At 41.3% G+C, this 53,680-nt stretch overlaps 1 protein-coding gene and 1 long non-coding RNA gene across 7 annotated transcripts; one reads left to right on the forward strand and one right to left on the reverse strand.

Annotated features, from left to right (window-relative positions):
- Nucleotides 1-10,413: 10,413 nt before the first annotated feature.
- On the reverse strand, nt 10,414-49,154 carry LOC110089645 (mitogen-activated protein kinase 12). Of its 6 annotated transcripts, none has more exons than XM_078376760.1 (13): nt 45,041-49,154; nt 37,138-37,262; nt 35,505-35,563; nt 32,437-32,548; nt 26,719-26,748; nt 25,247-25,294; nt 24,072-24,206; nt 20,946-21,060; nt 20,008-20,079; nt 18,848-18,927; nt 17,170-17,248; nt 16,591-16,764; nt 10,414-11,767 (listed from the first exon to the last, which is right to left on the reverse strand). In XM_078376760.1, exons 2-13 carry the CDS (start codon nt 37,150-37,152, stop codon nt 11,697-11,699), a joined length of 990 nt encoding a protein of 329 aa, XP_078232886.1. In that variant the 5' UTR covers nt 37,153-37,262; nt 45,041-49,154; the 3' UTR covers nt 10,414-11,696. The 6 variants fall into 6 exon arrangements, with proteins under 6 accessions (XP_078232886.1, XP_078232884.1, XP_078232887.1 ...); XM_078376758.1 differs by having other exon boundaries at nt 37,138-37,267; XM_078376761.1 differs by lacking the exon at nt 37,138-37,262.
- Nucleotides 16,677-20,142, forward strand: LOC110089647 (uncharacterized). Its single transcript, XR_002302248.3, has 3 exons — nt 16,677-16,803; nt 18,522-18,733; nt 19,987-20,142. It is a non-coding gene; the product is annotated as an uncharacterized LOC110089647 (long non-coding RNA).
- Nucleotides 49,155-53,680: the final 4,526 nt, after the last annotated feature.

A 53,680-nucleotide genomic window follows, 5' to 3' on the forward strand; every position in this document is an offset into this window, starting at 1 on the left:
AAGACGGACAGGTCATAGTGGAGAGTTCTGACTAAACGCGATCCACCTGGAGCAGGAACTGGCAAGACACTCCAGTATCTTTGCCAAGAATACCCCATGAACAGAAACAAAAGGCTAAAAGATATGATGCTGGAAGATGGGCCCCTCAGGTTGGAAGGCGTCCAACATGCTACTGAGGAAGAGTGGAGGACAAGTACAAGTAGCTCCAGAGCTAATGAAGAGGTTGGGCCAGAGCTGAAAGGACGCTCAGCTGCAGACGCACCTGGAAGTGAAAGGAAAGTCTGATGCTGCAAGGAAAAATACTGCATAGGAACCTGGAATGTAAGATCTATGAACCTTGGGAAGCTGGATGTGGTCAAACAGGAGATGGCAAGAATAAACATTGACATCCTGGACGTCAGGGAACTCAAATGGAGGGGAATGGGCAAATTCAATTCAGATGATGATTGTATCTACTACTGTGGGGAAGAATCCCATAGAAGAAATGGAGTAGCCCTCATAGTCAACAAAAGAGTGGGAAAAGCTGTACTGGGATATAATCTCAAAAATGATAGAATGATTTCAATACGAATCCAAGGCAGACCTTTCAACATCACAGTATTCCACGTTTATGCACCAACCACCAATGCTGAAGAGACTGAAATTGACCAATTCTATGAAGACTTACAACACCTTCTAGAACTGACACCAAAGGAAGATGTTCTTCTCATTCTAGGGGATTGGAATGCTAAAGTAGGGAGTCAAAAGATAAAAGGAACAACAGGTTAGTTTGGCCTTGGAGTTCAAAACGAAGCAGAGCAAAGTCTAATAGAGTTTTGTCAAGAGAACAAGCTGGTCATCAAAAACACTCTTTTCCACAACATAAGAGGCGACTCTACAGATGGAAATCATCAGATAGGCAACACCGAAATCAGAGTATGTTCTCTGCAGCCAAAGATGGAGAAGCTCAATACAGTCAGCAAAAACAAGACCCGGAGCTGAATGTGGCTCTGACCATCAGCTTCTTATAGCAAAATGCAAGCTTAAACTGAAGAGAGTAGGAAAAACTACTGGGCTAGTCAGGTATAATCTAAACCAAATCCCTTATGAATACACAGTGGAAGTAAAGAACAGATTTAAGGAACTCGATTTGATGGACAGAGTGCCTGAAGAACTTTGGATAGAGGCTCGAAACATTGTACAGGAAGCAGCAACAAAAACCATCCCAAAGAAAAAGAAATGCAAGAAAGCAAAGTGGCTGTTCAACGAGGCCTAACAAATAGCAGAGAAGAGAAGGGAAACAAAATGCAAGGGAGATAGGGAAAGCTACAGAAAACTGAATGCAGATATCCAAAGAATAGCAAGGAGAGACAAGAGGGCCTTCTTAAATGAACAGTGCAAAGAAATAGAAGAAAAGAATAGAAAGGGAAAAACCAGAGATCTGTTCAAGAAAATTAGAAATATTAAAGGAACATTTTGTGCAAAGATGGACATGATAAAGGACAAAAATGCTAGTGACCTAACAGAAGCAGAAGAAATCAAGGAGGTGGCAAGAATACACAGAGGAATTATACCAGAAAGATCTGGATGTCCTGGACAACCCAGATAGTGTGGTTGCTGACCTTCAGCCAGACATCCTGGAGAGTGAAGTCAAGTGGGCCTTAGAAAGCTTGTCTAACAACAAGGCCAGTGGAGGTGATGGCATTCCCGTTGAACTATTTAAAATCTTAAAAGTTAAGGTGCTACATTCAATATGCCAGCAAGTTTGGAAAACTCAACAGTGGCCAGAGGACTGGAAAAGATCAGTCTACATCCCAATCCCAAAGAAGGGCAGTGCCAAAGAATGCTCCAACTACCGTACAATTGCACTCATTTCACACGCTAGCAAGGTTATGCTCAAAATCCTCCAAGGTAGGTTTCAGCAGTATGTGGACCGAGAACTCCCAGAAGTACAAGCTGGATTTCGAAGGGGCAGAGGAACTAGAGACCAAATTGCTAACATGCGCTGGATTATGGAGAAAGCCAGAGTGTTCCAGAAAAACATCTACTTCTGCTTCATTGACTACACAAAAGCCTTTGACTGTGTGGATCACAACAAACTATGGCAAGTTCTTAAAGAAATGGGAGTGCCTGACCACCTTATCTATCTCCTGAGAAACCTATACGTGGGACAGGAAGCAACAGTTAGAACTGGATATGGGACAACTGATTGGTTCAAAATTGGGAAAGGAGTATGACAAGGCTGTATATTGTCCCCCGGCTTATATGCAGAATACATCATGCGAAAGGCTGGACTGGAGGAATCCCAAGCCGGAATCAAGATTGCCGGAAGAAATATCAACAACCTCCGATATGCAGATGATACCACTCTGATGGCAGAAAGTGAGGAGGAATTAAGGAACCTTGTAATGAGTGTGAAAGAGAAGAGTGCAAAAAACGGTCTGAAACTCAACATCAAAAAAACTAAGATCATGGCCACTGGTCCCATCACCTCCTGGGAAATAGAAGGGGAAGATATGGAGGCAGTGACAGATTTTACTTTCTTGGGCTCCATGATCACTGCAGATGGAGACAGCAGCCACAAAATTAAAAGACACCTGCTTCTTGGGAGGAAAGCGATGACAAACCTAGACAACATCTTAAAAAGCAGAGACATCAGCTTGCCAACAAAAATCTGCATAGTCAAAGCTATGGTTTTTTCCAATAGTGATGTATGGAAGTGAGAGCTGAACTATAAAGAAGGCTGACCGCTGAAGAATTGTTGCTTTTGAACTGTGGTGCTGGAGGAGACTCTTGAGAGTATTCTGGACTGCAAGGAGAATAAACCTATTTATTCTGAAGTTAATCAACCCTGAGTGCTCACTGGAAGGACAGATCCTGAAGCTGAGGCTCTAATGCTTTGGCCATCTCATGAGAAGAGAAGACTCCCTGGAAAAGACCCTAATGTTGGGAAAGTGTGAAGGCAAGAGGAGAAGGGGACAACAGAGGACGGGAGGGTTGGACAGTGTCATTGAAGCTACGAACATGAATTTGACCAAACTCCGGAAGGCAGTGAAAGACAGGAGGGCCTGCTGTGCTCTGATCCATGGGGTCACAAAGAGTTGGACACGACTTAATGACTAAACAACAACAACAAAAGATAAAGGTTCCCCTTGACATTTAGTCCAGTCATGTCCAACTCTAGGTGGCGGTGCTCATCCACGTTTCCAAGCTGTATAGCCAACGTTTGTCCGTAGACAGTTTCCGTGGTCATGTGGCCAGCGCCACTAGACACGGAATGCCGTTACCTTCCTACCGAGGTGGTACCTATTTATCTACTCACATTTTTACATGTTTTTGAACTGCTAGGTTGGCAGGAGCTGGGAGAAGCGACTGCTGGTCTTCTGACCTTGCAGCACAGTTCAACCCGCAGTACCACCACGTTGGAAGTCACCCCTAAATTATAACAGCCATATGAATTAGAGGTTTCCAAAACGTCCTCTCCTCAACAGCCCTGTTCAGCTCTTGTAAAGTCAAGGCTGTGGCTTCTTTTAGAAAGTCAATCCATTTTGTATTTGATGTTACTCTTTTCCTGTTGCTTTCAAACTTTTCCGGCACAATTGTCCTTTCGAAACAATTTTGTCTTCTCATTATGTGTTCAAATGATGAAACCTCAGTTTCATAATTTTTGCATCCAGAGATAGTTCAGGCTTGATTTGCTCTAGGACACTTGCTTGTCTTTCTGGCTGTCCAAAGTCTCTCCAAAGCCCTCTTCCAGCACCATATTTAAAGCAAATCATTTTTCTGTCAGCTGTTCAACTGAAGATTGAACCAAGGTATACATTTAAAAAACTAAGAATTCCACTTTCTTCCTTGTCAACATTAAAGCTGTGCAGTTCTTCTGTAGTCATTTTTTTGGGTCTTCATCATGTTTATCTGCAGTCCTGCTTTGGCACTTTCTTCTTTCATTTTCACTAAAAGTCACTTCAAGTCTGCAAATAAAATGGTGTCATCTGCAGAAATTTAATTATTGATGTTCTACAAATTTCCATTCCTCCATCTGAATCAAGTCCAGCTCTCCATATATGTTCTGAGTACAGATTGAACATATAAGGGAACAGAATGCAACCTTCTTTGACACCTTTGCCTGTTGGAAATCATTCTGCCTTTCCATATTTTGTCCTAATGGTAGCTTCTTGTCCACAATACAGGTACTGTAACATCAGGACAATCAAGTCCTGAGACACACCCTTTTCTTTCAGCACAACCCATAGTGTCTCATGCTCCACACAGCAAAGGCTTTGCTGTAGTTTATAAAGCACAGACCATCTACTGAAATTCCTTGGTCCATTCCAGTAGCCAGTAGATATTTACAATGTAATCTCGAGTGTCTCTTCCTTTTTGAAATCCAGATTAAACGTCAGGCATTTCTCACCCCATATAAGGTGAAATCCTTTTTTGCAACACCTTGAGCATCAGTTTGGTTGCATAGGAAATTAAAGCATTATTATTATTATTATTGCATTCTTTGACATCTCTTTTCTCAGGGATTGGAATGTACATTGAGCATTGCCCATCTATGGGCCATTGTTTTGTTTTCCATATTAATGGATTGCTGGATTGCTGCATTGAATGTATTTTGGTGTTGCTCATGTCATTAGGTATTGTGTTTGTTGACCCTTCTAGTATTATATACTCATTGTTACTAACTTAAAAATCATCTTCTAATTTTTATAGGCTACTCTGGGGCCTTTTAAAGGAGAAACCCCAGTTTAAAATATTTTAATAATAATGAATACTTGTTGGCATATTCTTGTTAGAATTTTGACAGATTCAATCACCATAGCTTGAAATAATTCTATCGTTATCCCATTTATCCTGGTGATTTATTTATTCTCAATGCTTTCAGTGCAGCTTCCACTTCATTTTCTAGAATAGCAAGTTCTTTATCATAGGATTTCTCTTCAAAGAAGACAGTCATCTTTCATGTCTTCTGTGCAGGTCTTTAGTATACTGTTTCCACCTTCTCTTTATTTTCTCTTGATCAGATAATGTGCTTCCCTATTGGTCTTTCAGCATTCTTAACCTAAGCTTAAATTTCCCTTTGATTTATTTGATCTTCTGGAAGAGATATCTTATTTTTTCCCTTTTGTTCTTCTCCTCTAATTCTTTGCACTGGTTATTGTAATAGTTCTCTTTCATTTCTATGTGACAGTCACTGAAAAACTGCATTTATGATTCTGATCCTATTTCTGTCACCTTTTGCTTCTGCTTCTTGTCTGTCCTTTACAATTTTTAGTGCTTCTTCCATCATCCATCTAGGTTTTTTCTTTTATTTATTTATTTATTTATTTATTTATTTATTACAAGATTTTTCGCCGAACCATTACCGGTGGTCTCTGAGCAGCATACAACATTAAAACTTTAAAACCATTAAAACCGTTTAAAAAAAAACATTATTACAGGAATGGTCTTTTTGCACTCTTTCCTAATAATATATCTGGTTTCAGTCTTCTGGTTCACAGTCAATTTAGTTTATTAATGCAAATCTGTACCTTATGCAGAATTTAAATTTATCAGGAATGTTGCTTAAAATATATTCTGGCATTACAATTCTTTTAGTTTTATCAGCTTTATTTTAACATTGGATAATAACAGTTCATGGTCATACCACAATCCGCTCCTGATCTTGTTTTGGCAGACAGAATGCAGCTTCTCCACCACTTGCTTCTAATTATGTAGTCTATTTGATTTCTATATCAATATATTAATTTCTATGACGGCACTTAGCACACACAATTCCGTAGAAATCCTTGAATCCATCCCATGACATCCCCATTGTCTCTCTGATAATGCACCCAGGGAAAGCATATTCATCTTGCCTTTTTTCTGTTTTGCTTTGCCTTTTTTGTTTAAGATTTCCCATGCAAAATTTATACTAGAGCATGAGCATGCTTTTCCAAGAGAATTAAAATCAAGTTACCACAGCCTCCTGCTGGACAAAATAGACATCGAGTACTCTGTAAATAACAATAAGCATATTCTGATTGATTGCACAAAGAGTATTAGTAAATGGCATCAGGAAAACTGCATGATTTGTAAGTGCTATAGGTTTGCAATAGGACAGCTTCCTGGAAATAAATATTCCCCATTCTCAAGGGGAAAAGACTGCATTGGGAGACAATTAAGAAATTACAGTATTTGGAGTTGATTATATCATAATAGTTGTGGGATCTCGCCCAATATCTAATTTAAAAACAAGTTTTGTACCAGACAATTCAAAATCCATTTGACAATGTTCTCAGAAAAGCAAGCGAGTAACCCAGCAAGCCTTAACGGGGTTAGGCAAGATCAAGGCCAGAGGCTAATTTTGCTGTTCATTAGCGATCTTCATGGAAAAAGCCAGTGACAGAAGCATCGTTTCTAGCCAGGAGACTTAGTGGGGTTGCTAGGTGGAAGAGGCATTTTTTGTGCTTACATCAAGTGTGTAGCTTTTTATACACTAGAGGAGTTACTTGGCAACAGCCTAGGTGGACAGCACAAGAAACATGTTTATATGCATAAATGTGTCCTTCACAAAGGTGCATCCCATTTCTGCCTCATCATAATTCAGGATCTGCTTCAAAAATACACTAGGGCTCAAACAAACTCTGTTTGAAACACCTGCCAGAATAAATCAAATACATCAGCTGAGCTGCTGGAAAGTTGCCTGAAAGGAAACATCCAGGAAGCCTGGTGGTGTTTGATTAGATTGTCTCCCTAATTAATGGCCAGAATCCTATTATTTACACCTGCCAGTGTAAGTCCAGCAGTGAAAATCTCAGTGGGGAGATGCTGCTGCTTAAGAAGGTCGTGCTTCCAATTTTGGGGGTATGTGATGTGATATGCAACAAGAAACACAAATGCTGACTTTATAATTAGTAGTGATAGACTTCTGAAGTTTGTGTGTGTGTGTTTAGTCGTTTAGTCGTGTCCGACTCTTCGTGACCCCATGGACCAGAGCACGCCAGGCCCTCCTGTCTTCTACTGCCTCCCGGAGTTGTGTCAGGTTCATGTTGGTTGCTTCGCAGACACTGTCCAGCCATCTCATCCTCGGTCGTCCCCTTCTCCTCTTGCCATCACACTTTCCCAACATCAGGGTCTTTTCCAGGGAGTCTTTTCTTCTCATTAGATGGCCAAAGTACTGGAGCCTCAGCTTCAGGATCTGTCCTTCCAGTGAGCACTCAGGGTTGATTTCCTTTAGAACTGATAGGTTTGTTCTCCTTGCAGTCCAGGGGATTCTCAAGAGCCTCCTCCAGCACCATCTGAAGTTTGTACTCCTGGGCTTATGCCTATGTAAATATTAAATTGGATTACGACCATTGTATGTGCATGAGAGGGGAGGGTCCTTGCAAAAAACAGAATTATACCTTATTTATCTTTCTGGTAGGCAAAAAATCCTTTGAATCACTTCTCATTCTTCAAAGACTTTGAAAAAAGTCCATTTTCCTTTGCTGTTAATACGGCCTTTCCAGTTTCTCTAAGATAGCTCACCTTCATGCAGAGAAGTCGAATTATCACATTAGTTTCTTGCTGTCTTTGGGAAGCCCAGATCAAAACAAGCTATATTTTGACCTACACACCTTTTTTACCTACGTAATCGTTTCCTCCTTAGATGCCTCTTGGCAGCAACATAAGCTCTGTATTTATGTAGAGAGAAGCATTACTGAGGGCATCCTGATCTTGAATCAAGCAATAAAACGGTTCAAATTGAAAACCTGGAGTGGTCAGATGAAAGATCAGTCTACAGATTTTTTTTGTTGCCTGTGATAAAGTTTCCTCCTCCTCAATCAGCTTTATCTTTATGAAGTACTGGCAACAGGACAGTGTTCTCCATTATCCCTGAGAATAGGAGGCTAGTTTAAGAGGCACAGAGATGGTTGTATAACATTGTGACTTTATGCGCTCCACTGCATGTCACAGTGTCTTTCCCCTGTCACCTCAAGGCAGCTGCAGCACTCTGTCTAATTATGAGGGGGTGCTGAGAAGCATTGAGACTTTTCCAGAAAAAAATTGAGCTAGGAAGCTGTAACTGCCGCACTATTCTACGTATTTCCCCAGGTCAATGCACTTGTGACATCTGTCCTGCAGCTTCTTCAGCCCTTGCAAATAAAATCCTCTGACTGCTGATGTAACCACTCATTTACAGCATTAGTTGCCTCCAGAACACTCTCATATCGTTGTCCCTTTAGGTGTTTTTGGAGTTTGGTGAACAGATATTAGTCAGAAGGAGCCAGGTCAGGAGAATAGGGTGGAAGGGGCATCACTTGAAAGCCTAAGGGCATCAATTTTGTCATTGTTTCACCTGCAATGTGTGATGAGGCGTTGTCATGCAACAGGATGACATTTCTTTGGCCTGGGGAAACCACTGTGTCTCCATTCCTTAGACTGTTTCTTTGTCTCAGGATCATAACAGTAGATCCATGTCTCATCACCAGTTACCAGTTTGCCCAGAAAATCTGACTCATTTCTTGCAAAATGTTCCAAAACAGCCACTGATGACTCCACGCGTTTCCTCTTTTGTTCGGTTGTCAAAAGTTTGGGCATCCACTTTGCCACCAGCTTTCTCATTTCCAAGTCGCTGTGGATAATGGCACCAACCCTCTTGCGTGATATTCTCAGATAAATAGCAATACTTTGGGCTGATATTTGGTGGTCCTCCATGATCATGTCATGGGTGGCTTTCACATTTGCAGGCACAGAGACAGAAACAGGTCTTCCACTGGGTTTCTCACTTTCAACACCAAAATGGCCAGTTTTAAAATAGACAACCTAACATTGCATATGAAGGGCCGCTATCACCCATAGTTTGTGACATTTCATCATGGATCTGCTTTGTACCTTTCCCTTGGAGAAACAGGAATTTGATTATGGTCCTATGCTCTTCCACATTGAACTTTTCTGGAGGTGCTGCCATGTTCACTTTGGACCTGAACATGAAAGATAAGTTAAAATAATAGGTACAGTGGTGCCTCGTTTGCCGACGTTAATTCGTTCCAGCGAAATCACTGTAGAGCGAAAACATCATCAAACGAAATTAAAAAACCCTTTGAAACGCATTAAAAACCGGTTAATGCGTTCCAGTGGGTGAAATACCTAATCATCCAGCAAAGATCCTCCATACGGCGGCCATTTTCGGGTGCCTGTCTTGCGAAAAATGCCTCCTAAAAACAGCAGGGAGCCATTTTGAGCAGCCAGCGGCCATTTTGAAAACCCGACGATCAGCTGTTTTGATCGTCATAATGCGAAGAATCGGTTCCCAAAGCAGGGAACCAATTGTCGCAAAGCGAAAAAAACCCATTAAAACATGTTTTGCGATCGCAATTGTGATCCCAAAAACATTGTCGTGAAGCAGATTCGCCATTATACGGGGTAATCGTTAAGCAGGGCACGACTGTAGTTGATTTTTTGCACCACTGAATACAGACAAATTGGCCAATATACCCTGCAATTTATAGCTTTCTAGCTCAATTTTTTTCTGGGAAAGGCTCAATACTTATCAACATCCCTCGTACTGTATAAGGCTAGTCTTGCTGGCCCTGTAAGTCGCCTGATGACTGTCACTGCAATACTGACTTCTGATGTGCATCACCACTGGTACCTGAACACAGCAGAGGCTCAGCTCTTTCTTTCACTTAGCACAATAATGGAGCAGAGTAATGTAAAAAGGCTTAGAGTCCCAGTATGATACATCACCTTAGAGAATCTTCATTTTAATCTAGCACAGGGATGGTGAACCTTTGATGAACCTTTAGAATTCTGGACTTCAACTCTCAGCTTTCCCAGCCTGTATTGCCAATAATAAAAGACTGTGACCACTGCAGTCAAAAACTCTCTGCCAAAAGTTAGCCACTCCTAGTATAGGGCTAATTGCAAAATCTTGAGATGACTTGGCCCATGCATTGTTAGTTTTTAAATGCAAATCCTTTTTCCATAAGGTAATGGTTAGAGTGAAGTACATTTCAAAAACAGGAAGAGTGTGTTATAGACTTCTCTTTTAGCTATTTCACCGTATATTAACAAAATGGTTTACACATGGTTTTTAGTTCATTTTAAAGATAGATTCAACAAGGAAAAAATGAGAATGTGTCAACCATTATCTTTGGGATCTGGTATAGATTTTTTAAAAAGATACTATGAAAGGATTTATTTGTATAATACATTTACAATATAATGTGATTATATTTACATTTTGCTTTAAAAGCAAAGTGCTTATTTCTGAGTTTCCAAGATCCATTAAACTGACAAACAAAGAGTACATACTGCACAACTTCCTTCAATAAGCAACAGAATCTTACAATGTGTTAATTTTCACCACAGGATTTTATTATTTGAATAATCTCTCTGTCTTCCCCCATATCTTCCTCTTTCAGCCCTTGAAAACACGTTTTAAATGAGACCTCTTTCATACTGAAAAACCTTTGCAAGTTTTATTCTCCATATCTAGCACAAACACGAACAAATAATCAAACAAAAATGAATATACAAAATGAAAGCAACAAAAAGGCGACAAATCAGTGCAGCCCATTGGCAGCACAACTCAGTGGCAGAATCATCATTATGCCACCCCGAGGATACCCAGTCTCAGGTTCAGCAGAGTTGGCTTCGTCAGTAATTGGTTGAGAGGTCATCAAGAGAACATCAGGGATCTCAACATGGGCTAGGAAAGAACCCTGCTTTGAAATCCTGCTGCCAGTCAAGAATTGACAATACTGGATGACAAATAGACAAAACAAGAGACGGAGCAAGGGCATGGCATGGCTCAACCTAAGCAAGTTCCTATGTACATGCTTTGCATGAATGTAATTGGCATAACCAGCTATTTGATTTGAAGTCTACAAAAATACTGGATACGTAGCTCAGTGGTTTAGGTCTCTGGCTGCAGAGCTAGAGGTTGGGTATTCGATTCCTTGACAAGGGCTGGACTTGGATGATCCATAGGGTCTCTTTCAGTTCTGCAGTCCTAAGATGATGTGATGATATCAGGCTAAAATATTTGGAAACCTGCTGCTAGTCAGCCTATGTTGATGATCTGACTCATTAGGTGATCTTGGATTTTAAGTGTCTATAGCTGTGTCTTTTAACACACTTCCCTCCCTGCTCTCCTTTGAAGATGAGAACCCTAAGAGAAATATGATACTTCTTTGACTTTATTCCCTTGCCTCATATTTATCTAAGATAGGCTGTTGGCACTTTCTGTTAGAATGAAGTGCACTGAGTTGCTCTTTCAATTGCAATTTTCTCTACTAAATGTTGTTAATGAGGACATAACAGAAGTTTAAAATCACCTCATTTTAAGAACTGGTTGAGGAAGTAAGGCCACCTCACATGATCATTATTTTATGCACACAAGCAACTTTGAACCTTTCCTGGTACCTTCCCATGATTTTTTTCTAGGTGCAGATACATCAAGAGCTGGGGCTGAGCATATGTGTTATAAACAGATTCAGATACCCATATGGACATCTATCAAGGAAAGTGTGGGCATTTTTGATATAAATAGTAACACATCATATGCTGCTAATTAAGGCACTGGCTTCCATTCTAAAACAAAAAAGGCAAATATCTATTAGAAGAAAATGTCAAAACAGATTACATCCAGTTTATTTATAAAAAGTTTGTACATTAAATTATGTTTTTTAAAAATGTACACACTCCTTCCTTCGCTTGGTGTCTGAGAAAAAAAATGGTACTTGTGGTTATACTGCTGTTTCCTTTGACTCTGGCAACTGTGGAGGCTGGAAGTTTATCACTTCTTTGTATGTGATACCTGGGGAAGTTCAAAAGAAACAAAAGAAAAGTATTGCTTTTCTACTGTGTGAAACTGTGATTTTCATAAAAAGATATTTAAACAATGCAAGAATGAACTATCATGAACAAAAACTGCTCCCCATAGTTTGGAGCCTCAGAACCAGCAATTAAAGTTATTATTGAATTTTCTGTTATAAGTAAACAATAATGTTAAATTTAACTATAATTACTATATAAATAATATGACATTACATAAATGATTAAAAATATTTGTAACAAAGACAGATTTGAAAGAGTTGCCAAATAACTGACCAAATATAGCTAGATCTACCCTGGTGCTTTATACTTCTGTTTGACATGCAGAATAATGAGCAGTTATTTTTTTCTTTCATCGCATGGAGGTAAACACAGTCATTTGTGCATCAAATTGTCTTTAAAGGAACTTTCAGCAATTGAAAACTTAGTAGTCCTAGAGATATTTGTGTGGCTGTATAAAACTCCATGGGATTTTCATGTGCATGTAACCCAGGGTTACTGATTTCAGATAACAATGACTACAACTCAAAAACACTTGTAGCAACTTTGGATTATGTCCAAACATAGAGGAACTTCCTCAGCAATTCAAGGGACTCCTTGCTTTGGATAAAGAACTAAGAAGAACAATGTTTAGAAGAAAACAGGTGAAGTCATATCCCATCCCATTCTATGGCTTCATTAGGAAAGTCTACAGGGGCAACTCATGGTCTAAATAGGGAGGGTGCCTCTCCCCAGAATTTCAGAATATGGCTCTTCCCTTTCTATTCACAAACTGCCTTTAGAAATCTGTGTGAATTGTAATTGAATTGTGTTATCCATCAAGGAATCTGCTGTACCTTTACTGGGAATTTTTTTTTGCTGTTTGCACAAGGAAAGGCAGTGATAACTGCCATAAAGGGCATAAATGGAAGTTCAAAATCCCTCAGAATGTTTCTCTTGCATTTTAATTTCCAAAGTTAGCCTGATTACAGCAGCCGAGGCAGGAAAAGAGTAGTTATACTCTCATTTTGTGAACCAATGTGGTTTCTGATCCTACTGCCTTCCTTCCAAGCTTATGTAGCATTCCAATGTCTCCTTTCAGTAAAGAAGTCTTTATCAGTCACTGCAAAGAAATAACTCATATTGACATTCTCTTAACTTTTCTGGCTCAGTCTTGTTCCCAGATATATTTGCTTAAAATAAACTTGCGCACCACTCTAGGAAATCCCTCTGCTTAAAATCTATGATCAGTTGGTGAAGACAACGGTCAACATCACACTGATGCCAGACCTTAACACAACAGAACTTTCATCCTTTTCTTATTTATTTATTTATTTTATTTATTTTATTTATTTATTCAATTTATATGCCGCCCAAACTACCCAGAGGTCTCTGGGCGGCTTACAATAATTAAAATTCAATATAGCAAAAGATAAAATAATTAAAATACAATTAAAATACAATTAAAATTGCCATCAGACCCACAGCTAATATAATTTCAATTAAAAGCCTTCTGGAACAGGAAGGTTTTGACCTGGCGCCGAAATGTCATCAGCGTCGGCGCCAGACGAATCTCAGTCGGGAGGGCATTCCATAGTCTGGGGGCAGCTGCCGAAAAGGCCCTTTGTCTACAAGCCGTCCCTCTTACCTCCTTAAGGGACGGCTCTTTCAAAAGGGCCCCCTGGCTAGATCTTAACTGCCGGGTAGGTTCATATGGAAGGAGGCGGTCCTTCAGGTATCCAGGGCCCAAGCCGTTTAGGGCTTTATATGTCAAAACAAGCACTTTGAATTGGGCCCGGGCAGCAACTGGTAGCCAATGTAACTGATACAGAATCGGCTTGATATGTTCCGTGGCAGCTGCACCACTCACCAGCTGCGCAGTTCGATTCTGGACCAGTTGCAATCGCCGGACCGTCTTCAAAGGCAGCCCCACGTAAAGCGCATTGCAGTAATCTATGCGGGATGTTACCAGTGCATGTGTGACTGTCATGAGACTCCGCTCGTCCAGGTAGGGCCGTAGCTGGTATAATTTCCGCAGCTGAAGGAAGGCGCCCCTGGCCACCGAGTCCACCTGGGCTTCCAGTGTTAGACTGGGGTCCAGGAGCACCCCCAAGCTGCGGACCCTGTCCCTTAGGGGGAGTGTAACCCCATTCAGGGCGGGGAAATGGCCCTCCAGCCTGTCCGGCGAAGCACCCACTAACAGCACTTCCGTCTTGTCTGGATTGAGTTTCAATTTATTAACCCTCATCCAGTCCATTATCAGGTCCAGACACGAGTTCAGCACAGAAACTGCCTCACCTGGATTGGTGGAAAACGAGAGGTAGAGCTGAGTATCGTCAGCATATTGCTGACTCCTCAGCCCAAACCTCCTGATGACCTCTCCCAGCGGTTTCATGTAGATGTTGAACAGCATGGGGGACAGTATTGAGCCCTGAGGAACCCCATGACATAACTGCCATGGGGCAGAGCAACTGTCCCCCAGCACCACCCTCTGGACACGGTCAGCCAGGAAGGAGCGGAACCACTGTAAAACAGTGCCCCCAACTCCCAACCCAGCCAGCCTATCCAGAAGGACACCATGGTCGATGGTGTCGAAAGCCGCTGAGAGGTCCAGGAGTATCAACAGGGTCACACTCCCCCTGTCTCTCTCCCGGCAAAGGTCATTGTACAGGGCGACCAAGGCAGTCTCTGTACCAAAACCCGGCCTGAAACCCGATTGAAATGGATCCAGAAAATCCGTTTCATCCAGCAGCGCCTGGAGTTGCCCGGCCACAACCCGCTCCAACACCTTGCCCAAATAAGGGAGGTTCGCCACTGGTCGGTAGTTGACCACCAGCCTTGGGTCCAGGTTAGGCTTTTTAAGGAGTGGTCGAATCACCGCCTCTTTCAAGGCGGTAGGGAGCACTCCCTCTCTCAGAGAGGCATTCACGGCCTCCTGGACCCAGGTGCGAACCCCCCTGGCTGATCTTCCAATTAGCCAGGATGGGCAAGGTGGTAGAACGGACAGATCCAAGCACCCTGTCCACATCATCAGGTCTCAACAATTGAAACTCATCCATTAATACTGGACCTAAGCACGGCGCACTGGACACATCCTCTGATTCTGCAGTAACTGTGGAGTCCAACCCACTGCGAATCTGAGCGATTTTTCCCTCAAAATGTATAGCAAACTCATCACAGCGAGCTGATGAGCAGTCCGGGACCTCCACCGGATTTCCCGGTTGAAGAAGATCCCGGACCACCCGAAACAGCTCTGCTGGACGACATTCTGAGGAAGCAATACGGCTGGAGAAATATTGCCGTTTCGCCAGCCGTATTGCCACGAAATAGGCCCGATAATGGGCTCTAAGTCGTGTTCGATCGGACTCCCAGCGGGATTTCCTCCACCTGCGCTCCAGCCGTCTCCCCTCTCGCTTCATCGCCCGCAGTTCAGAAGTATACCAAGGAGCTGTCTGGGCTCGGCGAGCAGGGAGAGGACGCTTAGGCGCAATCGTGTCAACTGCCCGGGTCATCTCCCTATTCCATAGGGTGACCTGAGCTTGTAGCAGGGCTCTGCATCAATCCAAAACTGCCTATCAAGCTTCCCAGCCCATACCTGAGCAGGCACTGAAGATGGTGCTGCAGTGGGGGGGTGAGTGGGTGAATTACGTTGTTCCCACTTGCAATGACAGAAACAGTTACTGTATTTTTGCTCCATAAGACGCACTTTTCCATTAAAAAAAAGTGAGGTGAAAAGTGTGTGCATCTTATGAAGAAAATACATTGTGTTTGGTTCCCTCTAGTAGTCAGTCTGATAATTGTCAGACCTTTTTTACAACGCTGATCTGGAAGGACGCTGCCTCAAGCTTTCTGGGACTAGGCAAAATGATGGTGGCTTAACAGACCCCCCAGTACTGTACACATTAGTAGCACTGATACTACAGGGCATCTGTAGCAGCCCTGTAGGACCAGCGCTGCTTCCTGGACAGCCGAATCACATGACCAGCCAGATGCTGGGGGAAGCAGAGAGAGAGAGAGAGAGAGAGAGAGAGGGGGAGGGAGGGAGGGAGGGAGGAGAGCACCACAGAGGAAGGAAGAAGACTCATCCAGGTACTGTAAATAACATAATACAGAGGAATTCCTGGCTGGATTGCTGACTGGTGACATTGAGGGGCACATGAGGCATTGTTGGTGAAAAGTAGGATTTGTTTCAGTTGCTCACTGAGTGAAAGGCTTTTAGTTCTTTTGAGATTTGTCATACTATTCAAAGCAACCCACTCTAATGGTATCTTAAACCTGCATTTTTGATACTTTACACTGATGTATTGCACCTTGGGGTGTCTACTTCACTCCCCTAATGGTGAACATAATTCAAAATGTATTATATAAAGTAATAGACCTTGTCACGTGGGACCACTCTGGCTAGAGAGATACCATACAACTTTATTACACTATTTGGTTCAGAATATTTTTCCCTGTTTTCCTCCTCTAAAAATTAGCTGCATCTTATGCTGAGGTGCGTCTTATGGAGTGAAAAATACGGTATGTTAGTGGCAATGTCCTGATGTGTCAATCCTGGCTTAGATAAACTGGTCTAGGTTGGGTTGCAGGAAAAGGTAAGCAATATGGAAGGGAAAAAAACTGGAAAGCTGGAAGGGCAGCAGAGGGAGGGAAGAATATAGGGACCATAGAATTGTGCAGTTTTCTAAACTCGACAGAATTTTTAGCTCTTCTTCAGTTAAATATTTAAAAATGCCTGTATGCATGACTGTGTGCAAAATTGCACTTTTCTATATTGTCACTCTTTTCCCTGAAGGTTTTCTTTTAAAGTATTGTCATCAAACATACGTTTCCATTCCTCCAGAGGAAGATCCATGTTGTCAAATGAGTCATCATATTTTTCTGCTTCATTTTCTTCTTCAGGATCATGAATGGCCTCAAAATAAGGATGTGCCAAAGCTTCTGCAGCTGTTACTCGCTTCTCAGCATCTAACACCAGCATCTTCTCTAAAAGGCTCAATGCTGGCTCAATGGAGAGAAGAGACATTCACACACAAAAATGTAATGCTTTTAATTACAATTTCCATAATTCTAGACTTATAAGACAGTGTCCCAAATTATTTTGCTTAGGATAGTAAATTGCACCAGAGTAGGCCCAATGAATCTGTGGGAATGTACATAAATGCAAGACTGTGTGATACCTTTTACTGGACCACAAAAATCAAACAAATTGCAACGCTTATTTTTTAAAATAGGAACAAACATTATATAGTGAAATGTTCAAAGAGAATAGTGAAATGTTCAAACTTCACAAAAGCTTGTAACAAGGGCGTATAATGTACCCAACATCAATTATCCTAATTATTAAGTGTCCATGCTACATACAATTTTGCATTTTGTGATACTCATATATATATATTTACTTACCTAATGGATTTGCATGCTTCAAGATGGCAGCAAAGTCTTTTTTCTGCACTTTTGGAAGGCTTTTGATATAATTTTTGGCCTTGAAAGAAACCCAAAGAAAAGTGTGTTTACAGTACGAAACAACTTCATTTATTTATTTTAGTCCTTTCCACAGGAGTTGGCCTATTAGTTTGTTGCAACAAAATCCCTGACTAGGTGACAACTTCAAAACAAAAGGATTTATAATAGCGTGAGCTTTCTTAAATGTGTTATTTTGTTTTGATCTTTTGATCAGGATTATTTAGTCTCAGAATTCACTGACTTCAAATTCTGTTCTGGTGATTACCATTAAGTGGTCACTATCACTCTAATAAAATGGGATGGCTGAAGAAAACAATATTGTACATCAGTGATTCTCAACCTTGGGTAACCCAGGTATTCTTGGACTGCAACTCCCAGAAACTCTTTTCAGTCCAAGAACACATGGGTTACCCAAGATTGGGAACCACCAATGCACATGTAGCAGATAAATATATGGTACAGTTCCATAAGCATAATGTGAACAGAAGGCTCACTCAGACCCTTGCGATGCTCCCCCCACGGGGCCAGCGGGGGCAAAATAGCAGCCTTTGCTCCATAAGACGCACAGGCTCCCCCTCACTTTTTTGGGGGGGAAAGTGTGTCTAATGGAGCAAAAAATACGGTAATAATGAAAGGTGAAAATATTACATATGGATCAGTTTTGGACACTGACATATTTTACAGTTTTACAGAATTTTTGAAGTTGAAAAAAATGGGCGTTGTTCTGTTAAACCAAATGAGGGCCCTGTGTCCAAACTGCAACAAAACAATTTTTCATGGAAAACATGTGTTCTGAAACTCAAGTTTTGAATGTCATTACTTTCAGAAGTCACCATGTTGGCTGAAATCCAACAGGAAGTCACAACTAGAGTATACCTAATGAATCAATGAAACTCACAGAGTAGCCAGTTTATCAAATCCCCAGAGATTCAAAAGGTCTGCTATAGTTGCGATTTCCTACTGGATTCAAGCAATTATATCTTTGTGCTGAAATCTGCATTATTGGGCTAGTATTTGAAAAAGAATACAATTGATTCCTATGGCCAGGTTATTCTGGACTGGACCACCATAAATGGATATAAAGGGTGGGGCAGATGTTATACCCATAGTTCAATACTTATCAATCCCATCTTATTATGGCCTGGGATTAAGAGAGCTGCAATCCAGAAACATTTGAAAGGCCACAAGTTCCTTAGACCTGCTTTAAAGTGCTAAACAGCAGTTGTGTAAATGGTGTAAATGTTCAGAAATATCACACATTGTATCACAAATACTCCTTTGGATTTTGACAGACTTCAAGCATCAAGAGTTTATTCCATGTCTGAACATTTCTCATGTTTCAAGAAAACCCACTGTGTGTTAAAAGCTACAAGATTGGGAGGAAGCATTTAGGATTTCCTGGATTTGCTATTTTTTTCACACTTCAGGAAGTGAGTTTGTGGTTTGTTTAAATACAACACATAACCTGCACATTTGCAGCCCCCACCATCTGAAATGGAGGAAGGTCGGTATTATTTATTATTCACTCATTTTATCTGCCACCTTTCCTCCCGTAAGGGACCCAATATTCAATGATACTTCTGAAAACCTAGCCCGGATCTTAAAATTACCTACTTACATCTTGGCTTTGTAGTTTCTGAACAAAATCTTGAGTTGGTGTGCCTGTAACTTTCATAATTTCTGTCAGCTGGTCCAGATCTGAATGCCAGTCAGGAATCAAATCCTTAGTCAGTGTATCACAAAGAAATCATGCTAGTAACTAATCTAATCAGTTGCCTTTAGAAGTGGAATGTACCACTAAAGTGTAAAAAGAGAAGAGTTCTATATGAACTGACTCTACATACACTAGGGACCATACATCTTCACGACCACCACAGTTGGGTAAGAAAAATCTTACAGTAATCAGGCAGTAATGGAGCCTTGTGGCGCAGTGGTTAAACTGCTGTACTGCAGCCAAAACTGCTCACAACCTGGGGTTCATTCCCAGGTAGCTGGCTCAAGGCTGAGTCAGCCTTCTATCTTTCCGAGGTCGGTAAAATGAGTGCCCAGCTTGCTGGGGGTGGGGGCAATGTGTAATTAACTTGTAAACCGACCAGAGAGTGCTTGAAGTTCTATGGGGCGGTATATAAGCGGCACACCTTGCTTTTGCTTTTTAATGGGAAGATAGGAATACTTCTAGGAACATTCACTGGCAGATCATTTCCATTTTATTTCTATGCAGCCTTTGGTCTGATGTGCTTTAGTAAAGGTGACTACAAGTTTACACAAAATGTAATATTCAAGATTGAGATAATTTTTCAATTTTTCCCATAGAACTAGCTGTAATTACTTGCTTCAAGGTTTTGAGGACTTACACGCGTCCTTGGCCTTTGCTCAACACTGGCTATCAGTAATACTTGCTGAACTTCTGGAAAGGCTCATAACCAAGGGAGAAACAGATAGGAAGTTAAACTCTGGTGGAACCAGAGAACATAAGATAAAGTAAAAGCTAGCCTTACAAGCCAAATGTCATGACCGAATAATATAGATCTCTGTCTGCAATTAATCATGCAAAACAGATGTAATTAACAACTCAGTTTTCTGCCAGGAAAATTTCAGCACGATCACAAAGCTTAAAATGGAATTATGTTTCCAGTAAGTAGCATCAAATGACATATGTATTATCAAGCAGCTAAAAACAGATAATTACTGGCTTGGTAAGTACTTTTGAACTCGCTTATTTTGGTTCTGAATTCTTATGTACTTATTTAATGCCAGGTATTCATCATGAAAGGATACGATCATTGCCTTTGAAGAGTGGCCTTCCTGTTATCATCTCAGCCATTATACAGCCTACTGACCAGATATCAACTGAAATGTGTAAAAATGTTACATTCAATTGCTGTGTGAAGCCCCTAAATTAAAAAATAAAAACTAGAATCTTCAAAGAGCAAGTAGAAATACTAAGTCTAAGTATTGTTTGTTTCTTTGGTTTCTGCAGGAAGAACAACCCCAGCACCTGATTTTCAGAAGGTTTACAAGACTACACGTCTTTTTTCTTTGCTACTTTCTGGAGCTGGCATCCTTCAAGGAATGAAGACTGTGAGCCTTAGTTGGGGATTTCCACAGGGTCAACAGTCTTCATTGATTACATTTGTGCCCCACCTTTTCTTTAAGGAGTACAGGGTTGTGCATATGGTTCAGCCTTTCCCAACCTATTCTCTGAATATGTGCAGCAACAACTGAGAAGGATGACTGGGGATAATGGAAAGCTATAAGCCAACATACTGTATGTGGAAAGGTGTAGACTGCGGAAAACAGATTTAGGAAGTTAATGAAGTTCACTGACACAATGTGAAGGCAAGCTGATCCCAAAAGAGCTTGCTCACCATATGACAAAGACTTGAAATCCAAGACTAATTGAAGACATATTGGAACTCCTGAGGGAAGGGCATGAGGCCTAGGTGGCAGAAGTTTCTTTGCAGAAAGCCTGAATGGGAGTAAACTGCTGACAGCTACCCTCTTTTTGGCTCAAAACACAATACAAAGTGACAAAGTATTCTTCTTTGGTTGGTGTGCCAAGAAACCAATTTAACCAGAGGGTAGCTTTTTGCAGTGATCTCACTTGCATATACTATACTTAAAGCAATTAAACTATGGTTTCTTAATCTATAGTCAATTTCTTAATCTAATTGGGGAAAACCAGTATTAATTTTAATGTGAAACACAAAAAGTACCTGTTTGTGTATAATGCATCCAATTTAGTATAACCTCTGGGGCTCTGTACCACCTGGTAACCACATAGCCAGTCATCTCGCTATCTGTATGCCTAGCTAGGCCAAAATCCAGAATCTGTTACAGAGGAACCAAATATACATTATATTCACAAGTCCAGATTAGCCATAAACTTTGATCCAGATTTGCTCGCATATAGAAAACACTTACTGAAATCAAATGGGCTTAAGTTGGTCATGAATCACATACATGTCTTTGACTTCAATGGGTCTGTTCTATATTTGACTAAATCTGGATTCATCCCTTTGAAAACAGCAATGAAGAGAACAAATTGTACTAATATTCTGTTATTGTCTTAGAAAATCATGTTAGAACTAGCATGTAAATATTAGTTCTGACTTTCTCATGCTCCCATTCTAACATTGGTAGTGCAACGTATCTGCTGTGCTATATTATGATCAAAAATTACTTGTCCCACAATCTCCTGCTCCTTATCAATGAAAGTTTCAAGATTAAATTGTGCCAGGGTTCTCCCCAAGCATCTGTTTTCAAAGCCAGAGACCAGCCTTTAGAATTTATGAAGGAGAAACTAATGCCATGAGAAGTAATATCACTTTCTGCTGATAATTCTCAAGGCTCATTTGACTTAATTTTATGATACCAGAAATAAGGGTTTGTCCACTTATTGGTGTGGACTGCTGTGAGGGCATGTCTCATTCACTTGCCTACGCACATGCCCAACAGCGGACCTGAGATGTGCACACCCCATCAATCAGTCATGGAAAGGTATGCAACCCTTACAAAAACAACAGTAAAATTCCAATCAGTATGTTTTGGATGTTAGAAAGGTATGGTTCCATCACGAAGATCTATTTCAGACATTGGGAAAAATGCACAGATCTAACTGGAAAGCGATAACAGGAAATATCTCAATAATTCTGACAAATCCCAGGATCAGTAATATTTAATGGGCAGTAGGAAGGGGGTTATCAGATATGAAATAATTCTGAGTTGTGAATTATGAGGCCATTCATTTTCACTTGAAAATCTCTTATATCAAATTTATTAGTATCAGAAGAAGAGTTGGGTGTATTACCGAAGAAATCCTAACCCTGCCTACAGCAAGGACATACAGTAGTTTTTAAAGTGTTTTTAAAGTGCCTTGATTTGACAGAAATACAGTGATGCCTCGCTTAGCATGGATTTTCGTCCATTTAGCGACGAAATTGCTTAGCGACGCTGTTTTTGCGATTGCAAAAGCGATCGCTTTGCGATGTTCTCTATGGGGTATTTTCGCTTTGCGATGATCGCAGGGAAGTGATCATCGCAAAGCCCCCATTTTCGCACAGCTGATCGGCAGTTTCAAAATGGCCGCCAGGAAAAAAACATGGCCACCCGCTGTGTTTATGGACGGATTCCTCGCTTTAGAGGCACCGAAAATGGCGGCACTATGGAGGATCTTCGCTCAATGGTGAGTTTTAAGCCCATAGGAACGCACTGAAGGGGGTTTCAATGTGTTTCTATGGGTTTTTTAATATCGCATAGCGACATTTTTGTTCTGCAGCGATTTTTGCGGAACGAATTAACGTCGCTAAGCGAGGCACCACTGTAGATACACTGAAGATCTTATTCATAGAAAAAATGTATCTCAGCTAATCAAGGGAATTGCTAAATAAATGCGCATGTCTTTTTCTTATCAAATCAGCATTGTGGATGCATGAGATTAGACTGGAATATGTTCTTGTAGTTCCTTATACTGTATTTGCAAAAAAAAATTATCTTCTCTCATATATATTGTGGCTTTCCTCCCTTAATTTAATAATGTTTCAGGTTGCAGAGAAATACTGAAGAAACTCAAAACCAGCCTTACACTATCAACCACTGAATGTCTTTGAAATCCAGTTTGTTTAAAGGCAAATGGAAATTAATGGCTGGATTCCTGTTGGCATAACCATACCTATGGAAGGGTGATGATGTCAGTCCAGAATATAGAACAACAGTAGTCTGAACAGTAATTCTGGAGAATACATCATAATTTACAACTCAGAATTATTTCATATGGGATAACTCCCTTCCTACTGCCCATCACTCACTCCTTTTACCGTATTTTTCCGTGTATAAAATGACACTTTTTCCTTAAATAATTTGAGAAAAAATTGAGGTCATTTTATACATGGAAGGCAGCTCTTTACCGCTGCCTTTTGCTAAGGCACAGGGCTTAGCAAAAAGGAAGGGGAGGCGTTGCTCCCTTTGTTTTGTGGGGCTTAGCAAAAAGGAAGGGGAGGAGTTGCTCCCTTCCTTTTAGCTAAGCTCTGTGCCTTCGCAAAACGCAAGGGCGCAGTGCACAGGGCTTAGCAAAAAGGAAGGGGAGTCGTTGCTCTCTTCCTTTTTGCTAAGCTCCGTGCTTTCTCAAACGGCAAGGAAAAGCAACAGTCACTTTGGCAGCCGCTTGCCTTGCCTTTTGCCAAGGGACGGGGCTTAGCAAAAAGGGAGCCCTTTGATCGAGTAGATGTTGTCTAGAGGGGCGGGGTAAAAATCAATCAATCAAACAAACAAACAAACAAACAAACAAACAAATAAATAAATAAAATCCCTGCTTTTTCTAATTTGGGGTAAGAAAGGGAGAGTCCATCTTATACATTTGGTCATCGTGTAAACAGAAAAATATGGTACTTACTTTCAAGTAATGCTGGAATTACTGATCTTTGGTGTCTTAAACTACCTTAAAACTATATGGGTGGTGGGAAAGGGGTGATCTTGAATGAAATCATTCTGAGTTGTGAATCATGTATTTTGTAAAACTACTGTTCAAACTGTCACTGTTCTGTATTCTGAGACTATGAAGTATCTCTTCCACATTATTTTTCTTTTTCTATAGAAAACGTTTTCAGAAAGGTACCGGTCTGAAGCTTGAGCAGGGGAAATCCCCAGAGAGGATACTTGGCTAAAAGTCAGGGACGTTCTACCTCGCTCATCTGCAAACAATGCCTGGTAAATTTATGCTGGCCCCCTCTCTGGGTCCCATAAGCCATATCAGGGGACAATTGTAAATTTCCCATCATCCAGCATCCTGGCATCCACCAACCCATCCTATGGCTCTTTCCTGGCTGCACATATAAGAATCCTACCCCATCTGGAGAATTTCTGAGACAATTCAGTTGGGCTTTCAGCTGCTCAGGCCAAATCTCACTGTGCTGCAGGCTCTTGGCTGCACTTCCTCCTCCTCCTTTCACTCTTGCTCTGGGGTATGGGTCTCCTCTAGGCTGCAAACCATTAAAGGATAACCAGAGGCACTGGATTGCAACCAGCATGAATAGGGAACTCCCAAATCAATCTGCAGCCCCTGTGTGAACACTGCAACGTCAGATGTAATACAGGCTGAGAATCAAATCTTAGCAAAGCTGAATCATTCCAATTTAGTTCTCCAGTGTAGCCGCACCCCAAGATGGGAAAGGCTTACTTTACTAGCTTCAGCTCACTAACCTTGCCAGCTGGCTTCAAGTGGTTGTGTGAGAAAAAACCGGCAACCAAGCTATCCAAAAACCATTCTCCTAATGTTCTATATTCTGTTCTCATTTCCATGGAGAAACAGATACTTCAGTCTCAAATAAGCACTTTTTGCAAACAGATGTGCAAAGAAAACAATCTCAACCTCTCTCTGTCTCTGACATCATCACTAACTCTCCAAGTTGAAGCCTTGTCCATGAAACAATGGCTTTGTTTCAAAGAAATGCAGATGCCCTTGATATATGTGCTTACATGAAGCAGCATTTTGGCAAAGAACAAAGAAATTAAAGCGAAAAGGGACCATTCACTATATATTCGAACATTGGATTGGGGGAGAGATTCGGAACATGGTACCTCTGTATACCAGCTGTAATGGGGATTCCACCCACCGACTACATTTTTTAAAAAACAGTGCCATTAAATTATAAAAACAGCAAAACTCAATATTAGTCCTCTCACTTTCATTTTACTTGAGAATTCAGGAGAAACCACCTGGAGGCTGCAATTGTTGCCTCTCCTTCCAGCACCTGCTGCCTGACCCCAGTGGCTCACCTTTCCTGGGGGTAGGGCCTGCCATGTGGGATAAAGGTCTGTCAACATGCAGATAAAATATTCCATTATTTCAGCAGAGATGAAAGCAAACTGCCAAAGAATTGAACAAACATTATATTTGTTCTACCTAATATCCTTCCAAATCTCCCTTACAGCCATTTCCATTTCTTCAAGCGCCTGCAGGTTCATACTGCAGGTTCATTTATGCTGTTTCTTTTAAAAAAGGCAGATTGACATTTCTTACCTTCAGTTCACAGTCTTCATTTACTGCTAGGTTTCCAGGTTTCAAGTCCTACAAGTACATGATTAAAAACAACCCTGAAGTGGAATTCTTCATACACAGTACAAATGCTTTTTTATTTTTTTGAGAAAAAGCAGTGTTTCAGATTCCTTGACAATGGGAGCTAAAAATAAACAGTAGTAACCAGAATGCAACTTAAATTGAATTGTTGCCCAAATCTGAACACAGAGGGATGCCTGTGTGATCATACAAGCCTCTGCCTATAGTAACAAAAATAAAAAGCAGTAATGTTTAAAACTTAAACTGAGACAACTCAAACCTCAACTTGTACTGTAAGTACTGTAAAATTGCCTAGTGGATTTCTGTAATTGAAGACTTTGCAATGAAATTTTGAAAATGGACTCCAATCTTCTGCTATCCCAGAAAGTAATCCAAGGCCTCACCAATGTTGTGCTAAGGCAAGGTATACTGGATACAAGTCCGGGCCTAAAGAGGACAGGCCTGACATGCTGGTGTTATCACTCTCAAAGAAGACAAGGATAAGACCTCATCTCATGCCATCAGCTGTGCTAGTCTCAGAGTAAGGCCTGGCAGGAGGTGGGCTGAATGTTGTTGGCACCTTCTAATTTGTGGTACAAGGTTGTGACATCTTCACTGAGTGAACTAAAAAAAATCATACACATACAGTACAAAGAAAGACAGCATTCCTAGTAGTAACAGGTAAACTGTGATCAAGAGTGCCCTGCCACTGAATGATGAGGTAGACCTCCTCAACTTGGACAATGAGCTATCCTGCTGGTAATTAACTCCCAAAAGGTGTTCTTCACTTCACTACACGATCATTTTAAATAAAGCATATTCAGTCTCCTTAGAGTTGAACACTTGTTTGGACCATGTGGTACCTCTCTGGTTAAAGAAATCATCTAGAACAGGAGGGGGTATGCAGGGGGTGGGAAGAATCGGAATTCAGCTGATCCTTGGCCAAAGTGCCACATGAAAACATTTCACCTGGCCAAAGAACTGATGATGTCAGGGTTTGCAGCTCTTGCTCTGATGTACTGTAGCCCACACCTCTACTTGTTTTCTGTTCTTTGCACCTGCTCTAGGCACTAGGTAATAATTACTAAAACTGTGTAATAAAACAGTTACTCTTCCTACTCTAGCTAAGTGTGAACACACAATGGTAAGATCATTTTTAAAATATCCCATAAATGAATTCAAAACAGTCACATAGCCTATTATATTAATGTAACGATCCTTCAGTTTAGCAGTACTAATACAGATTGTATCGTCAGTATCAAGGCAATAACTATTCATTCCTGTGCACTGTAAAAGGTTACTGCATCGATCACCAGATATCTCTGCTGCCTGGTATCTATCTGTGTTCTAAACCAGTTGCTCCCTTGGTTTGCTTCTTTCCAAAAACAACACAAAAGAGTAAACCAACAAAACCTGAAAGGAGATACTTCACTTACCCTATGAATTATTCCTGAGGAATGAATATACTATGAGGAGATAGAGAAATACAACAATTTATTTATTTGATAATGAAAATATATTGATCATACAGTATATATCTATGATGCTATTGTATAAATTTTAAACCTAGAAATGAAGACTTGACAATTGTTAGTGAGGCAACCAGGCAAAGTCTTCCTTTCAGAGGACAACAGGAAGCACAAGTCTTGTCTTCTGAAAAACAGAGCACTTCTTCCTGTAAATATTATATCTCATGCCTTCATACCAATACTCTCTTTTATTTACACATGCAGGAAACCACAGACTTCCAACTAACCTCCCTCTCTCCCTCCTTCTCTCTCACACACATTCTTTTTACTGCAAAGACTAAACACAGATAAAATATATATTCAAAACAATACATTTTATACGATGGGGATGTGGAACAATTTCCAGAGATCTGGAGGTTTAATCTGCTTCGCCAGTCTATGGAAAGATGCATCCTAGTCCCCTAACCTCCATTTCTTTTTTTTTACTAATGAAAAAGCCCCCTTTCAAATTCTGGCAGCAATTTATTTCCTGGCGGGGAGGGGGGGGGACAGTGTACAGCAACCCAACATGTCACGGAGGGCACAGGGGAACTTGAATTGCATTATTGTTTTTATTTTACTCCAATTAGAGTCCTGTTGGAGCTGGAACTTGCCATTACTCTTGAGTTTTCCACACCAGCATTAATTTATATATTTTAATCTTTGTCTTTACTTCTTCTTCCACTAGGTGGGGGCAGGGAGGGAGCTGCTGAGAGTCCAGGAGTCATTTACATGCTCCTCTGGATCTCGGTAGGCCACATCCACCCATATTTCAAAACCAGAAGAAAGCTGTTTCTGTTTTAGAACAGGAAATACTACTTGGGCCCCCAAATGGGGAGGGGGGAATAACCTTTAAACAGCCATGAGACATCCCTCCAGAGGAGACTAAAATTGAGTTAATTGTGTGAGTGACTACACAGCAAGAGAAATGCATATTCACTCACATTAATGTGCTGTCAAGTCACACCAGGGAATTTGGGTCTGTTCGATTTAAGTGTCCACAAAGCAAGACAGGAGAAAGCCTTGTTTGCAGCTCTACTGGAATGCTGTAGCAGGTGTGGTTAGAAGGAACTGCCTTGACAAGCTATAACAAGGGGTTCCTTCTTCGGTTCCCTCATCTTCTTAGCCTTTAAAAAAAAGAAAATTATGCCCATTGAAAGCTCTGTTCTTAAGGTGTTTAAGTTTAAGTGAACACATGCCTGAACCAATGCAAATAAATCTTTTTTTCCCTTTTCTGTTTTGTTAAAAGAAGCACCAGTGGTGGTGGTGGTGGGGACTCAATTTCAGGTGGAAAACTCCAGACTGATTTGCATTTCCCTTTGCATCATGTGGTCAATGGAGAGGGAAATGTGAATCAGCCCTCTTGCAGCATGCCCATTTCACCAATAAAGCCACACTCTAAGGAGGTTCACAGAAGGAAGGTTTTCCACCTGTTTGGCCCCTCTGCACTCCATCCAACATTGTTTAGGATGGTCTCCTGCCTTTGAAAAGGGATGCTGAGAGACAAAATATGGGAACGGTATATGGGTTTCCCCCCTTTAATTCTCAGAATTATGTCCATAAATGGGCTGAGGATGCTGGGTAATCTAGTCCATAAATTAACATTTGTAGGCTCTTGCCAGTAGTTGCAGGGAAAGGGAGTGTTAGAATGAAACACACACGTTAGTGGTATTTTAGAAACACAAATATATTGAAGCTGCTTCATGCAGCCAGCCCTTTTCATGTACTGTGCTTCTGCATGTTGTTTTTCACCATGAGATTGCAGACTACGTTTGAGATAAAGAGCAACTGAGTATAATTGAAGGACCTTGTGAGCAGATAAGCTTAGGCAAATAATATCAGAATGGAACACACACACTGTATATTGAAGAAAACAATAGCTTAACAGCACAAAGGTGAACCAAGGACAATATAAGCAGGTTTGCGTGATCAGTGTTCAGGTTCAGAGATGTCCCCCAAAGTAAATAATCTTCTGTTGATTTTTCCAGATAGACTATGTTTGTTTAAGTTGAACACAAAGTAGACAACAAATCCAGCATGTAATAATCTGTGTGAAGCAGGCAAGGAAATAACATCTCCATTATGGTCTTGCTGAGCATCCATGTGGAGCTGAAGTTGATTTAGTGAGACATGGACATGCAAGTCTCTACTGAAAACATCTGGGAGTCATCAACAGTGGAAACTGTGTTTGTACCGGTCAAGTCGCACTGCTCTGATAGAGGACAAATAGGCCCATTAAACTAAAGACAGTACAAGAAAGGACTCTCAAGTTGACAATTATGTTTGCAAGGGGTAGGTCAAGCTATCTCTTGCTGCCTCCCTGTGGACTTTCTGCTATTCTCTCTGATATACGTAGAAATACAGAAAACATCACATCCTTGTATGTTATTTTAGGATGTTTGTGCCATGTTTCCAGTCTAGCTACCATGTTCTTCATATGGTATGAAGAACATTCCAGTAAACATTTAAAATCCTACCGAAGATGCCAGATAAATATGCTCACCTCCATTAAATCTACCCTGGTGGGCAAAGTGTGGCCTCAAGGCTGTTTCTGATGTCACCCTGGCCTCATCAGACAATTCCCAGAAGAAATGTGCTCCTTCCCCAGCAAGAAATAGATCCTTGTAGCCATAATTAGGTCACACCCAGCCGCTTCCATCAAGAATATCAACCTTTCAAAATCTGAAGTATACCCCCAACTACTTCCAGTTTCATTCTTGTAACTTTTTTTGCCATTCATGACAATCTGTTCAGCCATGAAAATTGGCCCCCAGACCCACCAATGTTGCCCACCCTCATTTGAACCAAAGAAACAGGAAAACACAACAATTTCGGCAAGAAGTAGACTACTGCAGAAGTGTTCAACAGTTAGTGACAAGTTTGTCTTACAAAAAAGGAAAGCAATCCTTTCAGTCAAAGGATCAAGATGAATCAGGACATATTTTGTTTTGGTCAAAAACGATTCAAAGGATAAAGCTGGTGTGTGTGTGTGTGTGTGTGTGTGTGTGTGTATGTATGAGTCCTCACCATGACTGAAAATGGGATGCTGACCCACTTTATTTTTAAATTAGGCTGCCAGAAGAACTTTTATCTTCTTGTTATGTAACGTTTTTGCATTTTCGTTTCTCACTGAGGTAATGGGCCACTGTGGACATTCATGAGAGGCTATGAGCAATGGGGAAGCAAGACTGTAACATTCCCACCCACCAGGTATTATTGTCCTTCCTCTGAACTCACCACAGATGGCCCAAATTGCACAACTGATTCAAAATTGCCCATTTTAAAGAAAAGAAGCAAAGGAAAATAGTTGAAGCCATGGAAGACAAATATGTGTTAAAACACCATAAATTTGGACTCAGAAATGACAAACCCGCCACAAAGAACTGGGGGAACAAAAGGGATTCAATGTAATTAAGGCATATATCATGTAGGTACAGCTTATTTCACTTCCTTGCTTCTCAGTAAATATCCGTTCAATAAACCTAGCAGAATTCTATGACAAAATACATTTTCTTCTTCATCTTTCTTTCTGCCACTTCCACTGAACTAGTGAAGTGCAGATATCTTTTCAATATTAACGGGGGAGGTAATATGTGTTAAAAATAAAAATATGAAGGAATTAAATATTGAAATTTGCCTGGTACACTAGCATTTTGTTTACCTCATCTTATGCGGCCTTTTCATTCAGCTGCTCAAACTGTTTCTATGTATAGATGCCCTCATTACCTAAAAATGAATACAGTTGCTACAGAAGAAACCCCCTCTGTTTTAGCCAGTAAATCTAGGTCAAGATGCAATCTGAAGTCCTAGCTACTTACACGCTTTATTTAAAGGAACTGTTCGTTTAACAAATTTAGGGTATTCTAATCCATATCACCAGATGCAAAATCTGAAACCTGTCCATCTCCAAGCAGATTCAGCAGTCTTTATTTTGGAATTTCCTTGAAACAAGTAACCTGGCCTGTATATCTAGCCATGGATTTTGGAACTTCTGGCTGAAAGCCTGTTGCCGCAAGTTACATCACATAAAGCTAACATCATCAGCTATGTTGATATTTTGGAAGAAAAATATATCTGATTTCTCTCCAGAAAGCCTTGAGGCTCCTATGGAACACCTTTCATTATTGGAAAGCTGTTGGAGACTTGGGGTGTGTGTGTCTTTAATCCCTATTGCTAGAATGACTCTACTGGCAGCAGCAATTTTGGGTAATTAAGGACTTCTCCCTTCTATCCCACAGCCCCCCCAAGAGCTTCCTGATGATGAAAGATGTTTCATGACAGCCTCAGGACCTTCAGGGGTGAAATCAGAAAGGTTTATTCCAAAAGATTGCTGATGACATCAGCCTTATGCAGAGTAACGTATGCCACAGGATTTCAGTCTTTATGTTTTTCCCCTCTACCCTCTTCAGTTCTGTAATGCCCAGCCTGATGAAGACTCGTGCAAAGTTGAAAGCTAGCCTTTGTGTATGAGATTTTAGTGGTGCAACAAAGATATTATCCAGCCTTCCCTTTAGATTGTGTGCAGGCACCACTCAGCTTTTTCCTTTTTGTTTTTAATTCAAATATCCAAAAAATGGAAGAAGGAATTTCCATTCTTCAAGTTTGCAGAAGTCAGACTGAGTTGAAAAGCAATCTATTTCTTATTTAAATCAATGGACAATTTAATTGAATGGTTTCATATCACAGCAAGCCATGATTCCTGACCTACTAAACCATATTGTCCATAAGTAGCATGCTGGTACATATAGTCCAACTGTTCTTGCTTTACCTTTCTTTTCCCATAAGTGGAAAACAAATCAGGAAACTTTTGCTGAGCAGAACTTCTGTTACATATGAAGTTAGAATCATGGTTTATTGTCCCCAAACAAGTCAGGATTTGTAATTAAAACCTGTAATCCACATCATTCAAAGCTGACTTGTGTACCCCAGCTTGGGAATAGACAACCATGTCCCATGTTCAGATATAAGACAAAGTAGGCTTAGTGGCACCTTCTTAGTTTGCTTATACACTTATGCAAACAGTGTAAGCAATGGGATGTATGTGTCAATATTCTGCTCACTGCATTATGGTTCAATAAAGCAGGATCCACTGCTTACTGTGATCTGGGAATATAGTCAATAACCTGAATAGAATAAACTGCATGCTTAAGAATGTTGCTTTCATCTATGCTATAAATAACTAATGGAAGAAAAACAAGTAACCATTCTACATATTAAAACCATCAAACTCTTTGTCTTCTTATGAGTAAATTAAGTACAGTATGTAGGTTGTAGTAAATTATACTTCAACATAAGATTTGGAGAGAATCTGATACAGAAGTAACATGAAAACTAGCCATATTTCTCTAGAAAGTGAGCATGGAAAACTAGGCATGCTGGCTTGGAGATTATGAAAATTGTAATCAAAAACAAACAACACCTCTTCCAAGCTCTATTCAAAACCAGGGCTTGCAAACGCATTTCAAAATGTCATTTCAAATTCTGTTTAAAAGGGCAATCTTTTCTGATGTTGAGGCAGATCTATCTCTATACTGTGGGTAAAGTAAATAATGGAAAGGACTGAAAATTTGTGTGGAAGAAAGCAGAATTGTTTTGGATCCTATGAAAAAGTGAGGGTATAAACAGCAAAATACAGAAAGATCTAACCTTTAAGCCTTTTAATATTTGATAGACTAGAAACTGGATCCTGTCTTCAGTTAGTTTCTCATGCTTCATTATTTTACTCAAGTCTGTTCCCATAAATGGCATGACAAGGTAACTAAAAAACAAACAAACCAAGGGAAATCAGACATAAAACAATGTCATTTGTGTTCTGAAAAGTAATCATAATAATAATACATTAGTATTACAAAATATCATTTTAGGCAACTGTTTTACTGATTATAAAAACACTAAAAATGGTTGCAGTTACTAATGGTGCAGTATTTTGAAAATGCTTAATGCAAGCCTTTTTTTTTTCTCGACTGAACATCACACTTAGTCCATTTGTTTTAGAAAAGAATCCTAAACACACTGCCAGAACCAGGAAGGAAATACCAGTGGGAAATAATGTAATCAAAATGACAATATTTTATACTATCACGTGTTCATGGTTGTATTTTGAAGGAAAAAAACGGATTGATTCAATGAAATGTTGAGTGGTTTCAGAACGATCTATTATAGAACATGGATGGGAGGGAAAGGGATGACATGGAGAGAACAGGAATTTATTGTTTTCAATTGGGTTTTTTAACAAGGAATTTAAATACACAGCAAAAAAAGCTGGATTTTATTTTTGTAATACTTCTTTGTTTAGATGAAAAGGCAGGAACAAACTGCTTGGATTCAGAAGTATCTACATGAGCACAAAAGCAATTCCACCTTGCACAAAGCAGCAGCTTCCGTTGACTTCCTCCCATATCATAATTGACACCATTTTAAACAGGCTCCCAGCCCTTGAGATTGGCTTTTGAGGGAAGCACTACAGGCTACGCTAATGAAGACAAAGCAAGAAGTGGAATGGTCTTTGCAGTTCTTAGGATCCATGCTGATACCTTGGTAACTATTTCATCATTGAAGAGAGAAACAGAAGCATTTCTAAGGCCTGAAGGGTATGAAAGCAAAACAACCAAAACAACCACATTAGAAATGGAAAAATCATTTTCAGATCTATAGCCACAAGTTAGCTAAAGAGATATTTTTGGATGTCTTGTCAGATGTCTATTTTTTGGATACCATACTGATGTACAACATGTTCCTACATATGTTAACTTACAATTAAAACCCACTGTCTTTAATTACAATTAAATCCCGCTGAACCCTAAACATGCAAGAATTGCTTTGGCTTTTATGGAAATTCCAACCTATGCTCTTTAAATGAGAAAAAAATGTCATCCACGTAAAAATGACTTGATAGATGGGAAAGGAATGAAAAGGGCAAAACATGTTCAATTTCGTAAGGCTATATATAAACCAAAGGGCAAAAAAGCAAAGCTGCTCAATCGATAACCTGGGTAAGGAAGGAACTAAGTTTAATCTTCAGAAGGCTGATCTGTCTTCAGTAATGAAAACATGGCTGTGCACTCTTCTGCATGATTTTATTACTGCTAATTTGCTCAGACTCATGAATATTTTAAAAATAAATGAAAATTGTTCACTAATTGCCAGAGCAACATAAGGGTACTTAACGAGCGTAGCTTGCTGAAGGAGTGTCATGGGTATAGGTTTTAAAATAAAAATGTTTAGATTTCATATTGATAGGAGAAAGGCAAATAACCCATATATAGGATAAAAACCAGGTATCATCCACATACAAATGCACTGCTATTTTACAATTAGGAGAAAAGAAAAGAAAAGGAAAATAACTTTGTTTCTACAGATGCATAAACTGTTGAAACGATTCAACAGTGCATTCAAGGAAAACTGTTGAACTGTAATAAATTCTGGCTCCAGTACCAAGGGAATATATGCGACAAAGGACAATGGTCAGCAACTGTCTTTGGATGTTGATGTTTGCAGACACTGAACATGGAATTTCTGTCTTAACCATCCTCATTTCATGGAGCATCTATGAGATACGGTCACTTCCTCTTACAATGAAGTGGCACAGAACTCTTTTAAGCTAGACAAAACAGAATGCTTCCTCTTTTTCAGTTTAGTCTTTTAGTCACAAGAACAGCCACTTTTAACCCCACTTTTTTAAAAATCAGATCAGCCAACACTCTATTTTCCCTCTTTAGTGATGGAAGACTGAACGAGTTTTTAAAACACAGAATATGAAAACAGTGTCTAACAAGCTATGTCTAAACACCATTCAATACTCTGAAAAAATATATCAGGAACATTGGCACAGCGCAAAGTCAAAAGCCATACTGGTTTTAAAAAGAACATGTGTTTGTATGTATGAATAAATCTTCTGCAAGTTTAGTAGTGGTTTTTGATAAAAGTGTAAGCACTGACTGGGATGAAATGTTTATAAAATTTTGTTTCTTTAAAAAACGCATTGAGAAAATATATTTCTAAAAGAAGTAGGGCTAGATCTAACTGTTAGTTCTAACTGGGGCAGAGCCACTGAATGAATGGGGCTTGTTCAGTCAACACTTACAATTCAGTGGCTGAAATCGTGTTGTGCAGTTACGCAAATGGCATAATGTTTGGAAGCAAATTGCCATTATGTTAAGAAATCTCCATAGGTATTACTTGTTGCATAATGAGCTAGGCATCTTGGTGTGCAAGACAAGGCATATGGAGATTTATTAATTTAACACAGTTCATTTCTAAAGTTATGCCATTTGCACAACTGCCAAACAGGATCTCACTGAATGGGTCTACTATGTTAATGGGATTAACAACCGGACTGAGACTACAATATATCTAAGTATCTCGTACAGTAATTTATTTTACTGAATTTACAGGGAGAAAAACCCTATGGTAAATACTACTACCCTTCCCATGACAAATATCAGTCCACAATAATGCAAAAAGTAAATCTCATCTGTTTCACTTTAATGCACAGAACAGATCTAGTTTTTTACAAGGAAACCTACTTCACAGATATGCATACCAAAGGAAGTGAGAGCAGAATCTTACTTTCACACATATTACGTTGATTCAAATACTAAGGAGAAAACATTAAAACAAAGAAAAGAAAAAAATGAATCCATACCCAAGGAACATGTGATAGAAATAAAATCATGATACAGGGCCCAAATGTTTTCATAAAGGTATAAACTTACAAGTCATTAAATTTATCCAGTGACACGTCTGGTGTGAAAACATCTAGTAGTCCAATTACCTATAAAAAAGAGGAGGGAACAGAAAGAAAAATGGCACATCACAAGCTCCAAACAAGAAAAGTATTTGGAAGTTTTTATACATAATGGAAATACAGATCACTGGAGCCAGGGTCATCTCAGGCCTGATCAGGCATAGTGAATATCTGGCTTTCTAGATGCTCTGGACCGGCTCCCAGAAGCTCCAGCTACAATGGCCAATTGTGAGAGATCACAAGAGTGGCTGAGCAGAACATAAGGAGGGCCAATGGTTCCCTAGCCCTGATGAGGTACATTGGCAATATATCAGTAACACTTATTTATATCAACACAGAGAGAAGGGTTCCTAACACCTGAGAACAAGTTATCTGCAGTAGTTTGGTTTCCTCCATTCTTCCCACTGAAGGCCTACCTTCTATTTACATGAAGAACTCTTGCAATCTATTGTGTCATCAATGCTCTCATCAGGAAATCTGCAGGAAAGAACAAAACCTGCTGTGGCCTCTTTGAGGCTACCACGTATATTTGGCATGAACTCTCATGGACAACATCTGGCAGAAGGTTAATGTTGTGTGAACTAACTGATAATGAGGATTAAAAATACATTCTGATTTTTTGGCATATAAATACCATGGTCAACCTAAACATTAGCTGGAGTGTTGACACTAATCAACTGCTAAGGCAATAAATGGGATGCTCCTCAATGGAGCAGAGTATTCCTAACTAGGAGCAGGATGGCGATCTCTGTTTAAAAAGTACTCTGACTCACATCCACCCTGATAAGAGCCAGACAAAATAAATAAACAAACATAAACATTATTGGATAGACTTTCTTAGCCAGAGTTGTGTCCAGAACTCCATGTAATGAAAGCCTTACACTTAAAAGAAATCTGAGATACTATCAGGTTTTGCACAGCAGAGAAAAGGGCAGCCAGCATGAGTTGTGTTTAAATGTAGTGCTAAACAGTGTCTTGTGGCCAGAGATGGGAAAAGTTATTCCTTTGGATTACAGTTCCCAGAATACACTCAGCCAACACTGACCAAGACATTCTGGGAAGTGGTAGTGCAAAAAAGTAACTTTTCCATCTTTGGATTTAGCATTACATGACCACAACCATTGCTTACTACTAGCTATTTCCTTCTCTCCCTCCTATTCCTGCTCTGGCATGGCCATTAGGTCATGGGAGGTTTTTCTTTCCATTTTTAACTAACTGCAGTTTAGTGTTATTCTTTATTTACCACAGGCTAAATACAGTTAGACATAACTATTGTTTTCTGAAACATGCCATCATCAAACAAGTTTGGATGGCTGGATGTAGTGTCACACTTTATGTGACTCGAAATAGGAAAGAAGCCTTTCAATTTGCTCCGCTCCATGGAGGATCAGATGGAAGCCTTGTTGGTTCCGATAAGGTAAATCATCGTTTAAGACAATTCTGTAATCACTGTTCAAGACAAGGGCTCCTAGTCCTGGATCCTCAGATGTGACTGGATGATGATTCGTACAATTCCAGGCCACTAATTAAAATATATGGGAACTAACTTCCTAAACATGGAAAAACTGGCGGAAGAGAGGTCTGCCAGTGCTTGCACTCACGTTTTCGTGCTTCATATGTTTGAGAAGCCGCAATTCCCGGTAGGCTCGTTTGGCAAAAAGCTCTGATTGAAATGGGCGGTACAACTTCTTGATAGCCACTTTGGTCCCACTTTTCCTGTCAGTAGCTGAGCTTAAAGGAAATGAAAACAGAATTTCTGTAAATCAGAGCTAGATGGAAGGATAAAGTTACGTCCTGGAAAAGGGACAGCGTGTTTGTTGGCCATGTCCAGAGGGATCCCGACAGCAATAACCAGTCAGTACAGCAAAAATTAGCTGCTGCTTTCGCAATATGCAAGAGAGAGGAAGTGTCTGTGTTTCCATGGAAAGGAAAGCATGTGAATGAATACAAATTGGTGGGTGAATGAAGCTACTTCCACATTTGCTGGAACATATGGGTACATTAAGCTAGATTCATTCATTCACAGCACAGCACAGGCATGTTATAGTAAGTTACAGGGCGGCGGCACGGGGGGGAGAAGCAACAGGACACTCTCTTACACCATGCCAAACTATATCTGTTTAAACTAGGGGTGGGCAACTCACAGACTCAGGGCCATATCCAAGCTCAGCTTGATTCCCTCACCTAATATCCACAATCAATTCTGGCCTCCACAAGAATGATCTGTCCCTTTCCCAGCAGACTGTTAGGTGAAAATGAATAGGACAGAAACGGAAAAGAGAGGGGGAAAAAGATGACAAAAGAATGACGAAAAGGAAGAAGGGTCAACTCTTTTGGGCTATCCATTACTGACTTCTGCCCTGGCTACCTCTTGTCAAGTGACCCCCTGACTGATTACTGTCAAGGTCCATGGTCCTCAACAGAAAAAACATGGCTCCATTCCAATATGAACCATTATTCTCCAGTCTAGTTGGGCAGCAGCTTTCCAAGGTTTCTCACAGGTCTTTTGCACCATTTGTTAGCGGCTTCCTGGGACTTTCTGCACGCCAAGCATGTGCTTTAGCAGTGAATCACAGCTCCTTTCTTAAAAGGTACAGCCCTTTATCCCTGTGTTCCCACTTTTTGGCAGAATGTATCCAGCATGGTATTGTAACCCATTCCACAAAGCCATCACATGCTTAGAGTTGGGTGGATAAACCCATTTCAGGATTATTTGTCCCGATAAAGCAGGGGAAACACCTTGTGGCCTCAGGAGATGAAGGACAAACAAGAGATGGAGCCAAGAGACAATTTTATCTTTGAAAGAACAGCATCCCTGAGAGCTGAACGTAGCATTGTAACATCAATTTTTCCCATTGCCTTTTGTTGCTTACTGGCTGTTAAGGCGACCCAAAGAAAACTACAGGAAAAAGGTTGCTATGCTTTCCTGTCCACTATTCCTCAATTGGTTGTTCCCAGCAACTGGGAAGAAGAAAATATACTCCCATCAGAAGGACACAAAAGAGATCTACCGAAAAATGTTGTAAAAGGTCTCTTCAAGACTTTTGTCTACTCCTTGATTCTTCTCAGCAGCCATAGCTTGGCAGCAGACCTTCAGAAGGTTACTATTTTGGATGACAACAACAACAAAACCACAAAAAAGTAAAATCCCAAGGCCCAAGTACAGGGCATGCTTTGTATGCAAATACATCCTGTGTTCAGTCCTTGGCAACTTTAAGTAACTTAGGGCTGTGGAGTGTAGATCAAAGACGGCTCAGTTGGAGAGAATCAGGAGCAAGTTTCCAAGCAAAACTAAAACCAGAAATGGCCCAAGGTTAATTTCTAGTTTTGTTTAAAAAACAACAGTTCCCCCCCTCCCTCCGAATGTTTCCAGGAGTAGTCATTCCCCCTTTCGAGTTGAATTCTGCTTGGAGTTGTGGTTCTTGTTATGTGCTGTAAAAATTGCCTTTGTCTTATGGCAATCCTAAGAATGAGTTGCAAAAGTGATTTCTTGATTGCAGTCTCGACTTGGATTGATGACTCTACCAAAGAACATAAGAAAAAACGGAAACTTTTGTCAGTTTCAGTTTTTTCACTGTCAGTGTTAAAGCTACATATTTCTTTTGTACTCCGAGTCCTGGATTTTGTCTTAAATTTCAACTGTAGTCCTCCTCTTGCACTTTTCCCTTCAATGTGGAGAGACTTCACAAAATGTTGTGGTCTTGTTTGCAACCTTGCATGCTGTCTCTGGTTTGGATAACTCTCAAACCAAAGTGACTAGGAGGGGCTTTTCTGAGCTGAGCTGACTGTCTATCTACCCAGCACTAACCAATCATGGCTTCTGGCTTTTAAATTCAAAGAGAGCCCCACCTCTCTGCTGAGTGTTCTTTTCTTTCTCTGAGGCAATTTTTTGTTTACTGTTAGTCTGTTTGGTTGCTATGTGTGCAACAAAGAAAATAGTATAGACAAATTCATAATTTCAAGCAACTGTAAGTAAAGAAACGTGTTTTAGTCTTTCTCCTACAAATTCCTCAGAGCGAGTTAACGAGACTGCAAGTGCCAGTTAAAAGAAAGGGATCGACTTTGGGGAATCTGTGGTTCTCTCCTCTGTGGATCTTTGTACTTATACTGTGTAGCAAAAATAATTTTAATAGAAGTTCAAAATGTCTGCAACACAAAAACTGGCCTCAGGATAGCTTGTTGCCTTTTTCAATTTAGGCAATATTAGGCAGATAAATAATTTGTTGTGTATTGCTGCTTCCTATTCATATCCTTGGTTCTAAAACTTTACTCTTTGGAGAAGTTCCTTACTTCAGGAAGTCTTTCACCTCACGTTCCATCAGTTGACAGTGACAGAAATGCTATCCATCTCTCAAGCTGTTCCCTGTTCCTGAGCTGTCTCACAGAGGATCTATGAAGTGACCTATACTCCTCTTGCATATCTTACTAAGATATTATGGAGATCACCTCTGCTTGTTAATTAAAGTATGACACTGAAATGGCACAAAAATTGCAGATGGTATAAACACCTGGAATGTGAAACGTTGCCCAAGGGGCACTCCTATAATGCATCAACATATGAAAAGGTGACAAACCAAGAGACACGGATAAAATAAAACATAAATGTGAATACTCACAAAGGGTAAAGCTTACCCTTACACGTCTTCTAGGACTTATCCAAAAGCAACGATTATCAAGAATGCAACACAAATAGAAGTTATTTTGTCAGAATGTCAGTGTGGGTGCAGGCAACCTATGTTATATAGGCTTCTCTTAATGGACTCACTCTTGGAAGGATAACTGATTCCTTCCTATATGCTTTTACAAGTACGAGTTCACTTTTTAATGAGATCCTTTCTCTCTTTTCTTGTCACAAAATAGAGATGACAAGCTCTAAGACAGAAAGAATAATAGACATAGATAAACAATGTAAGACCCAAAGGACCATATCTTTCTGTGGTCACCCAAACTGAAATTGATAAACCACAGAACATAGAAGGTCGGTGATCCAAGAGGGTGGGAGAATGCATTGCCCCATGATGCTGGGTTGAGATGTTCTGCCCATAAGTCATCTCTGCCACACAGAAGAACATATTTGTTTTCTGAAATGGGTATATCTTTTTAAATAGATTTTATTAAACAAACATCCAATCTAAACAACATAAACCTAACACCACAATAAAATACAATTACATAATGCACCAGTGCCATCTTCACCCTCAGGGCTAGTATTAATAATACAGTATTTTTAAAAATTAATTCAGTTCATTTTCTCTCCAAAATGTATTGTTTCTTCCCTCAGCATATACCCCTTCCCTCTCTGAAATACATATTCCAGAAATACACTCCATATTTTCTTAAAATCATTATTTTTGATAGGCCTCTTCTTATTTTCATATCACATGTCAATTTATCATTAATTGCCATATTCCATAATTTTCTATAGCATTCCTCTAAATTACTTTACTTTTACTTTATTTAGACTTATACCCTGCCCCTCTAGACAAAGTCTACTTGGGGCAGCTTACAGGAGTAATAAAATACAATAGAATAAAATACAATAAGATACATAATAATAAAACCTACTAACAGATGCATATATAGATTATCAAGATGAGACAACTGAGAAAGAAAGATCAATTAATTGACTGGAGGGAAGGCCTGCCTAAAGAGCCAAGTTTTTAAATGGCTTTTAAAAACGCCCAGCGAGGGAGCCAGGCGGATTTCCATTGGGAGAGTGTTCCACAACTGAGGGGCCACTGCCAGGAAGGCCCAGTTTCTTGTTCTTTCCTTCCGGGCCTCTCTTGGTGTAAGATCCCCCCCCCAGCCGTCCCCACTGGCTTTGTCAAGTGATTCGGGTAGACCTGGGTGGGAGAAGGCGATCTGCCAGGTATCGAGGTCCCAAACCATTTAGGGCTTTGTACATCATCATTAAAACTTTGAAATCAATGCGGAAACGAATGGGCAACCAGTGCAAAGCAGCTGATTATCGTTTTTCCAGTTTCTTGCAAAAATTAACCTTGCTGCTGTAACCATTATTACAATTAAATCCTTATTTTCTTTCAACAATTTATCTTTCTTAACCGTGTTCAATAAAGCCATTGATAGGGACATTTGTGAAATGGGTATATCTTAACTGTTGTTACTTTTTGACAGGATTTTAGGTGGGAATTCAAGATTACATTACTCAAGGGTTCAGTCACATCTTGACATAACATTTCAGCAATATGGGACACAATATCATGCAATAAGACTCTATGTTAGCAGAGCATTCAAAATACAAATTAAATCATCCTGGCCTGCAGTATGGGCAGCTATAGCAGTGGTTCTTAACCTTTTTGAAAGAAACGCCCCCTTGAGCCATTGAGGAAGTTATCATCGCCCCCCTCCCCGCACTGATATTTATTTATTTATTTATTTATTTATTTATTTATTTATTTATTTACTTATTTACTTATTTACTTATTTATTTACTTACTTACTTACTTACTTACTTACTTATTTAAGACACTTAAATCCAATGACCCCTGAAAACAAAATTCAATTCCAAGAAAATGAAATGCCCCCAAAAAGTAACATTTAATGATTTAGTTGCAAGTGAATTTTAAGACACAAAAAGAAATATAAAAAGGGCATAAATACAAACTGCAGTGCAGGAACTAAAAATTTCAGCCTTCCATCCTTCCGAGGTCGGTAAAATGAGTACCCAGCTTGCTGGGGGGGGGGGGCAATGTGTAGCTTGTATAATTAAATTGTAAAACCGCCCGGAGAGTGCTTGAAGCGCTATGGGGCGGTATATAAGTCCAAAATAAATAAATAAATAAATAAATAAATAAATAAATAAATAAATAAAGATTGGAGGAAAACATATATTCATGCACACTGTAAAAAGGCTGCAGCCATCTTCACAGGTTTGGCTTGCTCCAGCGCCCCCCTACCGCCCCCTTCTGCTCCAGCGCCCCCACGCCGCCCCTTTTCGTTTTATCGCCCCCCTGAAAAATGAAATCGCCCCCTGGGGGGCATTATCGCCCACGTTAAGAACCACTGAGCTATAGGACCAGTATAACTCCTAAGAAATGTGTGGAGAAAGACCACAGCTCTGCAATGCAGAAGATATGCTTTGTATTCAGAAGGTCTCAGGCCATTCCTACCACTTCAGGAGAGGGCTAGAAAAGATTCTTACCTGAAATCCATGGGGACTGCTACCAATCAGGATAGGTAGGAAGGAGAGAGAGCCTTTGGGTCACCCATTTAAATGTGATCCACATGGGTCCCAGCTAATAAGGACAGGGATCCCCATGCCCTCTGATCAGTGACAGGATATGACAAGGGTTTCCTTTGCACCTTTCACCTGGTGCTTCTGGGTAGCAGGTGTCATCTGTCACCATAAGAAGACCATATTTCCCCCCTTTCTTCTCTTACCCAAAAAAGAGAAGGGGGAATAAATGAAAATTTGGTTCATGGCTGAAGCACTTGGTGAAATGGCTCCATGTGGCACTTCATCATGTGGCCTATATAGGGATGGAGCAACAAAGGAATCTTCCTCCACCTCCCTGTAGTTCCTGATCTCTGTCTGTGCAGACAAAACTGAGCTGAACAAAATGTGGGTATTACTAAGTACTGTATAAGGCAGTTTCCTCAATTATGCTATGTTGTTCTGTATGTGGGTTTCTCCCATGCTAATGACTGACCTCCTGAAGTTCCCACGAAGGCACTAGAACAAAATTATTTATGCATTCATTTAAGTTACTTCTATCCCACCATTCAGAGCAAGGCCTTCCAAAAGAAAATTAAGAAGACAAGGCAAACCAATATTATAGCACATCCAAGCCCTTGCAGCAAATATGCTGTACGGCTACTAGTTTCTTTACAACCATTTACATGTGGGAGACCTAGCTGCCCCAAGCTCTTTCGATACCTAAGTACATCAAGGTACATCACGCCAAAAACCAAGCAAGTAATTTTGGCACATCAAACAGGAAAACCCCCAAAGCACCTCTTCCATCTCCCTGGCAATCAAACTTAAGTCTTTTAAAACTATCAAACTGCTACTCAAAATCTGCAGCTTGAGGCTGCTATCCCTCTCTGCCTAATGGTTTTCCGGGCTGTGATGAAGGATGCCAGCTTTCTTAACAGGTTCTCAGTGGGCAATGAGGAACATAAGGAAATGCAAAGCCTCTGGGCTGCACAAGGCTTGAATGACACTCATTGAGTGCACATCTTATCTCCTCCAAACAGTCTTCTGTGCACATCATTCCATATGTCTGCCTCCTACATTCTATGGTGGTAACACTTTCCAGGGAGAGGAACAGTTACTTGTTTAAGCTGCAACTCTCAAGAATACCCTAGCCAACAGGCCAGGGCCAGGCAGGCTGGGATATTCCAGAATGTTAATGCCAACAAGTGAACACCTTCCCCCATCTCAACACTTTCAATGACAAAGCCATAACTGGTTGCCAAGATGCCGTTTTTGTCAGCATTCAACCCACTAATGAGACTCTCATGCTCCATACTATGGTGCCAGAGGTGATTAAATACTAATCCACCACCTACCTATCGACCTCAGAAGTCTCTTCCTTGGCATTGAACCAAGGCACCAATTCTGCAGGTGAAGCACAGAAACACAATAAATTTAACCTGCGAATTCTGTCACCCAGCCAAAGAAAGAAAAGAGAGCAAGAAACACCAGTAACACAATCACACTCCTATAAATGAATGACAATTTTGTTTCTCCAGTAGGCCCCGTGGGTTTCTGGTTTTAAACCCCAAAAGGAAGTTCTTAGCACTCTAGTAAACAAGTCATAAGTCCCTTGGAGGTGGCCTCGGTTGCTTGAGGGAAGACAATTCAATTGTTTTAAAATCCCTGTTGTATTTAAAACTATTTCCTTACACATTGTGCCTGCTTCCATGCCCAAATACCTAAAGGAAGTCACTTCAAGTATTTATTTCTTTACACAAGATAAAGATGTCAGGTGGCTGCTAATAATACTGTTTGAGAAAGCATTACTCTATATTCCCCTATCCCGCACTTTCCTTTTTTAACATTTCAGTTTGAAACGGCAACGGTTGGGAAAAAGTCCTCCTGCGACTTGTTTCAGGTACTGGGTGCAAATTCATCACCCAGTAGCATCAGCTTCTTTGAGAGGTATGTGTGGCCCGGGATATACCCTTGAGAGTGTAATCCACTCTAAGGGGAGTGAATACAGTACTCCTCAGGAAAACAGGCTGAAGAACCAGCGGCCTCTCCGGTCCGGGGAACGGCGCGGCGCCCAGCACGCCCACCCGCACCCGTGGAAAAAAGCCGATGTTGCGAGGGCAGCGGGGGGTGGGGGTGGCCATTGTTCCCTTTCCTCAGCGGCAACAGAGCCCAGGGCGGAGCGGTGGAAAACTTTGGAAAGGAGCTTCTTCAGGAGCTCGTTCTTCGTCTCCACAAAGAAGGGCTCCCGCCACGCGCCGCCCGCCCGGGGTCGCCCTCTCCGCGCCCACCGACGCACCCACCCCACTTCCTCCACAAACCCTGCTCACCAGACGGCGCCGTAGGCTCCGGATCCGACCGCCTGGAGGTCCCGGTAGCGCTCTCTCACCTCCCAGACCGTCTTGGTGATCTCCTGGCGATAGAAGCCTTTCTTGGGGGAGGCCATGGCAACTTCCCCCGTGGCTCGCCCCCAAAGCGGGGGAGCTGTGAGGAAGCCCGAGGAACCGCCGAGCCGGGAAACGGGTGGCTCCAAAGTCACCCCTTGTTTTTGCGCGCCTGGCTGCGTCTGTGTCTGTGTGGCGGGGCGTGTGCGCCCCTCTCTTGTATCCCTCTCTCTCTCTTTCACACACACACACAAAGATAAAGACTATCTATATTCTGCTTTCCCAGCGTGTGGTAAACGTGGCTCCCGCTTTCTCTTTCTCCCTCTCCCCACCCCCGCTCCCTCGGCTTCCCTTCCTGCTGCTTTCCACCATTCACTCTGGGGAGCGGGGAGGAGGAGGAGGAGATCGTGTTGCCGTCATTGATTATGAATCAATGAAGTGAATGAAGAGAGGTCTCGTGTGCACCCCCCTCCTCCCCCCGGTCCATCCTGCTTGTTTTGAGGACTGATTGCGAAAGTAATTCGCGGAACCCGACCCACCAAGGAGATGCCTTTTGTGTTTCGTAGATGACCTCTCTTATCCCCCCCCCCCCACACACACACATTGAAAGAAATCACGTGCGCCAAGGAAGAGCCGTCCCTGTGTGAGCAGCGCCTGGATCGGAAAGTAGCGTGGAGAGATTACTCGCTTGTATACAGCTTTCCGTGTGTGTGTGTGTGTGTGTGTGTGTGTCTGAGAGAGAGAGAGAGATCGAGCAAGTTTTTTCTTCTTCCTCTAACTAGTTATCAAGGCAAGAGTATGGTTCCAGAGTATTCAGAAGTAAACTTGGCCCTCCAAGTCAGACTGTTTGGGGAAAGGGTATAGGATTCGAATATGCGCTTGAGAGAGTGGGTTGCAGTCTCAAAAAGTGTGTGGCAAATCAAATTTCCTTCTTTCAAGCTCCGCAAGACTTAGTTTCTAGTTTTGTTGGACCGAACTTTCCCCTGCCCTGGTTTCAGATGGGACAGTCAGAGGAGTAATAAGGGATGCAAAGGGCAGACGTTTGCTGGGATGCTCTCTACAGCACGATAGGGACTGTCCCAGAGTTTGGGAAATTACTTTTTGAAAATAACTTGACCCTTGTACTGGAATTGGAATACATTACATGAACCTACATGTCTGTCAGTTTTGGTGTCAGAACTCAGTAACCCCTGCAGCTTGATATTGGTCTGGAGCTTGAAATTGTTGTGTGCATTGTTTCTTTTCCGTTGTAGAGGAAATTTTCAGATCAGTGGTATCAAATATCACTCCAAATGCTTCTAAAATTCCTTTAGCATTAGAGAAAACAGGTAGAAAGTTATTTCAAGATCTATCAGCTATTTATTTCAAGATCTACCACCGATTCTAGCTCATTCCCAGTCGTTTTGCCTTCAACGTATGATGTCATTGTCCTCTAGTTTTTCTAAATAGTGTTGGTGCTGGTCCCTATTTGGGATGGAAGACCCCTAATAGATACCAGAATTCTCCAGGATGCTCCAATAGATACCAGAATTCTCCAGGATGCTCCAATAGATACCAGAATTCTCCAGGATGCAAAGTGCAGAATATCCAAGGAGAACCGATTCACATCAAGATAATGTGCATATCCCACTTCTTCTAAATTGGAGGGAGGTGTACTGATGATTAATTACTTTTGAGCAGAAAGACAGCTGTGATTGCCTTATACCAAGGATGCAGTTTAGGAATGTTTTGGCCGGACGTAAAGGTACTTGCCTTCCTTAGTTACTCATTTTGCTCAACCGGACATCTGGTAATTGAGAAATATACTGCCTCTGAAAAGCCAGACCTTGGGGAAATTGCTTTCTTTGAATGAAAAACCTCACAACAGTGGTGGAGGATGCTGTAACTTGTCGTTAAAAAAAAAAAAAAAGGAAATTCCCAGCCCTGGCCTCTAGATCTGGGAAATCCAAAAGTGCACAATAGCCAAGTAGAATTTCCAGGCACCATGCCCAATGAGTTGACACGTGCTTAGAGTTTTGTTTCCTTCATCCATAATGCAGTGGTAACTTTCCTCCCACCACTTAAAAAAGGCGAAGAGCATACTTACAGGGTATAATAACAAGGTATAAACAATATTTTTCTTTCAAAAAGCATTCTCAGCCTAGATAATTTAATATGGTAGTTTATTTACATAGCAATCATCAGTATAAATAATTCATTTGTTTGTATCCCTCCTTTCCTCCAGTTAGCTGAAGCCAACATGCACAACTCTCTGCCCCACTATATTCTCACAACCATCCTGTGCTGTAAAGTGGCCAGAATGAGCAAGGCTGGTCCAATTTTACCCAGTGAGTTTCCTGGCTCAGTGGGGGCTTAACCTTAAGATCTCTCAAGCCCCAGTAGTGGCTTGAGAGATCTTAAGGTCGCAGCCACTACACCCCATTCTGATTATACCTGATTCACACTTCCATAAGTGGGATAGTAAAATTCTGCCCATTTGTTGTGTTTGTGAGTGGACCCTAGAGTTGATTTACTTGTAACAAGTAAATTGTTGATTTACTTTGCTGGATTAATGGCAAAGCTTATGTTTTACATCCTGCTTTTTTTAAACATCTGTGTGAGTCATCTGCCATTAGTAAGAAGCTGTCTGTTTTGAATGTCATAGGTAATCCACGCGTTAACATTATTCCTAAGTGAGATGCAAAAATTGCTTTCCTGTGGTCATGGGAGACAGCTCATCAAAAGGCAGACTTGCCATACCATGAAACAAGTGGCAGACTACATGACCTTGTAGTAATGAAAAATAGTACTAGTTCCAAACCATTGGAGAAGTGAAGGGCTGATCCATCAGTGTCTCACAGTATCTTCCCCAATGCATGTGGGTTCTACAGACAAGCACTCATGAGATACGAATGACAAGATGTCTTTCTTTTCCCCATTGCACTTGTGGGCTTAGAGGCCAGTAAAGCTTTGTAAAGCAGAAGCACTGCAAGAGAAAAAAAGCTTGGTAAAGCAACTGCTTCAAAAGCACAGCCTGAAGGGCAGAGGGAGTTGCTTTGATTGAGCTATTCCATCGTTTCTAGAAGCAGCACCAAAAAGAGGCAGAGACATATCGGAGGCTTATTTGTTACAAATTTTCCTAATCGGCAGCCTGCTTCATCATATGTATTAACTGGTTTGAGAAGAGTGACTTATTGTAGAGGTCAAAACAGGTTTGCAAGGTGAGAACTAAAGATAACAGGAAAATGCCAAATAAATCCTGGGTGTGTAGGAGTCTGTTCCATCTGGTAGTCTGTGATATTTATTTGCGCAGATGGGCATGCATACTCACATTGTTCTGGAATCAGAATGTGTTACATAAACCTACATGTCTGTCAGAATGTGATACACAGTCTTACAGTTTTTCAAGCAGAACCACATAAAAATGAACATATGCAAAATGAGAAACAATTCCTGTTTCTCTTTAGGAAACTTAGTGGTAGTTCTTGTTCTAGATTTTCTTGCATCAGCTGCCTTTTGATAGATATCCATCACTTATGTTCTACTATACAGCATCCACTGCAGGGGTGACTTGATATCTGCTAACTGAAGACATCACAGCTTAGTTTCCAATAACTTCTGCCACAATGAATCCTTTAAAGGTGTCACAGTGATATTTGTAGTGTAAGGACAGTAGGTGAGGAAGACTGAAATATTGTATTTCATTGATCTCTCTTTTTCTGTATTAATATCCTAACTTTACATTAATCTCCTTACTTAGGAACATCAAAAAGGATGGACAGCTGTTAGGACAACATCAGTGTCATTCTACTCAGTCGTTTTGGTTTCTGGCTGTAGAGCGAAAGGTTGGAAGCTCAATTGCCCACTGTGCCTCCATCAAATCCAAGGGTCTTTTCCAGCGCTGCAATTTCAGGATGATTGATTGATTCCCATTAATTAATTCATATTATGGAAAAGAATGTTTGTGCAGAATTGTCCTCCACATTAGAGGATTTCATTGTTATAACAACATAATGTAGGGTCATTTTGCTCCGGTTGATTCAGACTGGCCAACCTGTGTGGGAAAGCTCCTTCAATCAAATGAAGTGCCTTGCTTCGTATTTCACCACACTACACTGAACACATAGGGATGTGGTAGCGCTGCGGGCTAAACCGCAGAAGCCTGTGCTGCAGGGTCAGAAGACCAAGCAGTCGTAAGATCGAATCCATGCAACGGAGTGAGCTCCTGTCGCTTGTCCCAGCTCCCGCCAACCTAGCGGTTCGAAAGCATGCAAATGCGAGTAGATCAATAGGGACCACCTCGGTGGGAAGGTAACAGTGTTCCGTGTCTAAGTCGCACTGGCCATGTGACCACGGAAGATTGTCTTTGGACAAAACGCTGGCTCTATGGCTTGGAAACGGGGATGAGCAGCGCCCCCTAGAGTCGAACACGACTGGACAAAAATTGTCAAGGGGAACCTTTACCTTTACACTGAACACATCTGAGCTTGCCTGGTTTTCGAAGCTAAATGGGGTTTCAACCACTGCTGTAGGTGGCCCTTTCTTCTCCCAAGGGCAAAGCTCAGATGCTATCCTCTTCTTTTGATAGAAAGAGGAAGATTGCAAACAGGTAGAAAGCTTTTGCTCTTGAGCCTGGGGGTAACCTTGCTAAGAAGGCTCGTTCATACGGCTACTAACTCCGGAGAAAGCTGCGCGCCGAGGCTGTAGATGTTCTGGCAACATATGGTAAGCCTTGGTTTTGCCTTTGGGGATAGAATGGCCCCCCTTCAGCTCCTGCTGCCAGCCCTACCTGCCAGTGATATACCTGACTGGGGTGACACCTTTGGGTGGTCTGGCGTAGAACAGCTGTCATTTATCAATGGGTTCGTTCATACCGCTACTATTTCCAAAATCAGGTAGGTGTGAAAGCAAGAGCTTTCGGGCAACATTTGGCAGCCCTAGCTTTGCCTTTAAAAGGGGGGCGGGCGGGCTGCAGCTCCCACTGCTAGCCCTGCTAGACAGTGATATTCCTGTCTGGGGTAGCACTTGTTTGGTGGCTCAATTTGGCACAAAACAGCCCTCTTTATCAATGCGCTCATTCACACAGTAGCCTGCGGTTCCACCTCAGCCGCCAGCGCCTGCATAGGCTCATAAGGACTCATAGGACTCAACCCTAAAACCCTGCTATTGTCAGGTAGACCCAAGTAATTTTCCTCAGGAGGGTCCTATAACGCCGACAAGTTCGTGCAGGACCAGTCCCGTTTATCTGGTACAGGAGCTGTGAGCCTTTTCTGCCACCTTTTCTGCCACCACCGCTGCCCCACTCCACCTGGCACTGTTCTGAGCCACGGGCTAAGGAGTGCTTTGTGCCTCCACCCATGCCTCAAAGGTGTAGTGCACCCTCAAACTCTGCTCCAGCAGCAAAGTGTTCACAGTTTTGACCTAACCCGCTGTTAACCCTTTCAGCCTTCTCTGTCCCTGCAACTGTATTGAGACTGAGTTTGGTCAGGCTCATGCTAAGAAAGACTGCTCCCCTAATCATCAGAAGGACTTACCTTATTCAGCCTGGGACTCACAAGAGACAGAAGAGGAGGAAGACTTCCAACCAATCTTCCTACTCCCATATCAGCGGCCGTAGTTAGTCACCCTCCTTTACCATTAACAGATGAGTTCTTTGGTCAGCGTTTTTATTTTCAGGCTGCCATGTAGCAAATTACTCCTCTGCCATGGGTGCTAATCATCAACACTTATTGAACTTGGCATTGCCAATTCTGTGGGCATCTCTTGTGCACCTTTATAGCTAAGGCCTCCCATATCACTAGGAGGCAATGGGGTGGGTGTGTCACGAGCGCATTGCTGCTCGACATGCCTTAAATCAGCATCCAAACAACTGATGGGTCAAGGATCTGCCGTTTGTTAGTGTACGGGTTTTAGTCAGAAAACTGATTCTTGATAACCTGTCCAAGCTCTGGAAGGCGGCATGGTCATTTGTGGTGTAACAATCACAAGTTCCTGGTGATGCTCCTACCAACCTAGGGCATACCAGGAACGTCAAAGGCCTCAACCCCAAAGTTACCAGCCACCACCCCTTAGACATGTGGACAGGCAGGACCCTGACCAACAAATCTGCAGGCAAAACCAAGCGGTCTCTTTACTGCATCTGACTTCTCTGTCATTGACCAGTCAGGCCGTCTGGCCCCTCGTCTTTCCGATTGGTGTTCCTTCATGTTTAATACTTGGGTACTCTCTATCATAGCTACCGGCTATGCTATTGAATTCAATATACCCCACTGTCATAGGCCATATTATGGTCAACCCCCCCCCCAAAGGATGGAGGCCTCTGGTCCATCCTTGATTTTGAAGGCCTGAATTCTTTTATTACTCTATGTAGATTCCTTATGGCTTTCTTGGATTCTGTTATTCACATGATACCTCCATAGAGTTGATTGGATGCTAGTTTTCATGATGGCATCCGGTTAGGCCATCAATGTTTTCTCAGGCTTTCAGCAGGGGGAATCACTGTTTACTCGTATCTCGATACCTGGCTCCTGGCCACTGTGTCCAAGTCACAAGCTGGTAAACACACATCCTTGACACTGTCCCTTTGTCAGCGTCAGGACTGAAGGTCAACATAGAGAAGTCGACTTTGCAACCTATACAGTGTGTAGATTGTATTAATGAGACCTGGGATGCTTTCTTGAAGCAGGGTTTTTCTTCCCTGGTGACAAGTCTGTGAAATTGCTTGATTTCTTATGCTCCTTTTTTCTTCAGACGCTTGCTTCCCTGTCCTACAGATCCAGCGACTCCAGGGGCTGATAGCATCTACCACAGCCATGGGACAGCATGCTCAACTGAGGATGTCATCCCTTCAAGCCTGGTTTCTCTCACTTTTTCAGATCTCTTGCGACCACCCATCCAGGTTGCTCCTGGTGACTCTGGAACTTGCTGCATAACTGGACTGGTGGGGATCTGCCCCAATCTATGCAGAGGGAGACCCTTTGGTCTCTTGATCCAGTTGGTTCAGTCAGTGGTGGATGCCAGCCGGGCGGGCGGGCTTGTCTGTGCCACCACGTTGCCCTTGGCCGCTGGTAGCTGGCCTTCATATCATTGTGCTGGAGCTCCTGGTAAACACCAAGGCCTTTTGGGCCTCTGAGCTGCTACTCTGGGGTCGGGTGGTCCAGGTTGCATCAGACAATACCATGGCAGTTTATGATATACACAAGCAGGGTGGCGCTCATTTGTTATGCCTTCTTGTTCTCACCATCAACCTTTCAGAATGGTGTTATGCTTGCCACATTTGTCCAGCAGCTGTACATTTGGCGGTCAGAAACGATTCTGTGTCAGTCCATCTCAGCAGACAACGGTTCTGCTCTCATGAGCAGGCTCTCGACGATGCCCTCTTTTGTTGCCTCTGTCATTGATGGGGAACTCCAGACATAGACGTTTTGCATCCTGATTAAACAAGAAGTATGCCACGTTTGGCTCCTGAGCTGGCATCGGCCGCAACTTCCTAGGGAGTTGGTCACAGGGCCTCCTTTACACGTTTCCACCTTTCCCCCTTCTTCAAAGGACTGTTGTTTGTGTCCACCACGAGTGTAGAAACGTCATGCTTGGTCGCCTCGCTAGCCATCCTTCTTGATCCTGCTCCCCTGAGCTGCGGAATACATCAGGGTGCACCTGGTCCCTCATCTGCTTTCTTGGGATGAGGATCGGATATTTTATCCAGACCTCGAGTCCCCCTACCTTTCTCTGTGTGTGTGTGTGTGTGTGTGTGTGTGTGTGTGTGTGTGTGTGTGTGTGTGTGTGTGTGTGTGTGTGTGTGTGTGTGTGTGTGTGTGTGTGTGTGTGTGTGTGTGTGTGTGTTTAAAATAGGTTTATCCCACCTTTCTCCTCAAAAGGACTCAAGGCAGCTTACATCATTACAATAGTATTTAAAAACTAAAAACAAGAAGTATGTAAGTGGCTGCTCTCCAGCTTTTTAATCTTCTTTCACAGAACTACAGGATTCTGTTTCAAGCTCTGATTCCTTGCCTTTTACAAATTATTTTAGTGGCCTAATAAAAATAATACTTTTGTATTCTTTATTAAAAAGATGTGCCCTTATCTTACTATGCAATCAATGTGGATCCATGGAATGCAAGGGGGGGGCTCTTGCCCCCTCTGTAATCTAAATATTTTATTTCAATTTATATGAACAGATGCACTGTACTTGGAATGGTGCATGCTATGTGTGCAAATTATATTATGCCACTGTAGGAAAATTCTTATGGGCACTCTTGAATTTAGCATAGCTGTATCTTAGAGGATAATGTTTTAAATAACTACTTTTTGCTTTTTCCCTATAAAAAAGTAAAATCTCACACTGAGTGTAATAGATATAGATTGGGGTTAGAATCTAAAATTAATCCAAGCTGTATTTCTGCATCAGTATCTAGGCTATGATTGAACACAGTGCTTTATTTGCAAAATTGCATCGTAATTTGATGTATAATGAAGTAGATACACTAAAACTACACATTTTTGCATTCAAAATTCCAATACCAGTCAGAAAAGAAAAGGTGTTTAAAGTGCACTCTGGTGCACGCATTTTGGAACTTAATATGCTTTCAGCAGAATAATAGCTGTTTA

This window comes from Pogona vitticeps, chromosome 5 (genome assembly GCF_051106095.1).
Source record: "Pogona vitticeps strain Pit_001003342236 chromosome 5, PviZW2.1, whole genome shotgun sequence".
NCBI lineage: Eukaryota > Metazoa > Chordata > Lepidosauria > Squamata > Agamidae > Pogona > Pogona vitticeps.

Bases quoted from the DNA above. Each gene is read 5' to 3' on its own strand.
- LOC110089645 (XM_078376758.1), bottom strand. From the start codon at position 45,156: ATGGCCTCCCCCAAGAAAGGCTTCTATCGCCAGGAGATCACCAAGACG. The intron at 18,928-20,007 runs GTATCCTTTCAT...ACTGGCATTCAG, and splicing joins ACTCTTCAAAGGCAATGATC to ATCTGGACCAGCTGACAGAA. The intron at 17,249-18,847 runs GTAAGTAGGTAA...GTTTCTTTCAAG, and splicing joins AGAAACTACAAAGCCAAGAT to GCCAAAAATTATATCAAAAG.